This window comes from Anopheles coluzzii, chromosome 3, assembly GCF_943734685.1.
Source record: "Anopheles coluzzii chromosome 3, AcolN3, whole genome shotgun sequence".
Classification (NCBI taxonomy): Eukaryota; Metazoa; Arthropoda; class Insecta; order Diptera; family Culicidae; genus Anopheles; species Anopheles coluzzii.
This window is the reverse complement of record NC_064671.1, coordinates 68,098,582-68,170,670: the sequence shown is the minus strand read 5'-3', so window position 1 is coordinate 68,170,670 and position 72,089 is coordinate 68,098,582. Positions and strand designations below refer to the sequence as shown.

The 72,089-nt window shown below is 41.7% G+C and overlaps 1 protein-coding gene across 3 annotated transcripts; it reads left to right on the top strand.

Moving 5' to 3' along the window:
- The first annotated feature begins 15,192 nt into the window (after window positions 1-15,192).
- On the top strand, window positions 15,193-57,994 carry LOC120956456 (roundabout homolog 2). 3 transcript variants are annotated; one of them, XM_049608437.1, is made up of 15 exons: window positions 15,193-15,308; window positions 16,003-16,856; window positions 26,913-28,098; window positions 41,893-42,186; window positions 42,259-42,377; window positions 42,515-42,698; window positions 43,500-43,769; window positions 44,449-44,726; window positions 45,818-46,067; window positions 53,900-53,982; window positions 54,115-54,534; window positions 54,650-55,705; window positions 56,750-56,912; window positions 56,990-57,498; window positions 57,577-57,994. In XM_049608437.1, exons 3-14 carry the CDS (start codon window positions 28,002-28,004, stop codon window positions 57,169-57,171), a joined length of 3,396 nt encoding a protein of 1,131 aa, XP_049464394.1. In that variant the 5' UTR covers window positions 15,193-15,308; window positions 16,003-16,856; window positions 26,913-28,001; the 3' UTR covers window positions 57,172-57,498; window positions 57,577-57,994. The 3 variants fall into 3 exon arrangements, with proteins under 3 accessions (XP_049464394.1, XP_049464393.1, XP_049464392.1); XM_049608436.1 differs by having other exon boundaries at window positions 15,938-16,856; XM_049608435.1 differs by having other exon boundaries at window positions 15,534-16,856.
- The last annotated feature ends 14,095 nt before the right edge of the window (window positions 57,995-72,089 follow it).

Genomic DNA, 72,089 nt, shown 5'->3' with positions numbered 1-72,089 from the left:
GATGATGGGAAAAATGAAGTCGATTCTATATAGTAGGTCGGAATTCAGTTTCTGGAATCGGCTCCGGAATCGGTTTTGGAATCAGATTCAGCTACGGAATCAGAATCAGTTCCAGGATCAGAATAGGCTCCGGAATCTCCATGAGAATGGGTCGTTTTCAAGCACATTTAGATCCTTTGCGTCATATCAAATAGGGGTCGTAGTATCCAGTACATTCGGACAAAAACCGTGGGATCATCGGGTAGTTCCGATTCCGAGCTCCCACCACTAATTTCGTCCTTTTTTTTCAAACTAATACATCGATCTAACACACTGATGATCTAGATATAGATGTATTGTTTTAGCTATTTTGAGGAGTGTTTCTGTTTACTGTTGAATGCAATAATTGAGAGCAATTTTACAGAACTTCAAGAATTTCTATTCCTTTACGATAATGCCTCAGTGTCTAGCGTATATTTAAATAGTCTGAAGGCTCTTGTAAATATTTATAATCCTGCTATTCATCGACTTAATTGTGAGCACAACTTGAATAGGACAAATATTTAAACGATGTAAATTTCAAAAAATAATTTAAAAAATGCATATGATAGCTTTGTAGAGAACGCTCCAAGAGAAAGTTGCAAATTCACATCATAACTTTATTCGTGTAGTTAAAAATAGCACCTAGCGAGCTAAAACCGCTCCATAGCATATTGTAGAGGTATTCAAATGTTCAATCCCACCACTTCTTTCAAAAACACCTTCTACGACCTTTGGTTGGCCAAAAAACCTCAAATAAAGGGGGGATTATCGCCACCACCAAGAACCGAAAGAGGTCGTTTTATCGTCGCCCGCTGATCTGCTCTAAGCTCAGGAAGCATCCTTGAACTCGACGGAAGCTCCCAGAAGAGTTATGTTAAACACAGGCACGCGAAAACTAGAAGAATCATAACATTCAGCACCCAGCAACAGCAGCTTAAGGGATTCTTCGTCGTCTTTGGGACACAATCCTACCGACCGCCTACCGCACCTTCTCCCCCTTTTCCTCCGTGGCAGCAATAATAATGCAATTTAAAACTTCACCAGGTGCTGACGCAGAAAGCGCTTCCCAAGCTTCGGCAAAGGTTTTGGAACGTTTATTTTCTTTGTCCAGTAGAAGCAGTGCTTAATGCAAAACTGTCGTTTGGACGGAGGACCACCTTCAGCAAAACAGCCCTGGCCAGCTGGTGAACAATTTAAATCCACCCGCACAGTAGGGGGCAGAATGCTTTTGGCTTTCATTTTAGCAACGTTGTTCGGGGTAGGGTGAGAAATTGTGCATAAAAACAGTCATCCTTTTCCGCTTTCCACTGCCTTGAACCTTAGTGCTTTCGGGGCGTAGAACGGATGGAAATATGCAAATTGCATCCGGAAAATGTTGCATTCCACTTAAGGTGCACAGTACAGTGGTGGTGCCTGGCAGGCAAAGTTTGAATCCATCGCATCCTCAGCTGTGACAGCCCCAGCAGGTTGCACACAGTAACACCTGTCCGGGAGAAAGCGCGTCTGCAGAATAATATCGATCATGCTGCTATTGTCCGTCGCAGCACGGTTTGGTTGGGCTGACAAGGTTTATTTTTTCTTAGGGCTGATAGGGATTTAAGAATTTGCGTTGTCTACGGCACAAACAATGCTTAATGGTTGGGTGGCTGGGAGGCGTAAAATAAAGAAGAATGAAGACTTATTGAAATGCAACGCCTAACTATAATTTTGGGAGTTTAACTCACCACTCACGTACGATGCTAAAATGCAATAATTGTGTTCAATTGAAAGAAAGGTTGTATTTGTTTAAATATATATCTTAAGCCTGTTTTGCTGGATGGACAACGCTAGAGAGGAAACAGATAAAATAAATTGTCAGGATCTTTAATTTTGGCTCTTTTTTCATGGATAGAAATATGATTTCCGCTTTGAAAAGCATCTTATTTGAATTATTAGCTATCTTTACTGCTAAATATTGCGTCTAAATCGCCAGTTTGTAACATAGCTCATCAAATATTGGCTCTATTTTATCATGTGACTCGAATGACTGAATTTTAGAACAGTTTCATATACTCATTTTACATTCTAAAACCTTCTAAAAAATGACTTAGAATAAAAATGGATGCCTGTGAGTCATAAACTCATGCCTTAAGGTCGCTTTAGACCTTGCCTGAAAGTGAACGTGAAATTTAGTTTTTTTGCTATATTTCATTGAAATTTATCAGCATATGGCTTATATTACATCAAATGAAAAGATATTTTAATTCCTCAACCCTTTATTCCAAAAAAATTTTTGAAATAATAAATTAATAATAAATGCATTTACTTTATTAATTCAATATGGTTTATAGTCTAGATAGTTGAGGAATTGAAAATCCTTTCTTTTGGTGTACAAAAAGCCATATTCTAATAAAAATTCATTGAAATATAGCAGAAAACCCCAAAACTTCACGTTCAATTTCACCGGGGCTCTAACGCGAGCTTTATGCACAAATATTGCTGCTCTAGTGACAAAAATCGACTAATTAGAGGCAAATTGGCAAGTGGTGTATAATCTCTTGTGATTTCACTTATATGATCATCGTGGTAAAAGTGTATAATAATTAAGCTAGTATATCCTTGTACGCAAGTGTTAAATACCTACCGATATGAAATATTTTTATTTTTAACGATGAATGCCTCTGTCTGTTTTCTGTACCAGATTCATTTCAGTCTCTAATTGTAATCACCACGTGCTGTTATTATCACGTGCTTTTGCATGGCAGATACGCATTTCACGCAGCAAGGTATCCCAAAAATTGCTCCACTTCTCACCACCCGTTCTACCTGTCGTTCACAAGCATTTAGGCCTGCTACAGGTAATGGGCAACCTCATTAGGAGAATGATGATGAAATTTTGTCCCATGACGGCTACGGCACAAGAATCTCTCAATATTGGCACATTGAAAGGCCGAAGAAAATGCTTCCAATAGGCATACCTTACACAGCGGCAGACTGATGGCATAGGAAAAAATGTCATTCCTGCTCATCATTATCATCATTTGCTCCACCATCTACCATCAAACCCAATAACCATCGTTAGCATCAATACCAATTGTTCTCTACCTTTTCTAGTGGGGTTTTAATAGCTGTGCGAGCTTTTCGTACCCTGCAAAGGAACAATTTGCTTAAGTACATGACATGCATGACACCTTTTTGAAATGAGTTTTAATCTATCAATAATTAAAATGTTAAATTTTGCATGACACTTCCATTACCGTAATGTTTTGCAGCACATTTTCATGAACCTTCTTTCCTACGTCTTGCAAGGCAACCCGAAAACGTCAACCCCAAAGACGCTGTCCACGCGCAAAAGTGGAATGTTTATTTTTATTGTCATGTCGCACACCGCGTCAATATTGTGTCACGGGCGTGTCAAAGCCGCACCGAAGCACCGACAGTTTGATTGCAATGATCAACGTACTTTATGAGCTACCGTGTGTAGTGTAGTAGAATACTGCTACCTTTTCCCATTTCTTGTGCTCGCCGTGGGACAACCGTGTTTTGGCGATGATTCAACCGTATTTATTCGCGCTCCTCATGTGTGTAATCGAGAGGCACGATCAAACGTACCGCGATCGTCGAATCGATTGTAGAAGGTGATAATTCAGCACCAAAATACCGTATGTGAGGTGTGCGATTAAGATAAGAACGGATGTGTCGGTTTTTTTTTGCCAATTCAAACACATTGATGTGTTTTTTTTGTTGAGAAAATGTACAAAACGACTTAAATTTAAATGTTGCAATGTATGTTGTTGCTTCGTCTGGCATGTTTTCGTCTCGTTGCTGAATGAGATCATCATCCATTTATTTTGTTTTCGTTTGCTTGGGAACAAAGTTCAAGTAAAAATAAACATTTCTGTCATGTACAGCCGCACTTCAAATGTCACCAGTGAAATAAATATTAAAAACCATTAGAAAGGATGGTGCAGTTGAGATGTTTTATTCTTGTTTTATGTCCAAATGTTAAAATATTGAACAGAATTGCAAATTAAACAACTAAAGGGGATAGTTTGTAAGCAATGTGAACCTATTGTTAAAGTTCTGCTAAATGCACAGCACCCTCTACCGGAATCAACAAGTACTACTCATATAAGTGATAACAAATGATGATTACTTGTGTCCAATAACATTTACTAAAAAAATATGTTTACTATTTTGATACGAATATTTTATAAAAACATTCAGAAACAAACTTTTAATCTATGCTATTGATATTTTCCTTGCAAACCAAGACTTGAATATTGAAAGGTAATGTTAAATTGCCCTCAATAACATCGTAGTGAACCATACCAATCACTGAACTGTTTGAAGATCCCTGGCTGCCGAGGACCAACTTACAAGCGTTTGAGATAATAGAATCCCATAAATGTACATTAATTACTATCACATTATTCTCATTGTATTTGAATTCGAAACAATACACAAACAGTTATCTCCATTTTACATAAAGCTAGCACAAATGCCACTTCCGCTGCAGGAGTGCTACAGAATTCCACTGAGCACCGAAGCACACCAAATGTCCCGCAATATGCTGAGTGAAATGAATTAATTCAATGTTACTCGTTCGTGTTTCTACAAGCTTGTGGGTGTGTGTGTGTGTGGCTCCCTGGGAAACTTTCAGTCACTAGACACTAGATTCAATAGCTCAGAAAAAAGAAACAACAATGCACAACACCGCCTTCTTATCATTGCTGCAAGCAGCAAGGAGCAAACTATTGCACACGCTTTGCAACATTAGCATTGCAAAAGGCCTGCTGTCCCTGGCTCAGTTGATACTGCAGCCGCTTCACATTTAATTAAGGTCTATGGGAGTAAGATGAGCGGGTTTCTCTGATGGAATAAGTTTATCACAACCCCTTCTTCCTTACTTTCCAATTATCGGTATTCGCAGGCATCGGGGCGAGTTGGACTACTAATGGGGATTCACAAGCAGTGTAACAAGCTTCCGGCTTCCGGCCGGAGTGCTGTACTGTGCCGAACAAGTAATTGATTCCTCGGTAGGCTTCTGTAGTTTGTTAAACTTTTTACCATTGTGGTGTGTGATGAAAGTAGCAAGGGATAGGGGAGGCAAGTGCCGGTGTCCTTGGAGCAATGAAAGTTACGAGAAACGAGTAAGTTTCTTGTCGGCGAATTGATTTCTAATGCCAGTGTGACTTGTCGTTGGAAAGTTGGCGGGATAGAGTTGAGTGGCAATTTGTATTGAAAACTAGGACAGTTGGTTTACGTAGATAAGAAATTCTTTTCAACTAATTCGAAACACTATCACACTAAGAAGTATGTACGATTCTTGTAAAGTACTTGTGAAAGAATCTTATATGAATCTTCTGTTTCTGGGTGATAAAAGAGTTAAATCAAATTCAACTATGGCTTGCTTAAAGAATCATTGACGTAAAAAATTGAAAAGAACTGAAAAACTGGAAGTTATTGAATAAATTAAGCTTCAACTTCGTCGAATTAATTTAACAGTTGATATATTGCAAAATAATAAGCATGTCAGTTTGACACTGACTGTTTAGTATCATTGAAGTCTTATAGAGGACGCTATATGCTATATTTTAATCGAGTTACACTATTTTCATTCATTCATTTTCATCCTCTCTAATCTAAATAAATTGTCAAAAATGCTTTAATAACTCTCAAAACAGCATGTTGAACTAAAGCTAACTGATATAGTAGTGCTATTCAAAATCTTGAAAGCTTTTCTATACGTCACATTAAATTTTCTCTGAATGATAGACCATTTAAGCCGTATGTACCCATAACTATGTCATCATTTCAACTAACACCTTCTTCAACATCCTCTTTGTTCCACTAGCCATTGCACAAACCGCTGCACAATCGTCGTAGCCCTCTCAATCACTGCGGCATTGCTTTGTTGTTCGCTTATGAACTAATCCCGAATGCCGAATGGAAAAAGGATTCATTCAACTTCTTTGCCATTTCCCCGCCCCAGGTGGATTAGTTGCATAATTTCCCGCCAGGGCGGTGCGCACTACGCCAAAACGAACTATGTGCTCCTGGCACCGACAGTGCATCAGCGCACTACACACCAGAACTCTTATTCAGCATATTCCCCCATCGGGGGAAAATGAACTTCCCTCCTTTTATTGTTCGTTTATGCGAACTTTCACCGAGCGGAGTGGGGTGCTTTAAACCAGGAGCACGGCAGCTAGCAGCACGGTGGATGAAAAATGAATCGCTTCGTCACAGCAATTGAAGGATGGTCTCGCAGGACATAAGGATGCGGACCATTTTATACCGGAATTGCTTGCAATTGGGAGCTCGTTAGGTTTCGCGGTGCGAGAAGTCACTTGGGAAAGGTAAAGGAATTTGTGCTGGAAGTTTTATTATTTGCCTCAAGGTGCACTATTTTAAGTGTTATCTTTGAATCTTTCAATCAGTTTTCCTGTCCTATTGTTTGATTTGTAGGTCTTTTTAGTGAAATAGTTTTGTGAACATTTTCATACAAGCTTTATGGTTAAATTATCTAATATTCTGTAATTACGATAGTGCACTATAGTTCTGTTAAAGTTGCAACTTTTTTCGTATTTTTTAAATTTTTCGTTCATTGTGTTGAATGTGTTGTTTTCATTTTCTCTTTTTTTTTTATTTTATTTATTATTCTACTACTTTTATTTCGTCGTTGTCATTTTTGTTTTGTTGTATTGACATACTTAATAAACTAAAACTGACTTTCTAATGCTAAGAGCTATTTGTAAAATAAGTTGTTATTATATTTAACCAACAAATACTTGTTGGTTAACTATAATAATTAATGGATAGGCCTAACTATTTTAATGCTCATATAGTAAATTTGTATGCTAGTTTCAAACGATAAAGGCTCTGTGATTCACACTAAAGAAACAAGAATAAAGAGCATCTCTGTCTGCAAAACAATAAACAACTCTGCAAGCAAATGTATGAAAGCGAGCGAAGTTAAATCAGAGACGGAGAAAAAGAGTCAACCAACCCACACGCCGGACGGCGGCGGGCGGTGGCTTTGGCTGGGCATGGGATTGCCGCAGCCGCCAGTCGAACTCTCGATCGTCATGTGGTGCGACAATTTTCGCGCCTTCGCACCTATTGCCCATCATGACCTTACCGAACACGACAGACACGGCCGAGACGGCAGATGGCTGAGACGATGATCCTCCGCACGCTCGCCCGCTGCTTTTGTGCGGCGTGGGTTCGGATAAGCGTTTGTTTATGGTTATGTCTCGTTTTCTTGGTGGATAATTAAATGCACGCTGCCTGGAGACTCGCTGTGATTTGCTTGTGAGCAAAGGGCCGTGGGAAGCAAATGGGATGTAACACACACACACACACAAACACACACGAAGTTACTAAAAACGTGTGTAGCTTTGGTGGCATCTTGTTGTGAAAAGTGAACCAACACCACCCCCCTCGTAGGGAGGATAATTGTCACAAGTGTCACTTTTTTGTTATAAATTTTCATCACTTTCCGTAACAATGGAGGCTTTTTCCTGTAAGTTAAAGAGCTATTGAACGTCGTGCTTAGTAATGTATTTTAAACTGCTCGTCATATACAGGTGTTGCAGGGAATTAGTGGACTTCATTTTTATCCAATAAATAACAGATTAGTTTTAATGGACCCGGTGTAATAGAGACCCGTGTAATAATAAATAAGCAAAACTGCGCACTCAGACAGCAGCTTTTGCTTGGCTGCACATCTTCCACGACAATACATCACCCACTTCCGGGGTGTGGCGGGTGAAAAGCATCATCATGTCATTTACCGTGACAGTCTAATTGCTGTAACGGACACACCTTCCGATCAAAGTGTTGTTTCACCTGTCTCCCTGCGACGATCCTGCGACGCGAACGGGGGTTGAAAGACCCAGCCAGACCACCCACACAGCATTTTAATCTTGCTGTATATAAATTTGTACACTTTATTCGATATCGGTACGCTTTACACACGTGTAGGAAGGCATTCAATAGTGCTGGCGCGCGCAGCGCCTTTGGTGTAACAAACGAGCAGGGAAATAATTCTTCTCGCAACATAAAAACTTTCGCTAGACTCAAGAAGCTAAATAAGCGTTATTTAAAAACAATACTAATAAAACACGGCTACGGTTTAAACTTTTCCATGCAACAATCACGATAATATGATGGCGGCGGGATGTGGCGCGTCCAGCGATTGGGGAAGTTTTTGATAGAAGGCAATTTTCGGTACGGCGAATGTGTCTGCAAAGTTCATCCTCATCCTTTGCAGGGAAGAAATTCTTTACTCCTTCGTAGAATTGCACCGAGAGTCCGTACAGAATTTCCATAATTAATTGCACATAAACCTTAACCGGGTGGATAATCCAGTGGTCGGTACAGTGTTGGAGATTGGCTTTGTGTCGTGGAAATCGAAAATTATCCTACCCAGTGTAACTAATGGGAATTCAGCTCAAAAACATACATACTTACGAATAATTGTGATAAAAGAGAACTAGGAGGACCTAAAACATATATGCAATTGTAGCTGTTACTCTCGTCTTTAGTTGTTTGTAGCCAAAAAACAGCAATCCTTGTTATTTTTCATTGCTTTTTTTTGATAATTTATCTATTTTTGCGGCATTTTTTGTTATTTTAACAATATATCATATCCTTAATTGATCAGTTATTTTATCTTCTCTTTTAAGAAACAATTTACTTTAATTTATTGACATCATTTGCTGCTCTCTTTGGGTGAGGCTTAAATGTATTTGCTACATTGTGTTGACTTTTATTACATATTATATGAATAACACAACTGTTTACACTACTTATTTTTTTTTTAATTATAATTACACAAATACGATTAAATTCAAACGGTATATTGTCTCATTAAATGTGTTACTTTAATTCGTAAAAATATCTGACAGAAAAAATTACCGGAGTTTGAAGCCGGATCCCTTAATTTAAATGTTAAAAATCATGTTGAAGAAATTGAAAAATATTATGATAAAAATGAAATCTCAGATCGATGTGGAATAACATTTTGCATGCGGGTGGTCTCAGGTCACTTTCAAAAGTGCACAACTTTGCAGGGTTTTCCAAGGGTTTTCGTATGTAAACATTGTTATTTACCGCTTGTAAAATGTTATTCCACATCGATCTCACATTTCATTTCCATCATAATAATTTTTAATTCCTTCAGCATGCTTTTACAGGGTTTTCCAAGTCAGTTTTGAATGTGAACATTATTATTCAGCACAACCAAAATGTTTTTCAACAGCTGTCAAATATTTTATTTGCTTTTAAATGAAATTTCAGATTTTCAACACAAAACAAAGAATTGTCAAACTCAATCCAGCTTGATACGTGTTGAAAATCATGCCGATGAAATTCAAAATTATGTTGATGGAAATGAAATGTCAGATTGATGTGGATTAATATCCTACTCGCGGTGTATACAAAGTTTAAATTTGAAAGTGACTTTGAAGACCTTGTACACACATCAGGGTTCAAGAACAAACTCAATCCAGCTTAAGAAGTGTTGAAAATCATGCTGAAGAAATTAAAAATTATGAGGATGGAAATGAAATATCCGATTAATGTGGATTAACATCTTCCACGCGAAGAATAATAACGTTTTCATTTGAAAATGACTTGGAAAACCCTGTATTCACCGCTTTCAACATATTTTTCAACAGCTGTCAAATGATATATTTGCGTAAAAATAAATTTTCATTTCTTCCACATGATTTTTAACACATCACAAGGAACTGTCAAACTCAATCCCGATTGAGTCGTGTTCAAAATAATGTGGAAGAACTGAAACATCATTGTAGTACAAATACAACATTTGACAGCTGTTCAAAACATCTCGTAATCAATGGAAAATGTTGTACACATTGGAAATTACAGGCGTACCCCGAGTTACGACCCTCTCGAGTTACGACGATTCGTAGATACGACGATTTTGATTTTGACAGTTAAAAGTAGTTATTGAGACGAAATTGATACATATTTTTGAATTTCTGTGCAGATAACCGATACAAACATATTTCCTCAGATTCCACAATTCCCCCATTTTGAATATCTATATTGTGTAAACGGCTTTTGGAGGAAAAATAATACATTATCGTATATTGTTTTACATAAAATATACGATTTCATAGATTCCGACTCTTCAATTTCGGTTATAAACTTTATATTCACAGATATTCGACATACGACTATTTCGACTTACGCCTTGCTTTGGGACATTTTCTCGGTCCCAAATACAGTCGTATCTCGGGGGACACCTGTAACTCGGAAAACCCTGCAAGTAGGCGCTCCAACAGAAACTAAAAGAATCGCAAAACAGGAACAAAAACGTAAATGTCGATTCATCGATTGGATTGATAAATTTGCTTTAAAAAGATGTATGTTTCCGTGACAATTTCGATTTTCAAAATGCTCCCAATTTCGTCACACCAGAATCTTCTTCAATTGGCATGATCCATGAATTAACCATGGAGCTAGAAGCTTGCCGTCCCCTGGCCTAGACGAATCCTGCTTCCATCATTCTCACCCAGGCACCATCATCTCGTTCCCACTTGATCGTTTGCCGTCGATGCATGAAAGTTGATAAACTACTATGAAAAAGTTGTAAATTTATTAACAAGCCAGCCATCGTGCCAAACGGAAAGGGAGACAGATCGTCCTGAGCAACTGCTAGGAAAAAGGGAAAATAGAGAGAGGAGGGAGTAAGATCCTTCCCATCAGTCTCCATCGCTGGCTTGGTGTAGTTAAAGTTTTGTTCACAGGTTCCAGGCAATCGTTTCTAAAAGCAGAGATGAACTCTCGTCGTCGCTTTGCAGTAAAACGGAGGATATGAATCAGCAATAATCGGGCCGGTTTCGTTGCCGTCACTTCTATACAATTCTGCAGCACGATTGAAGCTCAACCGCCATTTGCATCACAATAGGAGCGAGCTTTGTGTGTGTGGATGGATGGCAGGATGGATGGATAGATGATTGGGCTCTGGGTGGGTGGCAAATACAAGAATATAGCCTGCAAAAAAAGTAACATCCTTGGCTCAAATTGGCCTCTGTAAAATCCAAGCCAAGTCTCAACAACGGACGGTGGAGGCTCGAGCGTACACGCGCTCGTTGCACCGTATACGCGTTGGTCGCGTTTCGCATTACATGTGTTTATGTTTGGGCTCGGATCGCTAGCATAAATTTGTTGCCTTAGCCGGAGAAAAAAGGGGGTTTGGGTTTGGGGCTTACAGGGAGGGGAAGCACTATTTACGATACAGTAACATCGTGTTCCCTCCCTCCCACAGTACGCAAGCCGGGCAGCATCCGTGCGTTCGCTCGCTTACAGCTTCAAGGTAGCCGGCGTTCATTAAAGGCTTCGTTCGCGTTCAGAACATGATGATGCTGGCGGTACTTACCGGGCACCAGTGAGGATGCAGTTGCATCGCCGTTGTTCCGTACTGGTGTGGATGGGTGTTGCTGGTTTTTTTGTTTGGTCTCTCCGCATGCGAAACATATTCCAACCCCCAACTCATGCGACGCAGCTTGGTTAGTGTAAAGTGTGTCTGTGTTTTTAATGCTCAAGTAGCGTTGGTCGGCCTGGATAAAGTGACAGTGGTGGGCACAATATTTGTTCTTGTTATGAGCGAAAACACAAACGTTAACTTTAATTCGTATGGTAATTTTAACAAAAATGCTTATAAGAAAGAGCTGTCATAAATTTGGCTAAAATTATCAATAGTAAATTACTCAATTCTATTTAAACAATTAAATAATTTAACAGTATCTTGAGTAGACAATTGTGTTGTTCCTTCTTATCTTGTGCTACTCACATTGTATTGTTCACTCACTTAATATATAACTTCCTGAAAGTAGAAATAGATCTAAAACATGAAACAGACAAATAAATACACAAGTAAAAGAATCAAATTAAAACAAAAAAAACATGGAAAAACACAACCAAAATCACCACTAAAAAGTAACACGATGTGTTGAAAACATGAGACAAACAATTGTGAGAAGATATGTATTATGAATTTTTTTTTGTTTTCACTCCAACATTCGCTTATTTTGTGACCACTACTGTGCTGCATGTATCCCTTGCGATACTTGTTTATAGTTGACCAGCCTCTCGTGTGAGACTGCGAGGTAGAAAAAAGAGAAAAAAAACAGCAACACCACTGTACCGAGACACAACACCGGTAGCGTACGGGAAGCGTAACGCGTGGCAGTTGTTATGAGCATCACGATTTATTGACCATTTTGACCGGAAAATGGTTGTGTGTAAAGAAACGGCTTACAACAACAGAATCAGCAAAAAAAAAAAACGACAAGAAAAAAGCAATGTTTAATATGAATTTAATACCGGCGTGCTGGAGGAAGCATTCGAAGGCTAATTTCGATGGCCCACAACTCTCACCGAGGCAACGCCGACGCGCGATTATCCCTGAAAACCGATAGACATTTTTGTCAAATGATGGCACGTAATTTGAACCATGACCGAAAAGTGGGTAATCTGGTAATGAGCGCCCACCCGTACTACTCCAGCGTATCGAGAGTGATAATTGTTTCAGCGCTAAGATCCTCCTTTAGTGCGAAACTTGAGCTACTCTACTCCCGTTCGCTGTCAAAACCATCCACTTTGTACTGCGGCGTTTGGGCTGTGCACCGCGAGGAGCAAGTTTTAATTTGGATGGCTTTTGCACGACAACCACTAAAGGGCAGCGGAAAAGGGTTTGGGAGCAAGTGCTCTAGCCGAAGAGGAGCACGATGAGTGGCTCTTTGCAGGGTGCTTAATATTCATGCGAACTGGCAAGAGCTTTACACTGAAGATCAATGAAAAAGTCATTTAAAACCTTCAAACCAATTCGGATATTCTGGAAAAGACTTCTTGGGTGCAGGATGGTTCTAGAGAAGGATGAACCATTTCCATTTAAAGAGCCCAATTTGTGTAGTACACTAAGCTTTAGCAAAGCGGATCCATTTCGTTCGGTACCAAACTTGATGCAATTGGGTTTGCCGTGGCTCGGGGGTGGGATTCGGAATGGATGAGTAAAACTTTCCCAATTAGGTTTTGCTGCTTGCTGTTGAGCGATGGTTAATGAAGGCAAATTACGTCCTCTCTCTGTGTGTGGGTGTACGTTGAGCTTTACTATTGTTCTAATTGCGTTTGTTAACCCGCAAGGATGATTGCATTTGTGGTTTGGGAAGGAGGATTACAATGGAGCTGAAAGTGGGAAGATATTGTAGCAGAATTAGGACAGAGAGGAAATAGCCTTGTTGATGAATGTTCGTTATTCTATTTAGTGACAAAAACTAGATTAAAATAAAGGGGGTTTCTTAAGAATTTGTTCATTTAGTTTGCACAGCGATTGACGAGTATTCTCTTACGCAAACTACGGATGATATAATATTTAACAAATTGACCGGTTAATGATTCTTTCGATTTATAACTTTCCTTTTTTGCATTTTTTTCTCTTTTATTATCAGGTTTATTTATAAAATCAGGCATAAACGTTTTGTTTTATAGCAACTGCATTTTCTATTCCATTTATTTGGTTATATGGCACATCTTATATAACAATTTTGTAGTCTAGACTGTTGTTCTGTTTTTTATGGGTATCCTTGTCTACTCCCTTAGTATTTGTCAATCATTGTTACAGCTTAGTTTATCTCGCGTCTATTCCTCTTCTCTTTTATAAATTTGTGACAATTTCAACTCAAATATGTATTAATTTTCATTATTTTTCGAATGTTTTCTGTTTATTGCTACAAATATATTTTATTGTATTACTTCCATATTTTCCATTCCATATTTTTTTGTGTGTTAGCAAGATCTGGACTGGTTTGTTGTTAGATCCTGAAAATCAAAGAAATTATTTTATTTTTCTGAAATTGCTGTTAAAATTAGTAAATTATAGAAAATAGTAAAAAAGTGTTTTACTCTAAAAATGTACGAACGAAAAACTCTATTTTAATTCTATCAAAGCTTTTGAAGATGATTCAAATCCTCAACATGGTTACTATTCACAGGTTTCATTTATTATTGACTTGTTCTGTGGCACATTTTGTAATGTGCTCTATTTCATCATACATTTTGAAAATATCCATCTTCAAATATCATTCATTCTACCATGTCATTCATACCATCGAGCTCTTCATGGTGGATTAAAAATATCAGGTGATGGAATCTAGAGCATTTTGACAATTCGTTACTTGACGTAAGGTCGCCAGGATTGAAACGTAGTTTAATTTTTTTAAATTTGATAATATAATTAATGTACCACATTTTTTTGATTAAATATACTTTCAAAATATATTTTGAGCTTTGCGAGTTCTTATTTAACATCAAAACATAGATTTAAGTGAGTTAGTTCGTGTTATTACGTGAATTTATTGCAGTATTCATTGTGTCTTCGACATGTTTAAGGATAAAAAGTAAGAAATCATTGATTTTTACAATTTTAACCATTATTCCTCATTATTTTCGAGCATGGACACATGAGATACATGAGATTAGAACTCTTACTGATATGAGTTTACATTTCGTGCCTTAACAAATCATCAAATCTTTTGTTAATATATCTCATTTTTTCGATAAAATCAATATACACACAAAAGTGCACGTAGTAACAAAGAAATCTGTTCTATTTGCTATGCTTTGTGTGCGGAAACCATTAGTTAACAATTTTAAAAATGACGTAAAGTTCCTCAACTATGGCAACCCCCCAAAGGCCCTTATCCACCACCTGATATTTTTAATCCACCTTGGTGCTCTTAATAAATTCAAAAGTAACGCTACTCTTCCCTTTAAACGAATGCGTTACACCGTGCGTTACAATTTCTCCTCAACGCTTTCCCCAAGCAACAACACTCCGGTGCAACACGTTTCCATGTTTCAACGAAAGCGTGCTCTTTCTCTCCCTCTCGCTCTACTCTCTACTCTCACAGCATCTGTTCACTCTCCGAGCGCAAAAGCAAACTTAACGAAACTCGCCCTTCCAACGCAAAAGATGCAACCCGTCTGCGGCGCGAAAGGGATGCTGTAAATCCAAAATAGACGAACATTTCTCACCGAGCCGGCTCTCTCTCTCTCTCACGCGCGTGCTCACTCTCTCGCTCTCTCGGTTTCTCCGCGCCGAACTGTGTGTTGTGTTGTAAAGTGCCGCATCGGTTCGGCATCGTTGTGTTTCGCTCACGCAGTCTCATTTACGAACCGCGTCAAGGCGAACGTGTGCGCGCTGACACACACGGTGGTACGGGCGTGCGTGCAGGATCGGATCCGGTTTACGGTTTGGTGTGGTCGTCGGGGTGAGCAAAAAAAAGAAACGAAAAAACGGTAGCAAAACAATGGAATACGGCCATTGCGCTGCAGCGTTGTGAGCCGGGACGCACAAAGAACACCGTTCGTTAACGTCCGTTTTAGGACGCGAAAGGGGGAAGAAAAAGTGCGTCACGCAATTGACTTTTGCGTTTGCCGTTGTTATTGTGGTGGTGGTGCATCGGCGAGATTGAAACGTCATTCCTCCTCTCCAGCCCTTCGGTTTGGCAGTGCATCTTTCCGTTCCAGTGTCAGTTCAGTTCGCCGCATTTCGGCTGCAATGTGTTGACAAGAAAAGGTCCCTGTCGACGGCGGTACAGTGGTGTCAGGGTGTGAGTGTGTTTCTGTTGTGTTGTGTTTGGGCTCGAACCCGGCTCAAATCCCGGTGCCACAGGATCTGAGCTGTGGGTGTGTGTGTGTGTTTGCGTGTGTTAGTGTGTCTGTCGTTGCAGTGCAGTGCACACCATCTCTCCAGGAGAATGCAATTGCACCGAGTGCATGCGCTGTGGTGAAGACGTCCCTGCTGTGCGTATGTGTCCGTGTGAATGTATCCACCGTTTTGGAAGCATTCCGAGGCTTGCTATTTATTTATATTAATAGATTTATCGATGATACGCAGTGCATAATTTAATTGCCATCTTCACCCACACCATCTTCCGTGTTCCGCGTGTGTGCGTTCTAAAGTGCATCGATGCATGTGATTTCGCGTACGGCCGGCCAGCCTGTTTGAAGTACGCCAGCAAGTGAAGACGTTTCGCATCGGCATTCGGCCAATCGTGCGTGTGTGTTTGTGAGTGTGTTTGTGTGCATTTCCCGTCTAGTTTTTCCCGCATTTCCTCCAGGGGCGGCGTAATTCTGGATGCATTTCTGGTGGAGTAGAACGTGGAGCGGTGTACCGAAGTGTATCTCTATCTCCTGCCCATTTCATCCCTCCCTTCACCCCACTGTGCGTATATGTACGTGCGTGTGTGTGTGTCAAGCACGAGTGCGCTATTTCTGTACCGCGAATGAATAATTGCCGGCAATTTACGCCTCGTCTTCTCGGCACCATCGGCAGTCGTGCGCAACGGGTCCCCCTTGCGGAGAGGTTTACTGTGCCGGAGGAGAGGGAAGAGGGAAAATTGTGATCCGTCCTGTGAATCCCAAGGAGTGAGAGTTTCTGTTTCGTGCCCCAGAGTGTGTATGTGTGTGTGGCGGGGAGGCACTCGAGCGAGATTTAATTGTCGAAGCACAAATTAAGCATTAAACGGTGGCGCGCTAGAGTGACTGCTTCAGATCGCGAAGAAGAGGTCAACATCATCATCATCAGCATCGCGAGGCGTCTCTTTGTAATCTTCATATCTTCTTGAGGTGCTTTTACCCCCTACTTCGGTCGTCGTGAGCTGTCGAATAAATTTGCTCATTACACACCACCTCCCTACGACCATCCGGACTTCTGACCAATCTTCCGACTGCTGCTCCACCACCTGCGGATTGGTGTTTCGCGGACCTCTGGGGCATCCGTTCAAGTATATTTCTAGTCATCAGCAAAGGAGAAGGTACGAAGCGAAGCTAAAGTGTTTTATTATGTCTAGTTTTATGTTTTTTTTTTAAGTAGAATAGGAATATGTGAGAAAACGATCACTTCCTACTTCGTAGGGAGAACAAGGGTCAAAGTGGAACCTTAGTATCGCCATTGTTTGCACATTATGATTGGAGAGACGAGTCAGATTGTTAAAAAATGTGATTTTGTGAGAATATTTGGTTGTTATCAAACGATGTATTTCAAAAATAAATGTTGCAAATACGAAGCACTTTGATGATTGAAAAGGAGATAAGGAGATTAATCACGAACCCAAACGGTCCTTAGGATATGGTACTTTGGACGACCCAATTGAGCCTAACGCTTAATGTTTATATCTATTTTTCTTCTACTTCTTCTTCTTTTTGTTCTCAATAACATAGAGCCTCATGGATATTGGACTAAACCTTTATATATTAGTTCAATAAGCCTATAATAAATTGGTTAATCTTTGACAAGCTGATCATGACTTGGGAAAGAGGTTCAGTCCGCAATCCATTTGAACCTATAACCTTGGAAATGTCTGGCTACCTTTGAAGTATCCTATATCTGTATTTTAAAGCTTCTTTTACTGTATAATACATTTGATGCGCATCAAATTTGACTTCGTTGATACTGTTTATGTGTTTATTGATGAATTTCCAATTTTAAGAAGAATTTCTGATTATAATAACTATACGATGTCTACCATACAGCTTGGTTGCTTATACAAACATTTCAAAAATACACCAAAGATCTCCAAGTGCTTCAGAAGAAAATAAAATTTAAATCATCAAGTATTATAGATAATAGGCAATAACAGTTAATGATTAAGACATCATCAGGACCATAGTCTTCCATCTTCCCCTTTCGTCATTAGGAAGACTAGGATATTCGCTCAATTCAATTATTGAACGATGTGTTTTCCTTGAGTTTTCTCGTATTTACCAGTTCTAACAGTTTCATATGTGGACCAGGCTGGTGGTACAGTCGTCAACTCGTACGGCTTAACAACTTACCCGTCATAGGTTCATGCCCCAAATGAACCGTGCCCCCATACGTAGGACTTGACTATTCTGCTATGGTAATCAATAAGTCACTAGTGGTACAGCCTTTGACCGAAAACGTTTGTCAAAAGAAGAAGAAAAAAAAGAGGAAGAAGAACTGTTTCATATAACGAAGATAACAATAACCATCATAATTATAATATGTCAATCTGAGAAAAGGTTGCTTGCTTTATAGTGCTTTATGTTTGGTTCCGTTGAGCCTTGATCTCAGATTCAACCGTGTAGTTTCTCAATGCGCTATCAACTGTACTACGACAGCTAACCATGAGCAGCCGTTTCGTTTTGATACAGCTTAAATTTGCAATCCATTTTTGATTCCACATCTTTCCTGGGTCAACTTAAATCCTAGAGGCGTTTAAGATTCTCCACCTTCCCGTTTCAAAATTTCATTTTATTTTTTGCTCTATGTTAGTTATGCCCATCCATAAGTCATCTCGTTTGGACAGACGGCAGATAAAAACTTCATCCCACCATCCGGGGGTTTGTACAAAACAATCCTCCTCATCTCTCTATCCATTCAAAATTTTACCCGGCGCTAGAACGGCGTATGCCAACAACCACAACAACAACAACAAGAAAAAAGTCTGCAGAGAGAAAGCGAGAGTTATCCAATATTTGTTGTGATTTATAATGCTAAACAGTGTCGTCCGGAAGGGCACCATCGGGCTGCTGAAAAGTTACGTTTTGTGTGTGCCCTGCGTTACGCAAAAACCCGTCCATTAAATTATGTTTATTGTACGACTTTCTTGTTGCCCGGCCGTACTCTGGCTGGTTGGAGGTGGCCAGCTAATTCGAACGCATTCGCAATCAAATATATGTGCTTCGGCACAGTCATAAACCTCCAAGCGTAATGGGTTTGCGCCGTTATTTATTGTGCCGTTCCTCTCGCCCAAAGCACAGGAACAAAGCCGAACGCGGTTCTACGGTGGATGATGGCGCGCGTGTGGTTCGTTTCTTTGAAGCAAACGATTTTATTTGCGTAATTATACGTTTAATCTTATCGGCATTGAATTGTTTTTAGGTGCCAAAACTGCAAAATCGCTGTCGCTCTCTTGCGTTAGTTATTGCTCAATTTCTTTTTATTTCTTCTGTTTCGGACTGTTTTACTGACCTATCGGAATGGTGAAAAATGATGGCAAAAGGCATCAGAAACGGCTCGAGACACAGACAAGTCACATTCCTGTCTGTACTGGTCTGTTGTTCACTCTGGGACCTCCTCAACCAGGCGCCTTCCTTTGCCGTTTCCCGTGTGCTAATCGAACAATGTTCCGTTTTGTCATGATCGGGACCCATCTTCATGTTTCGGACGTGACCTGGGGCTGTTTCTTTCTTGGGGGGCTATTTTTACCTTGCTGTTGCTGCTGCTGCGTGTACGTTTCGGGAGGTGAAGAACACGATTGAACACAATGCTTATTTCCGCGGGTGAGCAAAGCAAAGAGCACAAGAATATCGCCCCGTGTCTGTGTGTTTGCTGCAGGTCTTGTCTAGTCAAGATCACTATCGGAAGGAAAACTCAATTAATGCTACACCACGTGCGATCGAAAAGGGGAGAAAGAAGAATTGGTGGGGTTGATGGCAAGTTGTATGTTCACGGTCAATGTTTAGTTTGAGGTAAGCCACAGGAGTTAGCGAAGAAACATGAGTAATAGGGCATTGTTTCGTGTTAGTTTGTTGGCGTTGAAGATGTTAAAGAAACTACAAGTTGTGAGCTGAAAGTCTGATTTTTTTATAAAGTTTTATATAGACTTCCTTCTCGTCAACAATTGGAAATAACAACCTTTCAATGAGCATTAATTTTTTTAACGTTAAACTCAATGATTCAAGCACCTTTACGTACCAAAAAATGCGATGAAAGCGCACATGAAACCATCCGAAAAACAGCACTTACTTGCTCATTTTGCTTTCTCTTCGGTCTTATCGCTATATGGTCTTTCTTTTAACCTACGTGCCAATGCTTCTGTTTCTTGCGCTCCGTGAAGGTGTCTCGGAAAAGGGAAAACGAAACAACAACTCGGCGTGACATCGACGACAGCTGCTATCAGCTGTTCGTTATAGCCGGCAATGCCTTTCTCTCTTATTGCGTTTTGTCGAGGGCGCGGTTGGATGACTTTGTGTCGAACAACGAGAAGTCAATATTGAAGGTTATGTTAAGAAAAATAAGATGAAAAAGTGGAAAAGAAGATTAAGAAGATGAAAAGTCATTGTAAAGTTGTTGAAGGTACAGTTGCTAGTTGAATTATTTTAAGAAGGGCATATGATGTTTACCAACAGAGCAATAACTTCAATATTGATTGCTCCAAGATGTCATCCCAACAGCGTCGGATATTACTCATTTCCAATCTCTGCAACGTCAACGAAGTTTCTACGATGCAATAATCTCGCATTCAGGTATCAACAATACCCTGATACCAAGCAGGCACCAGATGTCCCGCTGTCAGCACAATTCTACTGCAATTTGCATTGCGATTCCTTCCGCATGCGCTCTCCTGCCTGAACCCTGGTAGGGATTTTGAGCAATGTCTATGCCCTCCCAGGGCATCATATTCCCGGGGCGCCACATGGAAATTAATATGAGCTTGCATTCTTTGTGTGCAAATGTGTGCGGTGTCGTCTCTCCTGTTGCAAACTGCTAAGCCTCAAATGAATACACACAAGCACAGCGCTTCAAATCGATCATACCGGGTCTTTTGCTTCCTTCCCCTAAAAAGGGAAATATTTGATTCCATCAGCAGATTCCCTATCTCCTTGGCTCAGATTTTATTCACTCTCCAAACAAAAGTACCGCTTCCTCACGGAGGAGGAGCACAATGAAGTACAAAAAAGTGTGTCCTCGATAATCTATGCGTGGCCCTCGATTCGTCAATAAATCAACCGAAGGGCCATGTTTCCTGTCTTCCAGTCGAGCAAACCCCCTGGCCGCTTCTCCTATTACATCTACCCCAGGCCGCGCACAGTACGGTATTATGATTGATTGTCGCTTCCGAAACAACGCGGAGACAGTTAGGGCTTGACATGGGGACGGGAAGACTCCCGTTTTAAGACGGAGTTTGATGTGTGTGTTTTGAGGAGTTGATAGATTTCTGGTGCCTCCGACGCTGGCGAGTAACTGATAACGGGGCGCACTGCAACAAGCAGTACGTGCTATAGTACCGAAGCACGTGGCGGCGTGTGGTGGCGTGTGTGTGTCTTTTCAACCCAAACCCCCGCTATCAGATTCAGTGAGCTGTCAGCAGACATCAAATGTGTCATCCCTGGGTTGACTGGGAATGAGGAAAGGAGTAGCATTTTGATAGCGGCGTTCATCGACTTCACAGGAAGCCACCTGTGTGTTCTTGCTGCTGCTGCTGGGGATGTTAGAGCTGTCGCGTTGTTTACGAAATAGCTTTTCGAGTGGTGCAGAATATGTGCCACAGGTGTATGTCTCCTCAGTGTCTGAGATGTTGAAATTCCAATTCCTTTAAAATCAATTCAATGTCTGAATATCTCAAGTACTTCTCCGGATTAGATCATCAGGATCTTGCATCATCGGAATATGTCACTCAAATCACATTAGATGGCTCATGTGGTGCATTGATGGATTCTGCAATTGACCCACATTTCTGACCAACATGTCTTTTAGAAGCTTGCTAGAAGTGTGTTGACAGATTGATTGCTTTCCTGGTGATTCTATACCGGTCCGGATGTTGACCTCTCCGTACGAGGAGCATATCTGAAACGTTTGCGGAAGTTATCAAGAGAGCTCCTCAGTACATGGAGAAAGGCAAAAGCGAACCGAGAAAGTTGAATGAATGATTGATGTCATTCGCAAAGATTCGCAAGATTCGGTGGGACGGGATTGCATGATTGAAGATAACTCACGTTTTCGAGTTATTTAAGAGCCTTTAAGGCATTCGGCGGGTCGTGATGTTGCATTACTTTTTTGGTTGTAAATTTCTCTCTCCCCCCTGATTGAGGGTGCCTGTGTGTAACGAGTGGGAGACGTGGCTTTAAATTCATCGCTCCCAATCATGATTGAAATATTAATTTTGAAAATACGAGGATTATAGCTCCGTCGGGTGCGCATCACGCAATGTGGTGAAGGCGCTTGCCGCGCGCTACGGATTGAAAACATTCGGCGAAAGTTCACTTCACTCGTCAAATTTTTTGATTATTTCACCATCCCTCCACCCCGCTCTCCACCTGCTTGAAGGTTCAATGAAGCCGTTTACCTTAACGAGAAATTGATGTCCTGCCAGTCAAAAGTGGAAACATTTAACCAAAACCCTTCCCCCAGCCCAGCGCCCGTTGACGCCCGTTTTCTTTGTCGTGTGTGGCATGGCGTGGCGCGCGGAACATGTTAATTGCTAACCCCAACCACAAAACGGACTCTTTTTCACCCGCTCTTTGCTTCATGTGTTACTTTTTTGCTTTGTGTCTGACGGATGCTGTGATATCTTGCGCTGTCGGCAGTAACGCCAGCTCAACTTATCCATACACACACAATCTTCCGGCACAAGCACCACAGCCCAGTCAGAGGTTGAGTGTTTGGTTGCGAATGGAATGTGTTACCGCGCGTGGCGTTGAGGCGGCACCCTGCTGTTTAAAGCTAAATATGTCAAAAAAAGGTAATTATTTGGCGGAGCTGTTTAAAGTTTGATATCGAACGCATGAAGCGAAGATGACAGTCTCAGAATTTGATAATCTGTGTTTGCAGGGTTAATCAGCTTTGCAGTTGAAGTTTTAAATGAAATTCACGAATAAATCATTGGACTTCAATTTATGAGTTTTTAATGATTTTTTTTAAACATTTTATAATAATTTTAGGTATTATGGCATTTTCTTTTATATTTTATTTGATTTCTGACATGAAAACGTGTCGAATGAAATAAAAATTTCAATTCGATTTATATGCAGCACACCTTCCAGCACTGACACCATTGGCAGTACCTTTAATGTGTTTATTGCGAAGCTGATCAAATAATTAGCTCGATGAATCAGCAAAGCCGTGTTCTGCCAGAGCTGTGTCGAATTATGGAATCAGACCCTTCCTTTCCGTTCGACGGCCTGTTTCATTGCCCCCCATTCCAGCCTGCCAAATACACAGATTGAGAATGAGTGATGTTAATAAATTCCTCATCTACTTCGCTCCTTAGCCTTAGCCCCTTAAGGTTGGACGCGCGATCAATAACTATTTTTTAATTATTGGAAACGCCTCCCGGGGGTAAACGGGGCGTCGAGCGACACACACTCACACGCACAAATTCTTCTTTGCCTGGGCAAAACAGGGTTTTCTATTTGGCCGATGGCGTGAAAAGGTTAAACTGGGACAGCTTTCGTGCCAGCGACAGCGCCGCTGAACGACTCCACTGATCAGGCCTTTGCGTCGGCCTGTGAGAGGGAAGCCTTAGAAGTGTGGCTCGGTAGGGCATTGCTAGGTTCAAACGCAGCGCTCTAGCAGCAAACGACCATTTAAAAAACGGGGCGGGTTGGCGCCCTTGATTTGCGTCGGAAGAAATTGGGCCAGTGCTTATCGAATAAGCAGGTTCTTAGGGAGGTATTGTGTGGCAAAGTTGGAGCGGCGAGGAGACATTCGAGGTGGAGGGTTTAATTGTCTTTTCGGTAAAAATGTGAATAAAATGATTTTAATGTTGAACCTGTCACTTAGCTTCAAATTGACAACAAATGTCATCGTCAGATAGTTAGTTAAAGCAAAGCATCAAGACATAACATCTTGAAAATAAATAATTACCTTATTTTACATCCCAGTTTATTAACACTAGAACCGCCGGACTTTTCAACCTTACTAAAATCGCCATATGGGACAATTTTGTCCCATTCGTTATGTGTACATATTTAGACATGTTTATTATTTCCTAAGGGTTTCATGTGGTAAAATAATTAATAAACTCCATAATTAGGTATAATATTTTTTTTATAAGACGACAAACCAGTGCTACTAATAAAATTGCGCTAGAGTGTACGATAGAATGCTTTTATGGACTAGCCGATTGAATATAGCGAAAACATAAGCACGTAGTAAGCAAGAGTAAAAGCACGTATGTAGTTAAATACTTTCGCGCACTTTTATTTTTCTATTCGTATTGACATGCCTTGTCACAAAATGCATACACGCCAGTGCTGCCAGACTTGCAGAAGCACACCCCTCACTCGTTGACAGCAGGGATGCCAGCCATCACAATTAAATTTGCTTATGGGACAAAAATGTCCCATATGGCGGTTCTAGGATAAAAATGATTTTTTTAAAGAACCATATGGAATACAATTGTTTTTATAAGCGCATTCGAAAGATCGTTCAAAATAAATAAAAGTCAGAAAATTTCAATGGTTTGTCACGACGGCAAGCGGAATAACACCCCTTTTTCGAGTGCGATGGGACAAAAAAGTCCCATCGGTGGTTCTAGTGTTAACTAATTCAATCTTTATACATGTAAAATATAATGTCAATTTAAAAAGGATTTGAGTATTTTTTATTATTCTAATCCCAAGACAGATTCACCCATTTTTGAACCTCTGAATCAGCAGGACGTACTGCCAAGTCTGTAATGTCTTGGTCTGTTATGACAGCTTGAGACGTCATGTCATAACAATCTCGAGAAATGATGTCATTATCCCGAGAGACTGTTATAGTGAGAAATCTTGTGTCGTTCTCGCTTGCATCATACCTAAGTGTGAGCTGTAATTTCGGATTCGAAATACATTACTGCAAACAATTAGAATATTAATCAGATGGCATACAGGTAGGAAAAAACATATTCGTATACTAAAATATGGCTTAAATATGAACAATCTTCTAACTCATCTACGATTATCAAACAAACGTCATTAAACAAATGTCAAATTAAGTGACCCTTCAATAAGGAAGTTGTATCCTCAATGTTACTGTTCATTTTATCTTCAAAATTGCTTCCGGTATTGAATAAATCCTTTTTAAAAATAGTGTCTTTCCTTTCTCAAACTCTTACAAAATAAATAAGGCAAACGTAAACTGCTTCCTCGAACGCTCGTCACTCAATTTTGCCTTTGCGAACGATCATTTAACATACTATCAAGCTAACATCAACTCCACCCATAGAAAGAGTGTCGTTAAAAATAACTATTTGGAAACTGTACACCTTCCCCAATCTTTCCCCCAAAACTGATGGCATATTAATTTGCTCATTTGCTAAGCAACGCTCTTGCTCACACCTTTCACGGTGGACACGAACACGAACGATTGCGCAAAAAAAAACAAAAACGAACGCAGTGTTCTTTTCAACTTCTGAATGCCATCTGATTAACATTCGAACAATCGATCGTTCTGTCTACAGGAAGCATACAAATGTTTAGGATCGTCAAACATGCGCACACACTCACACAGGAAGCTTACATTGATTCATGGTCCATCTTTAGTTGCCGCCGTTTGCCGGTTCAGTTCAGCTCTCAGTGCCGACGCATTTTTGGGAGTCAAATTTCATGCAACACGTGTTACTCATCCGCCAGCTTTAAGAGTTTCGGTTCGGTGGTCCTCGAATTACAGTTTGCGGGTCAAATGCAAATGACTTGTTGGAGCTGACTCGGTGTGTATTTTTTCTTCACACTCAATCTTACTCAAGGCATAGATTTAGAATCTTCTAATAGGAGAATGTCACAATTTGAGTGAACGAAAATTAAAGTACCTTTCGGACACTAATTTGTTCCGCTGTGCTGTGTGTTGCTTCCCATTGAAATCGGACCGGATGCGGCCGGCAGCTTATGTTATGAAAATATGTGTTCACGCGAACCCCGAGACCTCCCTGGGTGTTGCTTGAAGGGAAACATACACACACGGAGCACGGCGCAGCTTGCGTATTACGTGACGACCTCCGGCACCGGCACCGTTTTTACTGTTTACTGATTCGTGCTGGAGATGCGTTTCTAAATGTTGTGTTATGCAAAACTGTGCACACAGCTTTCGGCCGATAGTGCCGATGACCCGTGTGAGAGGAGGGCGATGCTGCATGGTGCTGTGGGCCCTTCACAACTGATAGAGTGTAAAGTTGTGTGTCTTTTCCCTTAGACGAATCGCAGAATACATTCCGCTTTTTAATTATTTTAAAGTCGCCTTTCGGTTCGGAACGTTTCACCTCGCCTCTGTGCTTAATCGCTTTATCAATTCACTCCACTGTGTCGCTTCACATCAAAGGCCGAACAAACGAAGGGACTATCTGAATGTGTTGAATGAGTGTGGTATCACATTAAAAATGCTAGGCAAAAGGGTGAATGGGTTTTAATATTTTAATCAATGCACCCCGTTCGCTGTGTCAGCCTGTTTCATGCTGTTATCGCTTTCAGCATTCTTCGGGTGCGAGCGTTTTCTCTCAAGTGATTTTATTCTGATTAGATTTAGGCAGCGGGCAAGATTACAGACCCATCCTGAGCTAGAACGACGACAGAGGAATAAAACATCACAGGAAGTTATGTACAAAGAAGTTTTTTTGTGTGTATGGGGGATGCAGTTGTGGATGAGCGGAAGTGAAACTTAAAAAGTCCCAAATTAAAAGAAAATAAAACTTCACGCTTTCATTTTAAGTGGAAGAAATCAACGGGCTCATTCATGGGTATTGGAAATTCAATTTCAAATTATTGTTCCTCTCCAAAGGGTGTTTTTCTTCGCCCGAAATCAACTTCAGAATGCGTTCATTTTCTTCATCGAAAAATAATAACCTGACCAAAAAAGAAGTTCTGAGAAATGGAGGCAAAAAGTGCCTGTGAAAACTTTTGAAACTTCAACCCAATTCAATTAATCCAACGGTTTAATTGTTTTTATTCAATTAGGTTGGAAGGTTATGAAGCAAGTCTGAAGTGAATGACCATTCCAAACCAAACCATATCACTATATGAAAATCGTGTTGAAATATAATTTTATGAAAGTATTTTAAGACCAAATGATGTCATAAATATTACAAATTCAATATGGTTATAAACATTTATAACTTATATTTTCCTTTTTCTGTGTTCTCTCGTTGCAGCGTGTAACCGTGAACCCAAGGATGTAATACGCAGCGCAGCGTTAACGTGTGTCATAAACAACCGAACGCAACCGTATCAGCAGGAAAAAAAGGTCGTCGATCACACACCATTCAAAGTTCCTTCTGCCGAAACGAATGTTATTTATTCTTCCTACGAAACAAAATTGCATCCGCCAGAGATAAAGAGAACCCAGCAGTCCGAAACGAAAAAAAAGGGAAAGGTGTTGAGGTGAAGGCGAGACAATAATAAGGCGAGATCACCTTGGATTCCTAACCCAACAGCTGGTGGCGGCAACACACAAAAACAGATATCTCATAATAGAGAACCATCCTTCGCTCATCTTTTACCGAGAAAGAAGAAGAAACACGATTCGATGCGCATAGAGAGACTTCCTGGGAAGGAAATAGAAAAACAAAAACGTCCCTCAACCCAGACGTACACGCACACACTCAGCTGGAAGCAGTGACAACTGTGTGTGTCCTTCTGCGTAGGAACACGGCGAAACCCAACGCTCATCATAAATCGAAAAGCAATTAGGTACACCATTCACCCGGTCTCACCTCTCTCACCTACCAGATTCTCCGGAAACGGCGACACGGGAGAAAAGATTCGTCAAGCATTTGACGAAAGGCGGGAGGGTTTGCTAAATCGGTCCCTTTTTCGACTGAACACACACTGTGATACTGTGTACCCAAGAATAAAACAAGCAAAACAAAACGTTCCTTGCAGCCAGACAACGGTCTCCAAAAAAGATTCCTACGACAAAACCTCACACAAAAGGTCACCTGTTACACCCCAGTCTGTGGACCGAATTGCGCTTGAGGCGTTTTTTTGTAAAAGTGTGCAAAACCCGAGCTAAAACGAGGCTAAAACATATCAACAGAACAAATCATCGTTGAGATTTGCACCCAAAGGTAGTGATCGCACAACACTCCGAAGTACGCTTCACGCTCCTCGCTATTAAGGCGCTATTAAGAGATTAAGCAAATCAGTGTAAACCAAGAGCGGAGGAAGTCTTCCACCTCGCTCACACAAGCACACTCCGTTAAGTGACGTCAAGACAATCGTACCATAAAACCAAAGCCACAATGACGATGGAGCAGAAGAGGACGGCACAATGCTGCAGCTGCCGGTGGACGCTCTGGATCACGATAATGATCGTCAGCGTGTTACCGCTAACGAATGGTAAGCTTTAGTACTTAGACTTACATTGCTTTTTTCTATATGCTGTTTTATAGATAGTACACACACACACCGATATCTTGTCAGTCAGACCGGGAATGTGCACGAGATGCGTGTTTCGCTACGGTTTTGTAAACAATGCATGGGTGTTTTGCTTCCCCGAGTCATTTTTCATGTCCACCCAGAAGATGCAACCTGTCGACTACTGCGCGTGATCGAGATTAAACCGTTTTGTTACGGGGCAGAGCGCAGACAGACGACTGCATGAAACTGCATAATCGGAAACTGGTGCATTTATATCTGTTACTTGTGACAGCCACACATCGTGTGGTGGTCTGCACGTTAGCTGGCTTGGGCTGACTTAGCGGATCTTTGACCTGAGTTGGTTTGTTTGATTAAGATAACTCACTGATGTACGTGTGTAAGCTTTGCGATTCCCATTGTAAGCAAAGTTAATCCCAGACACGTGGGGTTGTTTTGATTGTTTGATTAAAAGGTTCACAACCAACCAACGATGGCAAAGAACAATGTACTATGTGGTTGGTTCTGCAGGTTTTATGTCGATTTATCAGGAAGATCTCTAGAAACTAGACCAAACTCCCATGCCATATTCACATAATAAGATTACACTCTAAAGTACAGAAATTTGCACATCAAATTGCTGCTGTTATATGTTGCAGTTATCCCCGTTAAAGGGCCTAATAGATTGTTAGCTCCATAAGAGCTCCAGAATCATATGGAACTCTTTTAATACTATTCTCAAATAGATTATATATTTGAACATTTAAGTCTTTTAAATCTGAAGTTGCTTATTCTACCTGATACAATTTTTCTTATTTAATAAGAACTTCACAAGAGGATTTTGAGGAAATTTGGAACTTATGGATTTTTTTTCAACTGTTGTTGATTAGATTATTGTAGAACATTAAGATCTAGAACACCAGGTTTATTGAAGATTTGAGGCTGAAGAGCATTACTTACTTTAAATGATAGATTTCTCAGCATATGAGAATATCTACGAATTTATTACAATTTTGTAAAACAATGAGATCATGCCTCAAAGAGCTACATCGTCGAAATCTTCAATAGTTTGTACAAAATATTACTTCCGGACTTTGTCTCGAATTGATTAGTTAAACATTCGTAGCATTAGATGTGTAAAAGAGACTGTTCCTTGTGCTTTGTCAAGTTAATGTAGTACCTTGTTTAAGACTCAGACCGATGAGTACTTTGTATCTTGAACAGTAAACTTGTTTTTAATCTCTATTACCATATTTTGAAGACAACAAACTTCTCCTGCTGGCTATGTATATATTTTACCGCTTTTACACTAGAACTTTATCCCTTACTCTATGTTTTACTCATTATTATCTCTCTTTTGCCTGGCTCCTTTCATAAATGTAAATACAAAACAATATACCAAGCCTTACTCATTGCCAAAACAGAAAATATTACATTGATTAATCCAACGTTCCTATAGCTCCAGCCTCATTCTCATGCAGTGCAGCATCACCACGATGGAAGCAGCTCTAGAGCTCCGTAGCTTCCGTATCTATGCTAACAAAGGTTGAATCTCAATTTCCACGAGCACAAAATATACACAAGAAAAGTCTAGCTTAAAGCAATTTTCTTCCACTTCCAACCTGGTGTGGGCAGCAGGATTCTCTCTCATTCTCATCCGGCGAAGAAAACTTCAATTAAGAAGCCAACTCTCCCTGCTGCCGCCTGTTCTGGCGAAGCGCCGCGCTTCGCTTTGGCTAAATAATTCTCGTGTTGTGGCGAAAATAATGAGGCACATTTTGCGGATAAAACAGCAAGACACACCGTGAGGGCGTGTAATTTGTGCGCGTAAACGGTCCGTGTTCCCATGGTAATTTGCGAGAAAGTTCTGAGATTTATGGTCGCTATTTCTCGCCACCTAGAATGGGGCGATGGGATGGGATTTAATTTCGGGAAGAGTTTGGTTTTGTCAGGTGGGTCGGGGCGTTGTTTCATTTGGTTCATTCTTAGGTGGATACATTTAAATATTTTTTTTTATTATACATGCTTTAAAGCCCGTGATGCGCAGTTGTCAAAGGTTCGTTCCACTTTATATAATCATTCTACAATTTCGTTTTACAAAAAGTACCTTTCAACCATCCATTCCCATCATTTCCTGGTCAGAATGTCTGCAAAATGTCTGCAAAAAGAACAGCAGCATCATAGTAATTGTCGAACCGGAAAATGGCAGCGGAAAATGAATAAAATGAACAGCAGCAGCATGGTCATGAAGTGGTCAAATAATGGCAAACCACCACGACGTGCAACGGGGCGTGATATTGCAGTTGAAATGACGGGGTCCGCTGATATTGCAATACACCGAATGTTGTGACCCCACGTAGTGTGGCGGTGGGTCTTGGCTGTGCCTCTATCGGCACATAAATATTTAGCACTACTGCCAGTTTTTTTCCTTCTCTGCCTACCGCCTGTCGTTGTTGTGACAGTTGTGCGCGCGCCTTTTGACGAATTCTCATTACTCGGTTGAGTAAATGCCGCACCGTGTACGAATTATTGAAAGCTGTATGTGCAATGCCTGATGTGCGGTGAGCATCGATCGGTTCTAGCAACATAACGATAATTTCAGCAAAAAAGACAGCACTAAACAAAATCATTAAATGCCCCAGACTAACTGTGCTTCAGGTTGCAATCACATGAAATCAAACGTTTCATCAAAGTGGCGTTTGTATGGCCTTAAAAACCCCATTCCCCAAATGGTCGTGTGGCGCACATGGCGTTTGCAAACTACGATTACGAATCACAACTGGGGGTTTGGTTCTTGTGTGACCAGCCCGCTCGTGCAACGTGTTAGCATCGTGGGATTCAGTTTTTATTTATTTTTGGTTTTACGTTTTGACAATTTTCCCACCCATATTTCAATCGTTTTGCTTTTGCATATGCATGCAAGCATATGGTTTTACATCCTATGTGCGCCTGTGTTGTGGTTTTCGTGGGCTCGACCACCGGTTCTGTCTAAACGTGCGGTACCTGTCACCCAGCACCAGGCCAATTATGAAATCATTCAACCAACCTTTCGTTTACGGAATAATAATCATCCACAAACATCAGATCGCCATTTTTAGGCGATTTTGGGACATAAAGACTCATACCACCCCCCCTACTACTGGAACTGCTACGAATGAGTTCGATTGTTCGCGATGGTGTTTTAGGGCCTCTGGTTTGGGTGAAATTTAAATGACGAATAAATAGCGCTGATTGTTTTCCGGCTTTGGTGATGTGTTTGCGAAACTGTCGCAGGACACAGCATGGGAAATATTGTGGGTTTTTTTGTATCGTTAAAACGTGCTAAAATATTTGTCTAAATCATTCGTTTGTTTATGATTAAATGCTTTCAAAGTATCAAATTATCTGCGTTGTTGACTATTCGTTGGACATATTTAGAGTGTACTTGTTAACAAGCTTGCCGTTAGAGGGTGCTGCAGTAGCATAAATATACTTAATGCATTTTTAAAAAGGCTCTTCAGCCGTTATTGGGTTATCTATATGATATCAAAACTGCTTTTTTGATAGAATACAACGTGTGTATTGAGATCTTATACTACAAACATTTTGTTTGGCTTACAAAGTAAAATATGATTGCTTTTAGTGAGTAATATTATTTTTTATTACTCTGAAAAACGATCCCTTCTATTCACAGGAAATGTATTTTGGGAAGCTGAACCAATACTTCACATTCATATGCCGCAGCTACACTCTCCCTCTGCATTTCCTTTTTATCAGCGCTAGTTTTATTTACTTTTTTATTCTACCGTTTCCATCGGGTGTTTATTATAGTTCGGAACTTACTCTTCCGCATTCAAACGTTGCGAACGGATTCAAAGCACGCTCATGCGTTTGTTTTTATTTTTCACCGCTCGGGCATTTGTTTGCTTTCGTCGGCATCACTTGCCCGTATTCAAATACAAACAACACGACGATGCAATATGAATATTTTATGTGTGCAAATCTATGCCGCTGCGAAAAAAGCTAGCCTGGGTGTACTTTACACTGGCCGGGATGTTGCTTTGGTGCGATAATGTAGTGCACAGTGTAAATTGGCGATTTTGGTGCTGTTTTGCGTATTTTTTTTGGGTTCGAAATAAAGCTCTTGTGTGGATGATTCCAGAGCAATTTGTCAAAAATCAATATTCAATGCATGGTAATGCTATCAATAAACACGCTGTAACGCTTGGAAGGGAAAGTTATGGCGTTAACATTGGCTGAGTAAGTAATGTTTTGCTTCAAGGCGTTATTTATTTCTCACAGACAGAATGAAGGTGTGATGTTTTTTTCTGCATCTGCATCATTTTATTATTTGCAACAAATTGGCATAAATTGAAACGTAATCGTGTGCAAGCGTATTGTAGAGATTAACGTTTTACGACCATACTTATGTATAGCTTCCTTATTGCCTTCCTTGTACCGATTGGATGCACTCAGCGGAAAGTAAAAGTGAGTGGATGGGTAGCATGCAAAACTCGGGAATGCAATAATAAAATCTGCATTACCACGTTTTGCTGGAGCTCTGTCTTTATGATATCCTACTATTCATCTTCCATAAAGGAAGCTATTTTGATGGGTTGCAAAACAAAACACAATGAAATTTATTTTGTCTGCAAGCATCATGGAGCTCTACAGCCTTTTGCTGCAAATAATTTGCTCATAGCTTTATTAACTAACATTACTATTCACCGCTCCCTTAGTGTACGTGTCTGCCGCACAGCAAAGGAATTAAAGTGAAAATCCAATCCCTTTTCGGTTCAGTGATACTGAGGCACACAGCTCCTGTTAAAAGGGATAGCAAGGGTTCGTAATAAAGGGAAAATTTATATTGTACAAAGGAAATCGCTTTCCCTTTTTTACCCTGCCCCAAACACACAAACACATTTACAAATTGTAGGTCTAACAGGAAATATGTGGAGTATGTGGGGTAAAATTAATGTTTCTTTTTAGGGATCCCTACTACATTACGAAGGGGAGCTCTTGGGGAAAGGGGCAGACACACCAAAATGGTCAAGATATTCATCGCACGTAAGGATCTTTGTTGTGAAAGTGTTTTTTGCCTTCTTTTTCTGCCCTTGTGTGAGTTCAATTTTCACATCTTTAAGCTTTTCCCGTACGACCTTGGAAATTCGCTTAATCTGGTTGAATATTTGTCTATAGTTGACGGCCACCCCTTACCGAACATCCCAAATTTCTACCTTTTATTGATATAAATGGGCAAGAAATTGAACGTAGTTGGTGTACGTCATACGGAGCTTTACTCTTGGTTAAGAAACAATTACGCCTGATTACTTGCACCCAGTGTGTGGGGAAGAAAAAATACTGAAGTATTAATCAACCGCCCCGGCGTAGTTGTTTGGAATATTAATGATGTGATTTTGTTTAATGTAAAAATAATTGGTTACTGTGCACTGTCGATTAAACTACTTGCACGCGCTGATGAGCCAATGGCAGTGTGTGCCCCGAGGGCAGGTCACCATGTGGGCTCGCTTACTCCCCTTTCCGCTGCTTGTTAGATTAAGCGAGAATGTTTGTATTGGAAAATTCATGGGGGACGATAGAAAAGATACATAAAAGAAAAGGAAAAAAACATATAGTGCAATATTGAGGTGAGTCATGCCCGGCAAAGCGCTGGATGTGTGGGGGTCACTGGTCAAACATTAATCAAAGGTAATCATAACCAGACCTTTACACAGTAGCGATACAACAACACAGGCGTATCAAGAAGAAAAAAAAACTTTTCTTTATAGTATAAGGAAGAACCTTTCCCTTCGTCTTCGGTGTAGTTTCAAGGCCCCAACCAAAATGGCCGACGATGATGATGGGACCGTACCGATAAAAATAGGCCAAACTGCTAAGAAAAAGGCGTTTTCGCAAATCATCTTGACCGTTCGCATCCCGTTCCCGGGGAAGAAAATGACCTAAATCTTTTCATAAGACACCATCATTCTGTTTACTTTTCTGTGCCCTCGCTTTGGAAAAGCTTACACAACACAGCTCATTCTTCCGCTCCATGTTGCTCCATTTGTGCGCTATTTTGCGGAATTCAAAGCGAGCTTCCTCTATTTCCGGACAGAGGGCAGCACACGGATATACTACTAGGACGCACAAAGTGTCACTGATAATAGCTGTGAGATTAAAAATATCGTCCACTCCCCAGCGTCAGCCTGGTTTTAATTTTCAGCCTTTTGATGAGCCCTGATGAACTCTTGATCGTTCAGCATACCGGAACTACGTTCTGTTCTGGCCTTTTGCCGGTGAAGTGTGTTGCCTGTGCAACAATTTTACAAGTAGAAAATTAAAATTCTCTCCTCACTTGTTTCGGTGCGATGAGAGTCACCCGCATCGTGTCATGTGTGCCTGCGTACTTGTGCTGGATCAAAGATGCTGCTTTGAAGCCGTTTTGTAACGTTGTTAGACAGCGACAGTGGCAGTTACGCTGCCGTTACTAAGTACGGAAGGGCGTACGCACACGCTCGATGGGGTTCAATGAAGGGTGTGTGTGTGTGCCCCCTGTCTGCAAGCCTGTTAACGACGAAAATTATGATTTAATCAACGGAGCATCAAACGCGCGGGAGGTTTCGGTGTATCAAACACGGGGGGCGAGATGGATGTAACAAATTAAAATGTTTTCAAGTGGCTGTGTGTTGAATGGTGTGGTATGAAATGAATTCGTTAATGTATGGTACGGGTATTCTTTACATGTTGTGTTTTCAAGTGATATTTGAGGGGTTGAAATTGAAGAATAAATTGTAATATTACGTTTGTTGGCATTTACTAAAAAAACCTCACTTTTGGTCTCTAAAATATCACGAAAGCACTGATAATTGGCAACGGACAAAGTCAATTACTCGTGACAATAAACAAGTGAATCGGCCCACGCGAGTACTTTAGAAAGTAAACTCGATCACATGCAGCGTAATCTACCGTCCACTCGCTATATCTCTCTTTCTCTCTCTATCTCTATCTTGCTTGTTGATCCTTTTTCCGTGTTTGTCTCTCACATAACGTGGTTAATAAAACCGTCCACTTCCACATTCATCATCATGATACCCATGGCCGGTGCCGGTGCGTCGTCAGATGGTACGGCATTGCATTTCAATGCTACCGAAGCATTCGGAAACCGTTCGCTCATGCCTTGCGTGTGCATAAGCCATGAAATTGTAAAATTCAATTATATACCCGTTGCGTTGTCTCTTTCTTTGGGGAGCATTTTTGTTGTTTTTGTTGTTGTTGTGCTCTCTTACAAACAGTGATGTCCATCGCGGGCGAACAATTTGATGCAATTGGTGTAGTGAAATGCACAAACTGTTCCTTCCTCCCACAGTCGAAACTTAAAAAAAAACAACAAGTGCTGCATGTCACCAATCAGAGGTCGGGCTGGACATTATATGTTTGACGAACTGCTCGGCTACAAACAGAACCGGACCGATCTCTGGGTTTATTATCAAAACCCACATACACACACACACACAGTTGCTAACCATACACAGCCCGGGGTGCGGTGGTTGTGAGTTAAATAAATCAATTTAATAATTTGTTGAACCAATTACGTTTGCGCGATATGGTTGCGTTTCGTGGCGGTTTCTCGCCCACCACCATCCCATATCCTCGAACTCGTTCGGGGTGGAATATAGCTGCATTCGCGCTGACGCTGACGAGCGCCTTATGTCGCGGTTAATTTGCTGTCGTTTTTCTGAACAAAAAAAAAGAGAAAGATACCGTCCCTGGTTGTTGGGGAAAATATTAATAAAAACCGACGCTCGCCGCAATGACATGATGTATGATGTATGACAACGTGGACGTGAAAACGATATGATATTGATACCGCCTATGCCCCTTGCCCCTTCGAAATGATGATGTTTTGTAATTTTTAAAAAAGATCGTAGGGGGAGAGTTGATGTCTTTTCTATCTTTTTCTGTATGTGTCAGTATGTTTGCTTGTTTGGTCCATTGGATGGAACAATTTAATAAAAGGAACGATTTATTTTTTCTCCGTTTTATGTGGAAATTGAAAAGTAAGAGATCTTGTTTGCTTTTCATTACAATCGTTGGGCACACGCTTTTTATGCCATGTTCGTGTAGTAGTACTGTTCGTGTATTGCAATGTTTTTGTAATAAAAAAGAGGTTGTTTATTATTATTTCTACTGATTTCGTACTGAATGGTCTGCATTATGAAATTGTTTTCAAAACATGTAAAATTAATAACGAACATACCTAAGAATAGCAATTGAAGTTTATAATTTTACAAATGCACAGGGAATTAATTGTTTATTAATTCAGAATGTCATAGAATCTCGTTAAATTATCAACAAAAATAATTTGGATTATATAGACAAATAACATTACCTTTTATGAACAGAAATAAAAAGAAAATGAATTTAAAGCTTGTACGAAGTAACCAGTTTAGTTTTTATTCAGAACTTGTTGTTATGCCCTCAGAATTAACTATTATCATGTTTTAAGCTGTGGTTTAAATATTTGAGGATTTAAAACTGTACTAAACTATTTGTTTTCACTTGTTCTTTTTGTTGGCTTTAAAATTGATTTAATTCCTAGACAAAATAAGTTAAAATTCAATTTAACGCAACGAATATTTCTTGCGAAATCGATCGTTTTCCGTTTGATTGCTAGCATTTTTCGATCAATTTAAAAAAGTTCCTATTTTAAAGACGCTTTTACCGTAAACATTTCACTTGCAAAGCACTATTAAAGCAATGCTGTGGTATAACTGCTAATTCCAACAAAACATCGGAGCATCGGTGTTTGCTGCTTAAAGCTTACAATAAGTCATTCTCCCTTGCGGGCGATTTGTAGCAAACTTTTATTATCCATCTGCGTCGTCTGCATGCTTTCCCCATTGCCCACCCACATCACTTGAGGATATTTGTCCACACTTTGTGCAACAGATTTCAAAGAAAAACGATAAATAAACAGGATGAGACAGTGCAGCGCCAGCAGCAGTAGCAAGATTGTACTGGCCACCAACGAAGATCCAGCTGCGCGCCCTCTAACGACCGAAGCGCGCCTGACTGACTGCAGCACTGCAACTGTTTGTATCATCTCTCCCACTCCCCGTAGGGGACAACGTTCAAGCTGCAGGCAAATTTGTATCAAACGCCAGTACCAGAACAAAGACGTGTCATTGTTTTTTAGTGCAGTTGTCGTTGTTGTTGTTGTTGCACTGTGCGCTTCTGTCTGCCAATGGCACTGTTGACACACGGCATAATCTTACCCGCCGGCAAATGCTGGAAAGCCCGGCATTCGGTAGCGAAAACGCCGGTTTGGATGCGCATCAAACGTGAAATTCACGTGGCTACACTGTTCGCACTGTTGATGCAAAGTGTTGGCTGGCTGCGTTTGTTTAAAATATCTTCATCTCACTTTTTTGATCATCAAACACACATGTGCGTTGCCCGGGGGATTTCACAGGGCCTTCACAGATCTCCACACACTACCCCAGATGCGCTAACAACATAAATGTGCAGCAATGTTTGATCTTTAGTGTGGCAGAAATAAATCTTTCCTGAGTTGTTTATCAACATGTTTTATTAATATCTTAAAATCTTTCCTCCTTCCGTTCACCAACGCTCACCAATTTGTGGATAAATTAGTGCCTAATCTCCATCCGCCGTTCATGAATAACTTGAACGGCGCGGGCGCGCTCTTTCTGAGAAGGTCCAGCAGTGCGGACATTTGGGAGCACATTTGGTGTAGCTTCCGTACGGGAAGTCACTTCGATTAGCATAGATAGTGATCGGGAGGGAGGGGATAAAACCCAACCCCTGGCCAGCATCAAACCGTTGTGCGTTGTTGTGAACTGTAACAAAGTGTCTCCGCAGCTCCCGCTGGCAGCAATCGAGCATGGGACGTCTCGTCTCGAATGGCTGCTGCCATATTTTAACCGTAAACTGTCGTGGGTAAAATATTAAAAAAAAAAAATTATCTCTTCATTACTGGTGCTTCACGGTGGAGCAAATTCGGAGAAAAGTGCGCAACCCCCGGCATGCCACAAGCCAAGTTGAAGATTGTTATCGGAAGCGCTTCCAAGTAAATCCCAACAGTCGGTGAGTAACAGAGCTACGGAAAGAGATATCTAGGGCACGACAACATATGGGCCTCACAATTTGTTGTGCAAAATGTCCAATCTTTTCGAGATATCTTAATAAATTTGATGAAGTTTGCTAAAGATGGGAAGCCATTGGAGCATATCATCGGCATGTGTGTCAGGGCATGCAACTTCAATGCACTTTTTATGGCATATCCTGTATTTGTTCTGCAGCAAAGACGACGTGCCTTGTAACTGAATTTCTCAATAACTTGCAAACTTCCTATACCAACTCACTCAGACAGGCCGTGTGGGTCTAGTCATTCAGCTTCCTGTCTTTTAAAACCTTTTGCTCTAAACCACAACGACGATGAGTCACCAGGGGTTAGGTCGTAGAGAACCTCCGGTTTTCCAAACTTCCGGACCTTCGACAATAGAAACGATCGTACGCACCACACCCGCCTCTGTGATGTCTTATTGGACTTTGATTTTGACGTCAACACTTCCTAGAACAAAGCAATAGACTTCTAGACAATTTGTCAATAGCAACCGAGAAGCGAGGCGCCGTCGTTCTTAATGCGCTAATTTATTCTTGCGCCTTTCGCACACTTTATGAGCCTTTATCCCTGACAGCTTAGTGTAGTGTACCACACAGCGTCTAAAACTGTCAATCATAAATTAAGTCTTTGCACCCAAGCTGCCGTGGGTGCGTTCGTGAATGCAATTTGTTAAGCTTACGCTTGAACTACCATCATCCCACTAGATGCGTAGGATCAGAAATGAGAGGTCCAGGCGTTTCTAAGCACCTTCAGAATAATTACTCCGTTGAAAACTACCAGGATGTACTGAGGGCTCTTGTTTTCAATGTTAATTAGTTACTTTTTATCTAAACCATGCTATACTTGATCCATTCCAGTACATCTGGAGGTGTTTATTTCTCGCCATACAACTGTTGTACCCTTTTGCATTTGCATGCCGCAACTGATCCATTTTTCATCTCATCAGAGTGGTGTCTATCTGGCGGTGGCGGCTGCCATGGATATTGCCACTCGCCGGTTGATAGAAATAATCTCGTCGGGTGACTGTTGCAGAGGTGGTGGGGTAGTTTTTTATTCCTCCTCTTCCCTTTATATTACACGCGGTTTTATTGCTGACCATTATTGCTGCACCGACCTTCGCATACTACCCGTTTTGGGCATACGCCGCGGCGATGGTGGTGATGGCGTTTGCATGTTCGCACGATCGTGTCGCGTGTCGCTGGTGCGCTTGCGCATGGGTTAAAAAATGACACAGACACGCCAGAGTTGACGGGGCGCCGCTGCCAATATTGAAATTGCATACCTGTGGGCGGACAGACCGATCGTTACACCAGGCTCTCTCTCTAGCTGTGTAATGTCTGGGTCCGGGTGGTGTGCCCCGCAGGAGGGCTTTTCGTACAGATGTTCTCCTCTCACCATAACGATCGCGAGCGTTCGCTCGCTGGTATCAATTGAAATCGAGATTGGTTTCGCGAAGAATGTTGCACTAAGGCTGCACAGTGCATTCAGCTGTCGAAAATGGGGCATAAAACGATCGCATCGATGGTGCAAATGTCGTATTACATTGTAGTTAACAAGTTTCTCCGCTAAACTAACCGATGAGTCAGTTGAGTGGTGTTAAAACTGTGATTAATTGATGCTCTAACCTTTTAAAGCTGACAACCATTTTGAGGCCGTTTGTTGGTATTGTTGAATTAACAATTTATTACAAATTATATGTGGATATAAAATGAAGTAAAAAAAAAGAAGCTCCCCGCAGGGACACAATGCCGTCGATGAGCGTTAATCGTTTCGAAACTGTTTATCTTTTTGGCTCTCTTCCCAGAAAACGTTCAGACAAAACCTCCAGACAGTTTGTCAATTTTTAGCATCGCTTCGCTCTGCTTGCAACACCCTATTAATCCCTTATATTGACAAAAATCTCTTCCATCCTTTCGGTACGAACCACCACCAACGAACGAACCCATATGCGCCCACTGCAAAAGAACGCAGCATACCGAAGGATGTGGGAAATGGAGGGAAACTTCCTTTCGTTCGACGTTCGTTTCGCCGGTCGGAAGCAAAGCTTATCGTCAGCAAGTGAACGGCAGGGCGTGGGCAACATGAAAAATTACTTTCGTACGATGTTTTGTATCGCGGCCACTGGCGGCGGCAGTTTGTTCACACATCTTACGACGAGCAGTCTAACGCCCAATATTTCTCTCCTTCGGGTGTGGGTATGTTCTGCTTCTTTTTTTTCTTTTTTGGTCGTTGGTTTTTTCGGTGTCTTCGGTTGTCGATGATCTGCTTCTTCCGTTTTCGGGCAAGCTGGGCTAAGCTGGTCGACCGTGCCACACGCTGCTGGTCTGGTACACGGTGACTAATTTGTTCCTGTTTCGTAATAACTAAAAGAGATCTCTTATGTCAAGTGAGTTTATGGTTTCGAAACGATTTCATTTTTTTGTGTGGGTTTGTCTTGGTGTGACACTGGGGTGGTAGATGCTGGTAGTGAGATTGGAGTTTGTTTTTTTCTGTACATGTCTGGATGGCTTTTTTTGGTGTTTTCTTGTATCCGTTTGACTCCTGTGTCTTCAGATACAAATAGATGTGTCATAAAAGAAAGGAAGTTGAGGCTTTGTCTTTATTCGGAACTGTATACAGAGCGGTTGATTTCAAAAACTCTCCTAAAGTGTTTGTCTTGTACGAAAAGGTATAATCTTTTTGGAATATGTTTATGAACTTGGTTGTTAATTGCCTGTGAAGACACATCAGACATCGTTTGATCGTGTTCTATTTTTCTGATAAATTTGGACCATAATCTCTGCACTAGGTATGGATTCTAAGCATTCCAATTCTGCCCCGAGAGCCAGAATTGGAGGCCAACGATTATATCTTTAAGTTGTCAAAATTCTGTTTTTTATTGACAATCGAATCGATCGCCTGCATCGCTCACAAACGAAATCCTAATTAGTAGATATTAGATAAATAAAACATTGGACAATGTAGATATACAACTCAGAATGTGAAGTGAAGAAGGTCTGAAGACTCCAAGTGAGCTGTAAGTGTTACAGAATCAAAATACCCAGTTTGAAAAATCATTCAGTAGTAGAAGTAGGGGATTATTTTGGATACAGGCATTTTTAGTGTAAATTTTACATTTATAATCTTAGTATATAATGGGTTCATAAAATCATTGAACAAATCTATCCGAAGAATCATCTCGGAATTACTTAACAGTCTACAAAGGAGCAATTATTTACTATTTTTAAATTTTCACTAGATTAAGTTTATGTCTACTTATATAACTCTTCTAAGTCACCTAAGTTTCTGAGTTATCTGTAACATAATTTCACGTCATTGAACAATTTATTCAAAATGATTTTTTGGCGTGACTACAGTCCAACAACTATCTTATGATCTTGGACCTCAATTATGGTCTCAAGTTAGCAAATTTGTCTTTTAAGTACGGTTGATAAGACGCCGCAGTACTTTTGGACTTCTTAAGCGTATTTAAGCCGTCTTTCGATTTGGGTGGAATCTGAATTGAACTGTTTCATGAAGTTTAATTTCTTCAAGTGACTTAGAAGGCATTTAAACAATACATAAAAACTATGTTGTCAATCCAAGTACTATTTCGTTAAATTTCACCCTTTACTAATATTCTAAAATTCTCTTTCGGCTCATTTTTGCAGCACAATATCGCTCGCCACGAATAATCGAAAACCCGAGCGATACGATCGTCCCCAAGAATGATCCGGTCACGCTCAACTGCAAAGCGGAGGGCAAACCCCAGCCCGTCATCCAGTGGTACAAGGACGGGGAGGAGGTAAAGCTGGACGCCAACCATGTCCTGCTACCGGCCGGTTCCCTCTTCTTCCTGCGCACCGTGCACAGCAAAAAGGAGCAGGACGACGGGGTTTACTGGTGCGTGGCCAGCAATCAGGCCGGCAAGGTCTACAGCCGGAACGCAACACTGCAGGTGGCAAGTAAGTGACGCTCAAAAAGTCAGAATTTTCATACAGAAAGTTTCAAAAAAATCACACGTTTTTCCCTTGCAGCGCTTCGGGACGATTTCCGCGTCGAGCCGAAAAATACGCGCGTTGCGGCGGGCGAGACGGCCCTGCTGGAGTGCAGCCCGCCCCGCGGCAATCCCGAGCCAAATGTTAGCTGGAAAAAGGTAAACCTTTTTTGTGTTCTTTTGGGGTGTTGGCACTCCCTCTAGTGCCACACCATTATCATCAACGTAAAATCGCAATTTATCACGGCGCCGTCTCTCTTACGTAAAAATCCGATTTCGTTTTTTCCCTCGTCCAGAACGACGGCTTTCTCGAGCTGGACGATTATCGGCCATCGAAGGAGCTCGCCCGGATACGGATCGTTGACAGTGGCAACCTTCTGATCAGCGACGTGCGGCCGACGGACGAGGGGCGCTACCAGTGCATCGCCCAGAACATGGTCGGCTCGAGGGAAAGTGGACTCGCAAAATTAACCGTCCAGGGTAAGTGTGGCCGTGCGAATGGGGTAGTGAAGAACACGTGGCGTGTGTGCGAGGGGGGCCAAAGGGAATGATTTACGGAGGTAACATTTTTTTCTTAAGTGCGGTCGCTCGCAGCCCATTGAAATGAAGATCAATATGCTTCGGGTTTTTTACACCTTCCGTGTGTGTGTGTGTGTGTGTGTGTGTGTGTGTGTGTGTGTGTGTGTGTGTGTGTGTGTGTGTGTCTCCACTCCCAACTCTATCCCCAATTTCCTCAAGCGATTTTTCTGACTTTCCACCACAATGATTAATGTCTATGGTAAAAAGGAATCATTATGCTTCTTTTTTTCTCCCCGAGGCTAACGGCATCGTTAGCGTGGTGAGAAGTGGGAATAACAACCGTTTCGGCCGCGCTGGAATTGCTTCTAACCATTTGCATAACAAATTAAATTATTCGTTCATATCACACACCGGCACATCAAGACGGGATGGGGAGAGAGTAGCAGCAGCAAAGCAGCACACTCGAAGGAAACGATTTAGAAAGCTTGTGTTTTATCGCGCACGTGATAAATATCGCGCATAGCGCAGTAAGAAAAACGCAAGAAAAATGATTCACACAGTCACACACAGAACGACGAACGAAGCGGCCGATGTGTTACTGCTGCGCTGATTGGGGGACTTAATTTTTAGCGGGTGCTACTTTGGATCATAATTTATGTCATTTTTAATCAGCCAGTCCGTTGTTTGGCACCCACCACCACCGCCGAGTCGATGCATGATTTACAACTTTTCTCCACCTCTTTCCTTATTTCTCTATTACAGTGAAACCGTACTTTGTGGCCGAACCGGACGATGCGACCGTGCTGGAGGGCCACCGCGTACAGTTCCAGTGTGCGGTCGGGGGCGATCCGGCCCCGCAGATACTGTGGACGAAGCAGCACGGTGACATACCGGTCGGGCGGGCTGAAATATCCGAGGAGGATCGGAGCCTGATCATACGCAATGTCACGGCCGACGATCATGGGCAGTACATCTGCGAGGCCCGGAACTCGGTCGGTGTGATCAGTGCGCGGGCCAGCCTCACCGTCAACAGTAAGTAAAGAGAAGGGGGTGTGCGATAAGTACGGGCTAATTAATGCAATCGATGACGTTAAAGCGGGGAGGGAATGACATGAATCGGATAACAACTTTAACCACCGACGATCGATGGAAGATAATCCGGGCCGACAGCATTTTACGCAATCTTTGTCGCGCGAACCGCGGACACATCATTTACGGGCTTAACGCGCCTTAAAGAGCCAACTGTATCTCCCCGCCGGTTTATTGGCTATCCGAATTGGAAATCAGATTTTAACAACCAAGCCCCCCGAAAAAAAATGCACGTCAAATGTGGTGGCGTCATTTTATGGTGGGCAGATGCTTTTTTTTTGGGAGTATCAATGCTCCCGTTTATTTCGTTCCTTGTGCGACTTTTTACACATTTGGCGACTGGCGACGTTTTATTGCGAACGGGTTATTCTTGAACGGGTCTCTGGTCTCCGCCACTGTAGGCGTCCGTGTGTGATTTGCGGCCAACAATCATAAAACGATGCGACACACCACCAACCAAACGGTCTCGTTTTTGTAACTTTCCACTTCACACAATGTTTGCGCAATTTTATGATCCATCGAAAAATGTCCTAACCACTTCATTCGGTCTTTGCCAACTCCAGCCAGTGGCATCGAATGTTTGCATCTTCAACTGATTCCATCATTTTATTTGTATTCACAGCTCCACCCGTGTTCATCGTGCGGCCCCAGGACCAGAAAGTCACCGTCAACGGGGTGGTGACGTTTAAATGTTCGGCGGGCGGTAGTCCACTGCCGTCGGTGTTTTGGACGCGGGAAGGTTCGCAGACGCTAATGTTCCCGAACAACAGCTACGGCAATATGCACGTTTCCGGGCAGGGATCGTTGCAGATCCGGGGTGTGCAGCGGGAGGATGATGGATACTTTGTCTGTTCGGCACTGAGCGTGGCAGGATCGGTAACGAGCCGGGTGTATCTGCAGGTGAGTTGGGATAGAATTTAAGGTAGAATAATTCGGGATGTATGGGGAACAATTTTTCGTGAAAATATTGGCGAGGAGATTACTAACAATGTCTAAGATCGCCTTACTACACTTTGCCTCAAAGTTTTTTGGATATTTCATAGCTTAATTAGGTAACTTATATAATTTCTCCAACATGAATGTCTTTCTCAGGTCCTATTTAAGTTTTTTAATCTGTTTTCAAGCCTTATATGTTTTTTACAAACCCGTAAACAATACCTCAAAATCGATTATTTTCGAAGCAGAAAGATCCCAAGATGCTGAAATTATTCATCAGTGATATTCTGAACTATTGTTTTAATATTCCTTTTTTCCAACATTTGTCTTCATATGTCTTGGACCTTATCAAAGCGTTTTATTTTTCTGTGAATTTTGCTGGGTGTTTGAGGGGTTTATGGTATCATTTCGAATTACAATACATTGGATATCATATTCGTCACAAAATTTAGTGTTAAAAAGATCACAAGAAACCCTGTAAATGTTCTTCAAAACAAATGAAATCAAACTTACTTCAAAGCCAAGCGCCATCTAGACAGTGATTACGGGATGAGGTTTAGACCTTATGGATTTATAAACTCTTTTGGAATGATGACATTAACCTTAAGATGCCATATATTATTATTACTCAGCGGGACCCATTGACCTATTCATGGGTTATTTTTATTACTTCTTGCTGTACGGTTTAATCAGTATCAGCTGTTGGCGGCTTCCGCTTCAGGTCACCTTGAGACATGGCATGGTGTCGCTGTTATTGTTTATATGTCGCCCTTGCTGATTGTCGTTGTACGCGTGGCATCCCCATTGACAGGGTGTCAACGCATGGATTTATAGATGGAGTCCGATGCAGCTCGTGTTGTTAATTTGTGAAATATGATAATCCGTCTTTTATTCCGAGAATCTTTGTCTGCGTCATCTGTATTCTGAAATAAAATATTCATTCTACAGGTACATTCAGTTCTTCAAAGTTTGAAATTTAATCAATCGAAATTTCCCTTCACCAGTATGTGCACCAAACGCTCCAATTAAAGCTCTACATTCTCCCAATTTTCCAGGTGACTTCCCCAATTGACAGTATTCCACCGCCATTGCTGCAACAGGTTCCCTCCAATCAGAGCCTTCCGAGCGGAACGAAGGCAACACTTCCCTGTCGCAGCTCTGCGTACGGAGCACCTTCATCATCATCATCGTCGTCGTCAACAGCGTCCTCGTCAGCGCCCCGTTGGCAACGTGATGGTATCAATCTGCTTACCGGACCTGGCAAACGCTTCAAAATTCTTTCCGGTGGATCGCTACGGATTGATGGTAAGTCGCAGCTGAATTATGATAAACCCAAACCCAAAACTGGATTACTTGCTCTCGAGTATCCATGGCAAAAGGAGGGTAATATGTTCAGAATTTAAATTGAATCATCAGTTACACTCATCAACCAGTTTTGTAACTCACGACGCGTTACCTTTCCGCGATGGGAGGTCTATGGAAGCCCACATCTGCGAAACTCTGCGTCACTTGGAAGAAGGTTTTTCATTTTTACCATGGTGATGAAATGAAATGCGTATTGGTAGGCGGAAATAGGAACCTAATTCCATGGAAATGAAAGGGTAGCAAAGGATTCTTATTTGTTCCGCTCAATGCACCGTTTAATAGTCCTTTAATACCCAATTGAAAAGCGTATAGAAATGCGAAATTGAGGTTCGATTGAAATGGTTTAATTGATGCACTAACAACCGGCACAATATGAGTTTTTCCTCCATTTAATCTTCCCGTTTAATGTGTGTGTGCATCAGTAATGAGATGAGACGGAGGGTTACGTACGTACAAACGTAAGTAAACGCCTTTCAACCAGAACTGGCATCAACGCACATGCTCTTCCCGTCCAACTAGAGACGATTTGCTTCATTTAATGGTTGCTGACTTTGACATGGTACTGCAATCTCTTGCCGTGCACTTTGTGCATCATTGCAGAGTTCTTGCAATCTGTTGCAATCTGTTCTGAAAGTGCAATCTGTTGTTGAGGGATGAGAAATCCCCGTGCCATGCGATTACTTGCGCTTCATTGATTATTGAAAGCGAGCGCTTTGTATGCCAGCTGTGCCTGGGGTAAGATGCACTTTGTAGGAGGGCTCTGGCTTTGTGAAACCTTAATTATTGACGAGTGCACGTTAGAATAATAGAAATCTTGCAGTCCGTTTTCGGAAAATGAAGGTGAAATGTGCCCATGTGGTATATTAACGCTGCCGACGGGAACTCGTGAGTGAAGTAAGGATATCCGGTTTCATTACTCAACCATGGAAAGATTTACCTTTTTTCTCTCCCTCGAGCGGATAAAGTCCACGTTCAAGCCGTCCAAGCGCAAACACACACAAGCCACACATGGACGGTTTTCTCTTTTATCATCCAGGCTTCCACCGGGTACACATGATTGATTGAATCTTTTACACAGTTTAGTGCTTAAGCAGAGTTGCAGTTTTTTACGCTTCTCGTTTTGAGGTTGATGTTCTCAACTCAATAAACTCTTCGCCGGATGAACTGCGTAGGGTTGGGCTTTGGAGGTTGCTACACGAACAGCTCATGCATCATCAATCAACTTCCAGAGCGGAGAGGGGAGCGCATGCAAAAAACATCTTCAAGGGTCATCTCCAGGAGTTCTTACCATCATATTTGAAAGTCCTGTGTTGAAAGGTAGTTCTCAGCAAGATTGGCGAAACTCTCCGCAGGGATCTCCAGAGACTTTGATTGCCATCTTACGTAGTGCGCAAGAGCTTCGTGAGACTGTGAAATAGTTTTGTGCTTGTAAGTTGTCCTGGAGATGTCCGGAAAAGGTTTTTCAATCATTGAAGTTGCTGGAATACAAGGCATTTCAATTTCTGAGACACATTCCAGCTCTTTATATTTACGCATAGCAAACAATTTCGTGATGAAAGAGCACACAACTGTTACTTCTCTGACGTTTCCTAACTTTGTCAAACCGACAAGCACAAACTCTGTGCAGCTTTACTCCCCAAAAGAAGTCGTGATGCATCTTGTAAAGTGAATCTCATCACCCCGTAAAGTGACGGTAAAGTGTGTGTCTCTCGGTCCTTTGAATCTACGAACTGAAAGGCTCCTCTCCATTACTGCGGGTCAGATTAGCTAGCCTGTTGCTTGCGCTCTCCAGTACGACGACCAAAGTCAAAGCCTTTTCAATTAAATGTCATTATGTAAATGATCTGTTTCGAGGATGGTTCACCGGCAAAGCCACCATAAGGTTAACCGAACAACCAAAGAGAAAGAGCGGGAGGAAGATATACAGGACACAGGACAAAAATCGTGTCCACCAGCCTGAAAAGCCCATACCTCTCTTAGTTGGCTTTCATCTTATGTTTCGTTGAAGATGGGTTCGCTCGTGTTTGCGACCATCGTTGGAGTGTGAACCCGTGTGCTTATGCACAGCTGGAAAGAAAGGATGATGTGCTCTTTGTGTGCTGGTGGCTGTAGATGGTTTAGGCAGAACAAAAATAAAGCACAAGATCCGATGGCTCGATAAGCTAATGATGCTCGAAAGTTGATTGAGCTTTTGGTGCTGTCAATGATTCAATTAGTGGGCTATTGGGTTCATCTTTTCGAGCTCGCGGCTCTCAGGATGGATGGTGTGTGTGTGTGTAAGCTTCCCTCAATATTAGCGATTGTAGGCACTTGTATTCAAGTGGAAACGGTTTCAAATTATTGCAACCAAAAACGAGTTGAAGGATGAATATTCCAGCTTAAATCGTTCCATATTCGCATATTGCACTTTGTGAAATTGAGAGGAGTTTTTGGACCACTTTTTTCACATGTTATTCGTTACGCCGGAAGAATGAAGAGCAAGCAGCATGTGATGTTTACTTTGCTGTTTGTGTTTTCGTTCGCCTCTTCAACCACAACACATTCCCTACTCGAACCAGATAGGCTTCCCACTCCAAACCGTACCTCAATCAACGGAGCCTGGCGGGCAAGTACAGAGTGATCTCTGACGTGTGGGCCCTTCCAATAAAAAATATTCCGGTACTTCACAGCTCATCACTCTCATCACACAATTTCCATGGCAAAAAGCGACGCAAATGAAAGGAGGTTCATCAAAAAAGTTTTCCAATTTGATCCTCAGAAGCAGCAGCCTCTCCCGGCACATGGATATGCGCCCATGTGAGGGTTGTTTGTAACCACACACCGACTCCGGCCTGTCTCAAGAGGACACGGAGGGTGAAGGCATATGATACGCGCACTGTACGATTGTTTGTTTTGCTGCTGCTTCTGCTTTACCTCGATCTTTTTTGCTGTTTGATGAATTTGCTACTCCATGAGTGGTTGGTGCTTTGCGCCAAATTGATAAACTTTTATCGACTCTCGGGATGATTTATGAGTGAAGTTAGGCTTTAAAGGAGGGCCTGGAAAAAACGGGCGTATACTTTAATTTTAATTGCCTCGAAAAGATGAGGTAGAGTTACAATAACGTGCTTTGTAGAGCTTTAATCTCATCTGCAAAATGCCTCTAACAACTTCTCTTTTGCTTCAAAAAATAACGAGCAAATCTTTGAAAAACTTTCTTCAAAAAATATGCTCAAACCTTTTGCGACTTCCGAAACACCCTAAAATACCCTAATTCGGCTCCAGGCTGGGGAAGGCCGTAAATTTTACGTATAAATTTCCGGCCTCCAAACTTTTTCCACATGCACGGCACGTTTCACTTTGGCGGCGAATTTCCCCTGTTCCGCTCCATTCCAACAGCCAAAAACCAATCGGCCGTGATGCGTTGTTAACAGCTTCTTACCAACGCAGAGTAAGAGTAAAGTGAGCACCAAACCAACAATGAAGAAAAAAAACCCCCAAAGACTTCCACTATCATTGAAAGTGTTTCCTGCTGAGCTTTCGGCAAGGGGAAGAACACACTTTGCCCTGTGTCTAAAAGCAGCCAACAAGAACCGTTCGAACCTTCATTTTCACGACAAGAAAGAGGGGGTGCTGGAGGGGACTGAATAACTTTTATTAGAATGAAGGCTGTTCCATCGTCGATGACTTCCGATGTTGGGTTGCTCTTGCGATGAAAATGCAAATGCCCCTGATGATGGGCGGCTTGCGCGCGCCTCTAGTGTGCGTTTGTGTACACGTGCGTACGTGCACAGGTTTTCTTTTTTGTCGAAATGGGGAATATCATTTCCGCAACGACGAAGTCGATGAGGAAGCATGGGGGGCTGTATTGTGTTCGCTACAGGTAGGAAATGGAATTCACTTTCTTCGCTGACATTATGGCTGGCTTTTAGGAGGCGACTTTAAAAGATTATTTTCCTGCAATTTTTCCCATTGTGTGATTTTTTCCTTGTTGCATTGATTACGAGTAGTCATAAAGGGTGGTAAAATGATCGTAAATGGATAAGATTTTGATGATTTTTGAAAATTTTTTATTTACCTTTTTCCCTTATTTTGGTTTTAAATTCCTTTTCCAATTTTTCCAATTTCTTACTTCACCATTAAATTTCATTTTAATTAAATACTTAATAAACCTTTTACAAACTGTATCAAAAAATTGAATTCCTCACACTCAAGTGTCTTGGCAAGATTGTATCGCCTCCATAGCTTTGAATCAAAACATCTTCCCCGTTGCTTTAAACGTCAGAAAACCAATGAACCAAACCGGTAAAGGTCTCTTCAACAAACGCACAAAACCATCTCTCACACCTCGCTTGAGCTACTTTGTTTACGCACGACCATTTAAGGTACACACTGCCAAGGACCCAAATTCTTGTGGCACATTTTTTGTTTCTCTTTACTGTCGATGCTCCCGCTCCCGTTAAACTTTTCAGTAAAGTACCACTTTAGCCACCACCACCGGTCCACTGGCAGTCATATAGGCTTTGCGAATGTCTTAAATAGCGTACTGTAGTGTGCATAAGTACTATGGCAAAGAACCGAACGGTATCGATTTTTGGCCCAACGGTAGCGCACCCGAAAAGGCGAGAGAGAGAGAGAAGAAACCCCCCTCTCCACATAGATGTCAAGTGCTAGACTGGAAGAGTTGGACACACTTCACGTTGCACACTTGAAGGTGGCCGAGAATTAAGCCATCGCCATGGCGAAATGATGCAGTGTTGCCATTTTAGTACAGCGCTCCTTTTTCAGTTTGCCAATCGAGATCAATTTTTCCTGCTTGAAGGCCCATTAATATTGTTTCTTGCCTCGGCTCGTGGTTTGACGTGGTATTTCTTACAAAAATGGGGGCTTTTGCGAAAAAGAGGTCAATAATTAGATATGGCGCCGAAATGGAGATCCGCACAGCGCGGTTTCATTAGAGGGTTTGAAGTAAGCAGTTTGTAACACTTTTGTTGGAGGTTTTGGTGGATCTCTAGTTGCTCGTTGGTCTTCCGTTAGGAAAACCCCGCGTCACCGTCTTGATTAGGGTTGGTATCCTTTCCCAAAAACTGAAGACGAGCGCTGCACGGTAAACGGTAATGACAAAATGAAGTGTAGTTGGTTGGAACGAGGTTTTAGTAGGGGTAATGCTTTTCGGTGCAAAATCCTCGTTTTCGGATGGTTCTGTGTGTTGAAATTGGAAGCTTAATGAGGGTTCTGCTTCTGTAAGGATGCACGGGTATTTAAAGATCTTGATGCGCTAACTCGCCTAATGGAGGGTTTGGGGTTAGAGTGACATTATTACGAGTCATTAAAGTATCTTGTTACACAACTACGTTGTTCGGGTTTAAGTGGTGAAGCGATTCGTTTTGGATGTTTTTTTTTTTGTCTTATTAAGAACGAGATTGAAGACTGTGGGGATTTTGGTGTAATTTCAACCATTCTCTAGCCTTCAATTTGTGGTACAGCTTTGAGATACTAGCGTAAACATAGTGTTCAGATGGTTTGTACTCGTTACACGTTTCTCGTGTTCTAAACTTGCGCCACAATGCGTCACAACGTTACCACAACACCGTGTTCGTGTGCATGAAAGCAAACTTCTGCAGAGCAGCATACATCCTTTCTTTACACCCTTTTAGCAGGACGATGAAATGAAACATCCCGTGCTACACATTGTAGTGGAAGAACATAACGCTTTTCGAACATGCTTTCACTAATGAAAGCGCACCTAGGTGACGGTCGCTTTTCACCTCGTTCCACGTACAAGAAGGCGTTTACTCTATGCTGTATGCTTGCTGCTGTACGTTTTCTATACCGCAAAACGGTCCTTGTACTGCCTGATTCTTGCTGAGAGTTTTTTGTTGTTTTATTTATTTTGTGCGCGTTTGTATCACAAAACCTCGCTTTTCCTCCTGCCCACGTTCAAGGATTTGCTGGGAAGGATCGTAAAGATACACTCTTTATACATTGCTAAAAGTGTACAACACCCCAGGTGTGTAGCAGGGATGGGGGATGAAACACAAAAACTACTTACCATGCTGCTCCATACGTTCGGCGTCCCCTGTGGGCAGGACGACGGGCAGGATTTTTGTCCTACCCAGAACAAATACTGACATTGGAATGGAGAAAATGGGTAGCCTCTTCAAAAGCGGTCGCTGGGTGGCGATGCTTTTGTACCAAGTACAAACTTGTACTGTTCTGTGGGTACCTGTGAGCCGCATGAGTAGAGAACGTCGCAACTTTGACGTTTACTTTGTGCGTCCTTTGAAACTTTAAACAACAAGCCGAGTGGAGTTTCGGACGCTACCGTTGCATAAAGATGCTGTTTAAAGTTCTATGGTGTGTCATTAGGTAACGAGGTTTTGTTCACCTCATAAAATGGAGGAACCATTGGACCTACAACGTGCTAGTAATTCTGTCCATTAAATAAACCCTTTCATTAGAGGAAAACATCATAAACAGGGCTTTTGCCTACTTTTGCGATTTTAAACGTAAAACTTAGTTTAATTCAAGGTAACGTCTATGTGAAATGTCGTAAAAAGAACGATAATGAGATCTGTAATTTGGTAATAAAACAAGAACAAGAACAAGAACAAGAACAAGAACAAGAACAAGAACAAGAACAAGAACAAGAACAAGAACAAGAACAAGAACAAGAACAAGAACAAGAACAAGAACAAGAACAAGAACAAGAACAAGAACAAGAACAAGAACAAGAACAAGAACAAGAACAAGAACAAGAACAAGAACAAGAACAAGAACAAGAACAAGAACAAGAACAAGAACAAGAACAAGAACAAGAACAAGAACAAGAACAAGAACAAGAACAAGAACAAGAACAAGAACAAGAACAAGAACAAGAACAAGAACAAGAACAAGAACAAGAACAAGAACAAGAACAAGAACAAGAACAAGAACAAGAACAAGAACAAGAACAAGAACAAGAACAAGAACAAGAACAAGAACAAGAACAAGAACAAGAACAAGAACAAGAACAAGAACAAGAACAAGAACAAGAACAAGAACAAGAACAAGAACAAGAACAAGAACAAGAACAAGAACAAGAACAAGAACAAGAACAAGAACAAGAACAAGAACAAGAACAAGAACAAGAACAAGAACAAGAACAAGAACAAGAACAAGAACAAGAACAAGAACAAGAACAAGAACAAGAACAAGAACAAGAACAAGAACAAGAACAAGAACAAGAACAAGAACAAGAACAAGAACAAGAACAAGAACAAGAACAAGAACAAGAACAAGAACAAGAACAAGAACAAGAACAAGAACAAGAACAAGAACAAGAACAAGAACAAGAACAAGAACAAGAACAAGAACAAGAACAAGAACAAGAACAAGAACAAGAACAAGAACAAGAACAAGAACAAGAACAAGAACAAGAACAAGAACAAGAACAAGAACAAGAACAAGAACAAGAACAAGAACAAGAACAAGAACAAGAACAAGAACAAGAACAAGAACAAGAACAAGAACAAGAACAAGAACAAGAACAAGAACAAGAACAAGAACAAGAACAAGAACAAGAACAAGAACAAGAACAAGAACAAGAACAAGAACAAGAACAAGAACAAGAACAAGAACAAGAACAAGAACAAGAACAAGAACAAGAACAAGAACAAGAACAAGAACAAGAACAAGAATTATTTTTGAAATATTTTTTTTGAATTGATAAAAAAAGTTAGATTTCATTATCAATTCTATTAACAAGATGATTACAACTAATACCTGTTGTTTTTATTTGATCTACATTACAGATCTTCAAACCGAGGACAGTGGATGGTACCGATGTATCGTAAAGCTAGATGACCATGAATATTCCTGGTCTGCTTATTTGAGTGTAAGTTTCAAGCATATTTTTTTTCTTTCTTAAATAGACGACTACGTCATTTCTGACCAAAAGTATGTAATTGTAAACTTTTGTAAACTAATACAAACATTTCGGAAACTCTTTTGTGTTCCTTCCCATTAGGTCGATAGCAATCTGCCGCCCCAATCGCAGCAAATCTTCAACGCGGATCTGCTACCATCCGCACCGGGCCAACCGAAGGCAGCGAACATTACCAACACGAACGTGACGCTGATCTGGGCCCGGGGCCAGGACAAGCTGCGCACGAATGCCATCGCCAGCTACACCATCGAGTACCACAGCACGGACGATCGCGAGATGGACGCGGGCTGGAAGATTGCGCTGCGCCAAATTGCGGGCAACACCGCGACGGTGACAGGACTGTCGCCGGAAACGGGCTACATCTTCTCGGTGCGTGCCGAAAACGGTATGGGCTTCTCGGCCCCGTCGCCCGTGTCTACCCTCATCCGCACGCTTTCGTCCGACGATCGGGTAACGATACCGGAGGAGATGGACACGGCCCGGATGGTGCTGAGCGGAAAGGTAAGTGTCACCGAGAGAAAGATGTACGAGGGGAGATAGTTTTGGTTTGCGTCACATTTCGTTCCGTTTTGTCTTTCCCACCCCGCTTTGCGGTTTCGCTTTCCCCCTATGCCAGATTCTCGAACTGATCGATATCATTGCGCTAACGTCCTCGTCGGTGCGGCTCGAGTGGCAGCTGCAGATCGGCGGCTCGGAAGAATACATCGAAGGGTTCTACGTGCGCTATCGCGATCTCGACAGTGACGTGCAGCGGTACAGCATGCTGCCGATACCAAACAGCGAAACGGAGAGCCACATCATCACGAACCTGAACAAGTACACCCGGTACGAGTTCTTCCTGACGCCGTACTTTAAAAATCTCGAGGGTCAACCGAGCAACGCGCGCATCGTACGCACGCTCGAGGATATGCCGACCGGGCCGCCGACCAACATACAGGCCGGGATGTTGAATCTAACGGCCGGCTGGGTACGGTGGAGCCCACCGTTGCGCGAGCACCAGCACGGTGCGGTGGTCGGCTACAAGATACAGGTAAAGTCGGGCAACAATGCCTCGAAGCTGTTGGCCCAGATGACGCTCAACTCGACCACCACGTCGGTGATGCTGAACAACCTGACGACGGGCGCTAGCTACACGATTCGCGTGGCCATGTTTAATCGGCTCGGGATGGGTCCGTTCTCCAAGCCACTCTACCTGGTGATGGACCCATCGTTCGTGATCGTACCGCAGGGTGTGCACAACAACCACAACCAGCTGTACGGCGATTACGACGACCGGCGACACCCGCAGCATCAGCCGCACGCGCACAACTTCCTGCACGAGACGTGGTTTATGCTGCTGGTCGTGTTTTCGCTCGTGGTCGTACTGGTGGTGACGATTGCCGGTGGTGTGGTTGTGTTCCGGCGGCGCCAGGGCTTGGGCAAACCGGTTGTGACTGTGCCGACGCTCGGGGGGCGGCGCGGAGACATAGCGAACCTGAGTATGTCGCGGAAGGATGGTGGGATTTGGATAGATCGTGGTTGGCGGACGTGCGATACGGATAAGGATTCGGGGTTGAGCTCGATCAAGCTGCTGGAGGGCAGTCAGACACACCACACGTACCCACTGGCGGATGGGGGGACCGATTACGCGGAGGTTGATCCTCGTGGACTGACGTCATTCTACAATCGGAAGGTAAGTTTTTTTTTAATTCTCAAGTCTTTTTAAACACGTCGCAAAAAGGACGATATTCTACAGTGTAAAACATGAATGTAGGATCACATCGTTTTGCTGTGATTCTTGTGATGATTAGTGGTGGGAGCTCCGTATCGGACCTACCCGATTTCGATTCCATGTTCGGAATCAATTCAGGTGCCGGATCGTGATCGGAATGATGTTGGAATTAATTTCGATACTGGAGTCGACTCTGGAGCCAATACCGGAGCCGATTCTAAAGCCGATTCCAAAGCCGATTCTAGAGCCCATTTCGGAGATGGCTCCGGAATTTATTCCAGAATCAGAATCAACTCCGGAATCGGAATGAACCTGGGAATCGCAATTTGCTCCGGTAATTGAATCAGAATTGACTCTAGAATTGGAATTAGTTCCGAAATGAGATTCAGTTCTTGATCTGAAATAAGAAGTATTAGAAGCGAAATCATTCCGGGAATCTCCATGAGAATGGATCGTTTACAAGTTAGTTTTGATTATTTTCGTCTATCAATACGTAGTATCATTGGAACCAAACGTTTATTCTTATGGAGATGTCAAAACCGACTCCGATTTCGGAGCCGATTTCGATTCAGGAACCGAATTCGATTCCGGAACCGAATTCGACTCCGGAACCGAATCCGATTTCGAAACAAATTCCGGAGCCAATTCCGATTCCGGAATCGATTCCAGAAACTGATTCCGGGCCTATCATCCGGAATCGATTCTAGAAAACTTCGGAGCTATCCAGAATCGATTCCGACGAAAACTTTATTCTTCCCATCACTAGTTCTGAGCACAAATATCCATTATTAAGTAATGAAGAATCTGATGGATCTGTTTAAATGTTTAAAATGATTTAATATTTAAATAATGTATAGTTTATCAAATAACTGAATTTATGGCTCATATAGTTCATTGTTGTAGAGTATGGCAATTCTGCTCCTAATCTAATATATCAATCAAATTTTTTTGCGATAAATTACTGAATCATTAACGTTGGAATCGCGTTTCTGTTTCGCTTTACAGTCCCCGGAGAGTCCAACGCCGTACGCTACCACGATGATCATCAACGGCATTCCACGGAGTGACAATGGAGATCTGGGCTATCAGGGTCACGATACGTTCTCGTCCACCTCGTCCAGCTTCCGATCGTTCTACGGCTATCCGCGACCCATCAACCCAAACAATGGTAAGTCCCAACGAACTCCACGGTTCTTCTGTTTACTATGTCTAATAATTCGTCGCTCTTGCAACACCCCCCACCAGTTCCTCCAAACTGGGTCGACTATCTGCCACCGCCACCGGAGCATCCGCCTCCGATTCCGCAACCGATCGAAACACTCAACCATCATCACCTGAATCACGTCTACCCGTCCGAGCTGGTCGGCACAATAAACAGCTCGCAAACGTCCAGCTACTGTTCGCGCCGCACCAGCGGGTACAAGTGAGACCGTGGCGCTGCGCTTTGGCTGGCAGGCAGTGCAACATACCACCACCAACTACCGAGCCGACCAGCAAACAACCAACTCTAACAAAAACCACTAAAACACATACACACACAAATGCCGCCAAACAGTGAAACACACACGATCAATTTTGGGTGACCTCTAGGGTGGTAGTTCTCGCAAATGGCGGGCCCCAATGCCCACGTGTACATTGAATCATCGGACGACGATCACAAAATTCGGGACGTTTTGCTCCTTGCGGCCGTTTCTCTGTGTGTGTGTGTGTTTTTCTGCTGCGTCCCAGCGGCCAACGATAAAAGATCCTTACGGGTGAGTAGAAGTGATGGTTTTAATTTACTTATTTCTTATCACTAACCTCCATTTTTCTGTCCACGTTCGGGTCACCAGGATTATCGTGCAAATGTAGTGCAAACTTCTTCGGGATAGTGACAATTCCACCCGTGCCGTCCGGGTCCGGAAAGCTGCACGGTGCCCACTGGAAGTCACCAGCTCACACACGTTGCCATCAACAGCTGCTAGAGCTTTGATCGGTGTGCTTGTGTGCGTTTGGGCAGTTGAATGTCATTGGGTTCGGCTGGACCTGCTCAAGATGTGTTGTGGCCATACGGATTAGGGTGTGCCAAGTGTGGTGTAGCGTTTATCACAGCCCGCGGACGCGGTTCGCCTACGTAGAGATGTGCGAATGCGCGAATTGCCGTAGATACAGATGGTAGTGATGAATATGAAGTATATTTTTTCTATGAAAAAAAAACCCAAAATGAATACCAAAGTTGCACGTGTGGAGTGTCGGTAGGTTTGAAGCATTATCCGAAACGAAAACAGCCGATATTAATCCTAAGGTATGTATTTATTTCCCATTACATTTTAATTACAACATATACAAATTAATCGCCATAATCCACTACACCAATTGCTGTTCTCGATCCAATTAACGAGCCGTTTAAAAGCGCACAATTTACTGTGACATTATATTGCGTGTTGCCTTCTGTCCCCTCCCGTTGTCTCCATACCCCCTGCCATCCCTGTTTTTGCCGCTCGCCCGATGGCGCTATAAAATATGGTTATTTAATGGCTTGTCGGTCAACTCTAAACAACCGCAAAATTGTTTCAAACCCATGCTGCGGACAAAAGCTTTCGCGCGTAAATAAGCCAAACTGCTGGTAGCAGCATGTGGCGGCAGGTCAAACACACATGCTGTTGTACCACCATATGTGCTGGGTTTTTTTAATTTTGCTGTCCCGCTTTTCGTCATTTAACTTCCAATTGAGGTCACGCTCTGATCCTCCCCGTGATTATTATCCCATTTTGTATCATCTTTCTGACACATTGCAGCAATTATAGCGAGAGGGCAATATTTCACAAATTCCACAGCGAATTATGGGAGTTTTTTTGGTTCGTTTTATGTTCTACACAAAGCCAACAAATTGTCAACCATTTTATTGAAATTAATCTTGGTAAATGCGCGAAATGTGTTCTTGGGAAAGCCGATCTCTATCCGATTTGAGTTTTGTGTAATGGTGGTAATATTTTAACCATAATAACTGCGTTCGCTGAAATCATTAACCAATCGAAGCTGTGTTTGCTTATGCGACAAGCTTATTCCTTTGAAACGCTACAAATGTTACAGAAAATTGCGTGGTTGGAAACCTGTTTTACATTCCTCACTTCCATCGTAAATTCTAGCGTGATCCACATTCCCGGTTGTTTCCAGTCGGGACTTGTAGTTCCAAAAATCAGTACAAAAAACATGCTTTGGACATGTTTTTTTTTTGGATCTGTGTGGAGGGCGATATTATCACTTACGATCAACATAAAATGTTATAAATATCGTGTACGTCAACCTGCCGGGTGGGCGTACGAAGCAATGCTTCTCGCGTTGGTCTGTGCTACGGCGAGTACTTAACAAGCCCTCCAGAAGTCGTAAGTTATTCCACAGCACTGAACCACCAAGAAGTCAACTGTCAGTGGCTCGGTAGATAAAAATGAAATATTTATAGCTTGTCTTTTGATTGAATATTAACAATTTCGTTGGTAGGAGCTATTAGTTTCGTTGTCTTATGTTGCTTACCGTGCCATTTGAACTAGTTTAAAGCGGAACAAAACGGTGCCTTTACCCTTTTAACATGATTCACTTGGAATTGATGCCTTTCGATGTGACGAAGAAGCAATATTGGGACATTTCTGATGATGTTGTTCTGTTTATTTAATGACGAATGAACGATTTCTTGCTCTGATCCTGACCAAAAAGGAAAGAGATTTTGCAGAAACCTTAGAAGTGGTCTGCAAAGAGTAAAATTTAAAACAATGACCCTTGAATGAACAAACTAGGGTGCTTTTAAACTGCATTATGAATGCATAATGCAGACAAGATCGTTCCATGCAACTGGTTGCGAGTGGATTTTTCTCCTTTTCGCTTGATTACCATACTCTTGGATTTGGAATGGAGCTTCTTCGAGCTCGTTTAAAGCTATAATCATCGACTTAAAAGGATTCTGAGATTCCTTTAGTTTCAGCTTTTGTTGTTGCTAATAACAAGCAGGTTTTAGGACAGCTTGTTTGGTTTATTTCATTTCAAAATGTTTAATGATTTATTTTCATATATTTACTTCAGCTCACGTCTCTGTCCTTTGATGTTATAAGTGTCTGTCGGCACACATCTTATATTGGCACGCGTACAAACTGCAATTGATTGGCATTCGCCAACATAAATTGCTTTCCAAACGACGTACTGCAGCATCGCAACGTTGTTATTCATCCCTGGACAATGTGAGAACAAATTAGAACTAATTCCAAAGACAAATAAATGTGACTAAACCCTACCTCTCCTCCCCATTGCAACCCCACACCAGATCGTTTACCGCAGCCAAGTTGGCGACAGTTCGTTCCCCAAGTTGGCCGCACATAAATCAATTCCCTCCGGGGTAGAGTGGATTGTTTTCGTTCCATTTCCTGGATACAACGTCGGTGAGTGCTGTCGGTGTCCAAAAAAAATCGCATCCGCTCCGGGTATGCGATCCAACAAGGAATGCCATGAATATGGAAGAGCTATGGGCAAGATGCCGACTGTCGACTGTCGATAGGCCTGGGGTATTTTCTGGAAGGGAAGAGAGCCAGTGCGTGTTTGTTTGGTGCCCCCGGCATAGGAAGCAATTTCATAATGTGTTCGACCGCGGCGGCTATCAATCGGAGCCGGGTTGACTGCGCGATGTGTGACCTACAGCGGAAAACAATTAATTGCATGCCGCAAGTTGGCCCGAAAAGTCTACAACTGTCTCTAAGTCGTCTACTGGAGAAGTGGATTTCTGCAGTGATATGGGGCTGTCTGGTTGAGCCTGGGGGAGATATGATTGCGCAGCTTGGGCATGATAACAATTAGATGTTAATGCTCCTGTTAGCACATCGTAAACCACGCACCGCAGTCCAGATTTTGCCACTGGGAGCAGTGCTGAAAGTGTCAATAATCACAGGCTGTGTAATTGAATACAATGAGAATGATTAAATGAAGAAATGCAAGCGCAATCCTCTGTAAAGGAACCTTTGTTAGTGTTCAGAATTTAATTTCGTTGGATTTTTTACTTATTTTTATAACTTTTCTTTGAATACAAATTACGACACACATGATGACAAATACAATAGATAATATCACAGAACATATAAAAGAATTAGCATTTATTACAATTGCAGCAAAAGAATTTACAAATAATACCTAAAAATAATACCTGGAAGAACATCGTCGTAAGTAACACATAAAAAGTTCCCGAAACTTTGGTTCATGTTCCATCATTTTATTGATAATTTTTAAACTGTTACAATTGTTACTGCAGATAAAGTCTTGTTCACATGTATTTTTTTTTTAAATTTCTTAAACATAACCAAAACTGTTTCATTTGACTTTATTGCGTCATATAAAATAACGTTGACATTATCACAAATCATTTAAAATGCTTTTTTCAGAAAGAACGGTCCAAAAAGGCCGTATTGCTTATTATAATTTATATTAAGCGTATAATAACAATGCTTACTATTACAAATGGAGACAAAATCTTATGTCACATATTGACATATTAAAAGTTCTATTAACAACTCTGGGTATCTCAGAGTATTCCCAACATTTTACAACATAAGCGTAATCATGAAAGAATCCAGGCAATGTCAAACAAAATTGCATAGTTTCTTACACATTCATCACACTTAGCATACCATGTGCTTCTTTAGTGATATCATTAGAAACTTCTCAAACATCCTCGTCACCATCCCACGCTTTGTTACCTCATCTTCCCAGGATCTCATTACGTATTGCACCTTATCCTTATCGTGCCATCCCATCCATCTCGTGCTCCAATCATCTGTTACATAATTGTAATAAACCTCTCCACTCCAAAGGTATCGTCTAATCCGCTCACAAAAGGGTTACGGAACATTCTCGAACTCCTGTGCTAAGCTCGCTGACTACAGTGACTGGAGCAGTCCCCCACAGCACAGTTCTAGTCCATTTCGGACGAACAAAGAAATTCACGATTACGGCGAGAAGTTATTCTCTGTCCCAACCCCTACCCTGACCACGATTGCACCAAATCCCCGATTTTGCGAATCGGAAACGAATCATTTACTATTACGTGAACCCCAAAAAAGGAACAAAGACAAAGCGGTGACACAACACCGGGGAAGAAACAAGAAGTTCGAACTTGTTCGTGCTGACGGGAGTTAAGCTTTTACTGTAACCATGACTGTGACTGCTACGGAAGGACCTTTTTTGAGTACAGAGTAAAAAGAAGAGAAAGAGAGCATAAAGAAACAAAGTTCTTGCAAAAGAATGATAAACGATGCTGTTCATGTCGGCTACCATGTTGGGGAACCATGATTAGGTTCTTTGCCAAACGCCAAAGCGTTGAAGATGCTGTCCACCTTCTGGGAAGCAGTCTCGGGGCGGCAGCCACGTCGTTCTCGTTTCGCAAACATAATTTAGAAACAAAGAAACGCATACGAAACGAACGTTTGCAGGTCCTTGAAGTGGTCCTACCACTTGATGGCACGTGTGGTACGAACATTGGTACGAGCCCCAGGAGCTGCTGATCAGTGTCAGTGTCGATGGCTTCAGTGTCCAGTTCATTACCTTCGCTCGGTGTTTGTTTCGAATGGGTAGACATGCTTAATAGGAGTGAGCCGTTGAATTCCCTCTTTTTGTTCGAATAGACGAGTAAGAAATTATGTTTCTGAATGTCTTCTTCTGTGGTATTACTTTGGAATGGAATCACACCGATAAGGATACGGATAGAGAGTGTTTGGAAGATTAATGCTTTATCGAAAAGGAATGTTACAACAGTTTGTTAAACAAAGTTTAAAACTTTATCTATTTTGTTACAACCATCAGTTCGAACATATCTATCAATCTTATCGTACGGCATTCCACATCTCAACACAACACAGATACAGCGTGTCCAATGCATGCCCATGTCCGTGTGTTTGTCACCATCAAACATAAACGAGCTATTAATGTTTCCCATCAAGGGGTGGAAATGTGAATCGGAAATGACTGTTGAAAGATTTATTTCCGTTTGATTACGAACGGAGGTTCCATGTCATCCATTCGATCGTGGTATAAAATACTTCTGTATATATTTTTTTGTATTTCTAAAGGAAAAAGGAGAACTTTTTCTCTGATGAATTCCTATTAAAACTTGGTGATGGTTTTATTTCAGACACACTCCCAAAAGGGGTTTCGTTTGATATTTTCTCGTGCTCGTTCTTCTCGCTGCATCGCCTCTGAAGCAGACACACATCAATGATAGGAAAACTTTTTCAATTTGCGAATGATTTGAACGGATTTAATTTTGCTACCCTGGTGGGTAACAGTGTTTGCTGCGTAAGAATGTCGCTGTCGTGCTGTTTACCTTGTTTTGCAAAAAATGAGCAAACTATTTCTATCATCTTTTTCCGAAAATTGGCAGCAGTAGAGGTAACTCTGAGATTCTTTATTTATGTTTAAAGATGTTTTTTAGTGAAGTGCAATGGGGGAATAAGAAACAAGGAAATCATATTAAAACTTTAAAGCATTTCAGCTTTTATCTTTTTAACAATTGTAGTTCTTGTCCTCATTTCCCCATTTTAAAGTAGTAGCACGATTTTGTCTTATTTCTTGAACATGCATCACATCATCATCACACATTCTACATATGTGCCATTCTTTAAAAACAAAAAACATTTGAATGATTTTATTCCAGCGCAGTGGAAGCGTGTTCAGCAAAGTCCAAAAGGTTGTCAACACAAACGCTACATAAAAATGAATGTATCCATTGTTCCCGCAAGCAACGCACAACAAAAGGAATGAATTTCCTTTTCAAAAGAGCTCTAAAGCTTAAGGCTTCGATACGGTTTTGGTTGCAAGGAGCATAACATTTGCAACGGTGGCGCTTCTGGTAGAAGCATCGCTTTTTGCTTTATTTAAATGTTTACTCCTTGTTTTCTGGTGCCAGCCGATTCTAAGACACCGGGCCAGGAATTCTAAGAAATTGTTAAATAATGGTAAACCCCTGCCACGACACGATGTTTTTTTTTTTGTGTGTTTATTTACATTTGCTGGTTGTAAAGATTTAGCAAAACAGCTTGCAAAGTGGTTTTTGGAATCGCTTTAGCGAGCTAAGAAACTTTTGACAGAGAAACCAACGTTTGAAAAGTATTTGCAGGAAGAAAGCCTGGAAGCTAATGCGTTTATATTTATTTAACATTTTCTTCAAAAAAGTACTTGAAATATCTATTAAATGTGTTCTGAAAAGAGGATTCCAAGAGATCTGATGGTGAAGACTCATAGGACTCATTAGGTTCAAGCTATCTTTTTGAAGTCATCTTTTAATTTTGTAGCAATAAATTTGACAATTCTCTCAAACAAACTCTCTTCATGTGGATATCGAATATTTAGGTACTGTGAACCAGATTTAGCTTCTTTTTATTAAATCACTTTTGACTGATACGAATCACGAATCAGCTCGCTTACACAGTAATGACATCTCGGAACAGCCGGAAATTGAACATTCCAGTGGAGCTAAATTTCCACTTACTTAACTTTGATTTGACTTACTTAACATTTGACAAGTTCCTGATGCAAATAGCTGACTTCTGTGTTAAAATTCGATGTAAGTAAATATAAATCACCCTATTCCTCTGTTCTAAGCACTTCGTCTCCAAAGATCCCCTTAAAAAACATCGTAAATCTCTTATAAACAAACAGGAACAATTGAATTTCTTCACTTGCTGTTTGGTATTCATACAAACAACACTTCCTTTAGCAAGTGTGTGTTAAGCTAGCTCCAACAATTACTTTCATTCAGCACACAAACACTTCGATTTTCCCTCCTGGTTCTCTTGCACTCACATTACATCATATCGAATGACTCAAGACACCCTTGCTCAAGATGCATTTTTCTAGCATCGCCTTCGAACCACTAATTCATATCACGAGCTGTGTCCCATTAAATTTATTTGGCTTAAGCCTACAAAATTCATGCGCCGTACGGTCTCGGGATTAGGGCTAAGTGCATTAAATCAGCGTATTAGTGTGAGGAAAGAAGAATAAAAAATCAGCTCTTTTACATCGACATTCTCCCACACTTTCGATCGTTTCTTGGGGTTCGGGGTTCGCCGTGTGGGGAGAACTTGGCCGGGCACAAATATATCATGCACTTTAATGATTGGAAAGGGGGAAAAAACGAATTGCCTTGCCAGATATTATTTATCATCTCGAAGTCTCTGTCATCTGTTACACTTGCTCTGGAAATAAATAGTGTTCTTTGGCGTGACGGTGAAGTAACTTATGGGCAGTTTGTAAATTTCAATTCTTATGAACTTTAAGATATTAGCAATAATAGAGTTCCATGTGATGAAATTGAGTAAAAAAGAAGATTATTTATTGGTTTTAATTTCAATACCTTAAACTACCTCCGTTCACTATTCACCCTGCTTTGAGGCAAGCTGCTCACGATTGCTTTGTTTATCTTTGACACTGGCATGTCTCCTCGTTGATTGACACGCGACGACACGAGCAAGTTCACGGTTCACTCGCATCACCGTTATGAGACTAAACATTTAGATTCCGTGACACTTGGGAGTAAACATCATCCACATCATCGCCCCATCATCGCCGTCCGGCATCGTCACGGCATCCGGTGGCAATGCTTAACTTTCACTGATCCAACCGTAATCGTAACTCTGGCTAAAGGCAACTGGTACTACTTGCATATTCTGCGATCTTCAAACATTCACTTCAAAGCGTAGCGTTGGCGTTCCAACTCCACCAGTGTGTGTGTGTGGTAGATCAGAAGCATCATCGGTTTGTTTTAGTGTCGCTTCTTATACGCTGCGTTTTTACGCATTTTATTCCCCTTGTACATGACCCGTTCAAAGGTTGCGCCAAAATGCCGACGTGACGAGGAAACGATTTCCATGACGGCATTATGCCGGGGCCGTCGCCTGCTTATGACAAATGAACTGTGAGTTGAAGCTGCAAACTCAACGCGCGGGCATTGCGGTAAAGAATAATAATTGTATATTCCCGGCCAGACGCGATTTAAGTTTTTTTGGAATATTTGCACGTCTCTTTGCATTTTGAGCAAGAGAAGCAGGGAAAATAGAGTCACTGCAAAAGATTTGGTGTGTGCAAGCTCTGTTTCTCGGACCCCAAAGAAAACCCTTTTAGTGAAAGGAATTGAAATTCGTGTGCTCGCTTTTAGTTTTTGCACGTTTTCCTCTGCCACAATGCAAGCCTCTCGCCGGACCAGCAAATTTTTAGCCACAACCACTGCCAAAACCCTCTTTCCAACTAATCCCACTAATTAGCTGAGAAAAATGTCCCGCCTGCCTTCCCACGCGCAAACCACGCGCTTTTGCAAAACATTAATTGCCCTCATCTCTTCACCCACACTCCACTGAACAAATCCACACGCTTCGGTAGCTTGTTTTTAGCCTTCCCTCCGACTCCAACAGCGAAAGCACAGACTCCTCTTTCACTTTGTGCGGTATTTGATCAGCATACAATTAAACACACTTCCTCCCGCAGCAGCAGCAGCAGCATTCAACTTCTGTTGCGGATGAGTGGAAAAATTGGGCGATGATGGGGGTGGTATAATAAATTTACCGCCTTTCTCCACCCTACCTTGAGGTGCACCACACATTTTTGGGTTGGAATGTTGTGTTGCGTCTCCAAAGCTTTCAGTTGGAGACGGAGCTACAGCCGCAGCAGCTTAAACTCTTTTCATTTACACCATTAATGGGGCTTTGAATCGTGATAACTGTAAACAGAGCGAAATATAATTAAATGTTTCAGCCAGCAGCAACGCTTATTTATGTGGAATGGTTCACGCGCCAACATGCTACTTCCACGTCGGTGGACAAACAAGATCGGATTTGCGGAACAATGTAAGACAATGCTAGCTCGCATTTGTAGGGTGAGCTATGCGGCTGATTACGTTGTCTTAACGGGTTGTAGTTTTCCTCCATTTAGGCGTTGTTGTAAGATAAGGGAATGGGTCAATTAAAGCACGATTGTATGGAGTGATAAATTAAACCTTTTTTTATAACCTTGGGTCCGAATGAAGCTTAGGTCACATCCGTTTACTTGCTGCCCTTAATCAAGAGGAAACAGAATCTTTTCCATGACCACAGATCGAACATCATATTGGAAAGCTTTCTCAAGGTGGATTATGGATTAGGTGCCTTGCTCTGTGTCCTGTATGATTCTGATATCAGTACTCTAATAAGAACTAAATCGAAAATGTAAACGTGATTGAGGCTTTATTCAAGCTGGAAAATTGTACAGGCAAAATAACTCGAGAAAAACACAGGAAATGGGACATGGGAACGACTTTAGTACTGTGATCAGGACTGGGATCAGATTTGATAACAAAAATGTTATTAGGACCGGACCAACAAGTCCGTGATGTGAGACCAACATCAGAAACAGAATTAGGACCAAATGAAAAAATACTTTAGAAAGAATCCTAAACCAAGCTGTCGGACATATAGACCTATCGTATACGGCGAACGACCCATGAATTCCTCGGAAGCTCTAGAGTCAAACGGGATAGTAATTGGTACACTATTCGCCATTTAAGTCGATGAAGGTGTCGTAGACATTTTTGTTCTTGGTCCTGCTTGTTTGACAGTTGGTCGATGCGACCGGCGGACGACGTAAGTTTAAACAAACTGATTCAGCACTTCTTTAATAACAATTATATCAAATATGTTGGTGGACTTGTGTTGAGTATATTGACAAATATAGACAGCGATCACAGTTCGTTTATTCAATTAACCATTTTTTAATTCATCATCATTACTGTCGAAAGAAAATTATTTGAATCTTCCTACTCGTTCGAGTGCTATATGATAAGCCTGATAGTGAACGGCATCGAAGAATAATACATAATGAAGAATCTGAAAACTACTGAATAAACCTCCCTAGTAGCTCTGTCTGTTAATAGAATCACAAAACAGAGAAGTTCATTAGTACTGAATTTAGCTCTAGAAAAGGTATTGTCGATCTTATTTATTTAATTTAATTTTAATTGGGCAAATTGGCTTCAGATTATCCCCTAATTCTGGATATTGTATCATTTTTCATCGCAAGGCATTTTTTCTTGAAGTTATAACATTATCAACAAGACATTAACAAGATGAACTATTTTTAATCTACCTATTCCAAGTGTCAGTTAGCTCTCGAATCAGACTGACTTAACACATCACCCTCAGCTTGTAGATAAAACATTCCGAAAATATCTATTCAGTGGCCAACTACTGAAAAAAAGAAGAAAAATGCTGATGAGAATTAAGAACATGTCTTGTTCATAACAGGTCCTCTGCCAAGAAACTCTTAACGCCCAAGGTATTCTGTCTATAGTACAAGAATGATTTTGCTTTTGAGGTGAAAGCCATTCTCAACAGAACTCCATTTGAGTGGAAGACTAAGCACTAAGATTTTAAAACATTCCTTGCGGACAACTTAACAATGGATCCTCTTTTCTTGCTGCCTTTCGCAAAGAACTGCCCGCGGGCGCTGCCAGACGCCGCACGAATGACTTTTTAACAAACAAAATCACAAAGTTTAGCTTTTTTCAAATGCAAGACTTGCTGAATGCTACTATTGCAGCGCCCGAAAAGTGCATTGTGATGTCATTTTCCTGTCCCGTCAGTTCGGAAAATGTTTCTATCCCGGGCAAAGAACACTGGCAAACCGTGTGTTCACCCACTGTGCTCCTGTGCATGGGGCGCAACACGATCGTCGAACGAAAGTGAGATGTGAAACAAGCTTTCTGCATTTAATATTTGCATATAGCACCGAGCAAACCGCACACCATAAGCCCATAACGCTGTTCTGATACCATTGGGTGTGTCTGTGAGTGTGCTCTGGTTGCTGAGTAGTAGCAGCAGTAGCAGTAGTCGGAGGGTTCCGGGAGCAATCATCTTCTTCAATTAGTGTGCCTTTCCCTGAGTGTGCTGCACGGGGAGGATGCACAGCCATTTGCTTATTCGGGCCACGTTTGCATCCAATTTCCGACGATGATGGCGAGAAATTCTCGGCGGCAATTACTTCGACGGCTCTGGTGTGCTCCCGGGGTGCTCCCCGAGGTGTCAGGCATGTTAAGGCTCTGACGAAGGAGGGGGAAGCAGTAGGCAAGTGAGGTGACGGAACATCGTCAGCAGCGAATGAAACTGATTTCCTTTGGCAGACAGAGCAGCTACACGGGGCAGTGGCACAATATTATGCGTGTTGTTGGCTTGAGGGGAGGGGTAAAGCTTATGGTTGGGTGGTCGAGGGGTGCCCGAGATTTGATGCTGGATTGCTGACTCGGCGCATGCAGCAGGAATTGGCTCAATTTGCCCGCTCCCTTGCGTAGGCTTGTTCCTGTGCGCTCTGTTCGGTAAATTTACGTGCTCTCCAGTGTGGTTAGAATTTCTGGCGAATTTGATTCGCTATCTATGTTTGTATACGTTCAGAGTGGTGTTCTGAATGAATGAAACCCGATCTCTAAATAACGTTGGAGCTAGAAAATTGAGCAACTTATTTGCAACATTATTGGCGCGTCCAGAAATTCACATTAATTTAAACTAACTCCTATGCACTAAATTCCTAATAAACCTGTAAAGGTTCAGGAATTTGCATCCAGCATGTGGATGGGACTGGGGAAAGAGGGTGTAGACGCCAGGTAGAATGAGTTGCATTCAATTTTAATCAACATTTATGGCCCATTGTGGATTTGGATGCTATTTCCGGCCAGCGTCGCAGAACGATGCGCGAAAATGGCAAACGGACAATGGTATCAAACGGAACGGTCAGGGTTGTTGCGGTTTTCGGAACATTTCCTCGCAACTCTCCACCACGAACCAGTGGCAGGGTGCAGGATGTTTGGTACGTGTTTTATGGTAGTTGCCATGGCTTCTCGGTTTGCAGTACTCGTGACAGTGGTTTATGGAAGGCTTTAGGGTTGAAGACCATTGTATAATGTTCCGTCTGTATGGTTTAATGTACTATTTAGTGTTGACTTTAGAATTTTTGATAGTGGAAATAAGCTATATTTAGTCAAAATAGAACAGAATAAATCTACCAGACATACTAAAATTTATAGTTTTGAAATAAATTACTTAAACTTGAACAGTAAAACCTCATGGATAAAATGTGGACTCCAACATCTTTTCCTTTACCGGAAAAAGTAAGTAACATTCCCCATTCGCCATTTTATACCGTTTTCTACTCGCATACGACCACGGCCTGGTGTGCAAATGCGCTATTATCACGCCGAGTGCCGCACGGTGTATTTAATTGCATTCTATTTCGATTTTAATGATCATTACCCGGAGGCATATTGTAATTGTATCCACGGATTGCATCAATGCAGCAGTTCTCATCCCCAGTTCGGGTTGAACTTCCGACACACCGTCGCCGCTCTAGTTTCTAGTCCCCATCCAACCGCCCCTGAGCCACCGAGACACTGATATGTGCAGCCTGTGCCCACCTTTTCGATTCTCTGGGTGCCCCGGGACACAACGACACAACAAAATCGCACACCCAACGCACATGCATGCAGACCCCTCCCGTAAACCGATCATAATTAAAGCATAGCCTGGAGGGACCCATGGGCGCATGGTTTTGTTTCGATTTTTAATTAAAATACAACTGTGCGAAATCATGTGCCTGTGCGCACGTGTATGAGCATCGCTGTGCACTGCGTTGTTTACGCAGCGCTTTATTGCACTTTAAATTAGACGCCGGCTGTGCAGCGACTTGCCTTACAACCCGAACCGAATAGGGTGGTGCATCATTTTCGTCGCGGTTTTTGGCACCAGCAGCATTGTGTTACTGCGCTCCGGTTGCCGTTGAAAGGATACAGCGGCTCGAGTTGGGTCGAAAATTACAGCACCAGAGTCGTATCTTCTCGCTACCTTAAGGGCGAAAATGGAATAATGCCATCGATAGGGAACATTTCCAGCGAATGCAATCCATCCAGCGAATCGCCGACTCACAAACCTGTTGCAGAGAATCGAGCAAAATTTAATTATCCACCACATTATCCGAGCCGAGATTGTGAAGCCGAATTCAATTGAACATTAGCCAGGTGCTGCCGCGTTGCACAACCAATCGATTTCACTTAGCTTGACAGTTTCTTCCAAAAGGCAAACACACGCATACACAGCGAGTTTCGCAATTTGCGAGTTCAGGCAAGGTTGCGAGTGGTACTAGGAATGCCATCAACGGTTCGATGGCTTATCTCGCCTAATCCGATTAATGGGGATAAAATGGAGTTTGCAGGAATGTGCTGTACCAAAGTGAATCCATTTCCGTGCGCATCACCCCGTACGGCATCATTGTGGTTATGCTAAATCCGTTTGATGTCGATGTTACGCCACCTTCAGAAGAAATGCCTGGGTCGTCAACGAATTATTAGGTACGGTTGAATTCATTCCTTTTGGAAATGCAAACACTCCCGCTTTAATTAAATGCATCTCGATGCCAATGCTACTGTCAAAAGGGTTGATTGGAACATTGTCGCAGGGTTATTTATGCTTTTTTTAATTTACAAAGTTCTAAATTTGCTTTAATATATACTTTTATTAATATTATATCATAGTTGTTGTACAATAAGCGTCGCACTAACCGTTCCCGTTGTTGTTCTTTTGTTGATTTGTTCCGTTTTCATTATATTCACAAATCTTGATTAGATAATCTGCATGACAATAAGATCAGAAGATATCAAACTTCTCAAATGTTTTATCGTAATTAAACATATGATCCTATGCTGATTTCTTCGGAATATAAATGGATTTGTCCAACATTATTATCAAAATATTAACAGGTCCTAGAATAAACATAATATTTAAGGAAAACGGTTCCAAAGATGTTTGAATAAATACAGAGGTATAAATGCATAGTAAAATGAGTCATAGAATTTAAGTATTTTGAGGCCTTAACCGTGTTTTCTATATTATAAGTCAAATCTATATATTATAAGGCATCAGAATAGTTACCACAATTTGTGGACCATTTTTTATTATTACTTTCCATATTTTTTAACGATCTTCATCGAAGCCTTGTAAGCTCTTAAATAGAAGTCTCGATTATCTGGATTAAAAGCAGCGGCAAAAGCTCTTCAAATTGGTTCTCAGAACGAGCAATGACATTTCAGAACCACGAATGTATAATCAACACACTAACAATGTTCTCCAGCCTTTGTCATCATACACAAATTCTTGGAAGTGATGACATTTCCATGTCCAATTCTATTCCCACACATTAATTTGAAGTCATTCCTTGTAAACTCAGGTTCAACTGTTCCATCTCATCAGTCATCTTTCACCTTGGACGAAACCTGAACCTAAACTGGATGAGAATCCTACAATAATCGATAACGCCACTCGCA

Excerpts from the sequence above, each read along its gene's own strand:
- LOC120956456 (XM_049608437.1), top strand. The coding sequence starts at position 28,002 with ATGACGATGGAGCAGAAGAGGACGGCACAATGCTGCAGCTGCCGGTGG. Across the intron at positions 42,187-42,258 it reads CGCAACACTGCAGGTGGCAA|CGCTTCGGGACGATTTCCGC; the intron begins GTAAGTGACGCT and ends TTTCCCTTGCAG. Across the intron at positions 53,983-54,114 it reads CCTGGTCTGCTTATTTGAGT|GTCGATAGCAATCTGCCGCC; the intron begins GTAAGTTTCAAG and ends CCTTCCCATTAG.